This window comes from Oncorhynchus tshawytscha, linkage group LG14, assembly GCF_018296145.1.
Source record: "Oncorhynchus tshawytscha isolate Ot180627B linkage group LG14, Otsh_v2.0, whole genome shotgun sequence".
NCBI classification, from domain to species: domain Eukaryota; kingdom Metazoa; phylum Chordata; class Actinopteri; order Salmoniformes; family Salmonidae; genus Oncorhynchus; species Oncorhynchus tshawytscha.
The window spans coordinates 23,133,845-23,189,355 of record NC_056442.1 but is presented as its reverse complement, the minus strand read 5'-3'; the positions used below and the strand labels follow the sequence as shown (position 1 = coordinate 23,189,355).

Sequence of the window (55,511 nt, the reverse complement as noted above, 5' to 3'; positions counted from 1 at the left end):
ATCTCAATCACGTTTGTTGCTGTGCCAGCCTCCCGCTGGGCCAATGGTGATCCATTCTGTCGATTAACTGTATGCTATCTCATTATCATCTCCCCCCCCACCAGTGCTATGCAGAGGGCATAGATAGGATAGGGACCGGCCATGGGTTTCTCCATTTAGACACAGGGGAGGGGACCTGTCACAGAATATCTATGGAACAACAGAGCTACACAACTGTGAAACACACCATTTTGTTTGTCAGTCCCTCTGCCAACCCTAGTGGATGTGAAAAACCTCTTTCCACAGATGGGGAAAATGTCAACCCTGCGCTCTAAATCTCAGGAGGTAAACAAGTGCATATTCCTCCAACGCTGGGCATTTTCATTAGCTTAGCTGTAACCCACTTGGTGTAGTACAGAAAGCAGGCTTAAGGAGTTACTCTCACTAAGTATCACAACGACTAGCCAAGTGAGCTAGCATGACAACACTCACTCACTACCTTCCATATCAGGTCACAGTCCTGATATATAGGGAGATTTTCTGGATTCATACTATAAAAAAAATGTACACGTAGACGTATAAATATTTTCTATGATGAATACACAAATGTTCAATATGTGATATTAGAAAGTTAATATGCTACTTTTATTGCTGATTATTCATCAGCCATAAAATTCAAGGCAAATGATGCAGTAAAGTAAAGGATTACAATCAGAAAGCCCAAAGGCTTCTGTGGTTTGGTTTGTGTTGTAATTCAATTAACTTGTTTTTCTTATTTACAGCTCTAACAAGGCCTCCTTGTTAGAGCTTTGTTGGCTACCTAGTTCAAGAGGGCAGTAAGAGATCATCTTCACAATAACTTACACATTTTTTTTGCTTCTCTTAAAGTTGAGGTAGGATTTACCTTCTGATAAAAACACTCTCAAAGTATTTGGTGATGCCGTGTGTGATTTCTAGTGGGAAAACTTCAGATAGCCCCTATTGAGCGCTGAGATATGTGGTACGGTCGGTATCAATGCACTCGCTCCTTCTGCAAAGACTATTGCTCCAAACCTCGATAGCCAGCCTGATCATAGCAGTCCTCCTGAACTCAGTTAGCGATGGTAACTAATGTGAGTCAGGCTAGTTTTATACATTGTTTTGGCTCAGAGCCTGTGAAATGAACTGCGGGTGCTTTAGCAGGAATATAGCAAAACAAATCACTTTGCTTCAGAGAAACATATCCACACCGAAACACAAAAACAGGCCCTTTCATCTCAGGTTTGACTAGATTGGTCTAAAAACATTGGCCAGTACTGTACAGTAAGAGAAGGATTCTGGCTTAAATCCAGAATACAGGGGAATGGAGCAGACATTCTTCACACTGGTCCTTACAGTATGCACACTTGCTGTGCAAGAGGTACATCAGCGTGTCAGTGCCTCAGCTGGAAAGGTCTGTTTACTCAGAATGTCTCGGGGGACAAGTCTCATTTACTCAGCTGCCTGAGCAGACACCCGTTTCTCCCCTGGGCCTGCAATGCTTGTCCTTCAAGGGAAAATGGCAGCATTTATTTGTTCTGTTTGAAAAAAGTTATTTTTATTTTTTTAAACAGTCATTTGGCTGGTGGCACCAGATACCCAGCAGTATATCACTGTCCAGAGTCTAATCTAGTGCTCCATGCCCTTCAGTCTCTACGCAGGTCCTAAAATGTATTAGCAGTTGTGCCAAACGCACACAAACAGGCAATTCGCGCTCTATAAATCGACTCCCCCTCTGCGAGTCATTGGAAAAACAGGACAAACAACAGATTAAATACACTGCAATGCGCCTTATTAGCATGGGTGAACTGAGTGGCCCTGTTAGTCAAGACCTATCAGACTATGGTCTCCTCTTTAGCCATACAACCCTGAATCTCTGGCCCTATGCATCAGGATCCACTTCTACTGGCAAGCCATGGTGTTGAAAGGCCATCCCCAAATTCTTCCAACATTAACTTATTTGCGTACCAATTGAATTTGAAACATTCTTGGGTGCGTTTTTTGTTGTTGTTGTTGTTGTTGCATGCGCCAGTACAAAACCCCCTTTCAGTTAACCCACTAGCCCAGATTCTTGCAAGCCATCCCGAAATCAGAATCACATGACATACCATTCCACACACATTCCAGAGAAGGAGAAGATCTATACCCCTCTGTTCTCACACTGTTCCTTTATTTCATGATGCATGTACAGGTCTGAAACTCCACGTTTAAAAAAAAAACAGACATCCTCTCCTCTGTATAAAGCGGAAGATTAAAAATCCTCCATTAATGCAAGAAGCTGAGGCATCTGACTTGTTACATTTCGACAACATTTCCACTCTGATACACACTGGACGGTCTGTGCAATCACTCCCCCACAAACACACACCCAAGCACAAGGCAGACATACTCCAACATTTCCAGATGAGGTGCATGTACCTCGTAATATTATGGAGTAGAAATGTATTTTACATTTTTTTTTTTTCACTTCTCAGACTTTGACATTACATTTGTGACGTTGTATAGATGAGACCCAGGATTGCATCCACTGTGTCAAAATAGAAGCACGGACCATAAACCATTACATAACACATACATTATGTTTAGAGGCTTACACTGTCTTCACTGGCCTCAGATGCATTGGCTTTTGGCTGATTGTTTCCCAGCTGGACCCTGTTGGCATCGCAACAGATGTAAAATACATTTATTGAGTATATACTAACAACCCTCACACACGCAAACAAGATCACACACATGCAGCAGTACAAAATGACTGCTAATTTATCCTACTGTAAGTGCATTAGCCAGGTCACCTATCCCATTGACCTACAAATTACTTACACATGGGGTATTTCCGCACGTCTCCCTAGTAAATCCGAACTCGGGCATTCAGTATCATTCATTTGCAGAAATCCCATGAGAAATCGAGAGCTTGGGACTATAACGATCTATTTGTTAAAATATAATTCTGAGATAATTGGCTTTAAAAGTTCCGAACCTGCATTGGTTTGAATGGCGTTAGCAATGTTATCTTGCACTCTTTTGAACTTAACATAAATTGGGGTATTTAAAGTACTGTATAGGTAGAGAACATTGAACAGAACAAGGCTATGTCAATAACTCAATTTTGTCAAAAATGCAGATAGAACCGGATAAATCGAAAGCTCTCTTTAGGTTTGACATAATAAATGTTGATATGCAGATAAATGTGTACTTTGTCTCATCAAATGCCCAAAGAGAAATGCTCAAAGCATTTGCCGTTATTAAGTCTTCCATATAGATTCTAAATCACACACATAAATAAGTTACAAAACCATCATGACAGACCAATCAACAAAAGTGCTACTCTGGCATGGTAAGACACATTATGAATGCCATTAGAGATCGTTACAAATCAGGCCCATTAAGTCATGGGCCACTTCTGCCAGCAGGTTGGTGGAGGGATTCAGATAAATACCAAGCCCACATTTTGATTGGGCCAAACAGTTCTTAATTTCTCGTTTTTCTCATATGGCCTCCTTGTTAATGCATTACGCAAGGCCCTGAAATGCAAAGGTATTCTGGGACTGTCCGACCCCTGAATCAGGTGTGTTCCAGGCTCACCAGGGGTGTGTTGTGCCCCCTCTGTGACACTTTTGTCCCTCGGGTTGGCGGGGGCCCGTTGACGTAGCTCAGGGCCAGTTGGAAGGAGAGAGCCAGGGAGTTGGAGCGGTGGCACTCTGGGTCCATGAGGAGTGCTATAGGCAAGACCAGCAGGGCTAGGAACACAGCCAGCAGGACGACCAGGAACACTGGGCTCCTCAGAGTCTTTAGTACCCACACGGCCCCCAGGGGCCAAAAGCGGAACTGTGTTTGTCTTTTAGGGCACTCATCTGGCCTACAGGAGAAGCGTGGATAGAAGGAGCGTGATTATAATTCTAAGTCTCAGCATTGTTTAAGTCCGGGGTTGTTATTGACCTTGGGGACTGGGAGTGTGTGCTGTTTTTAATGTCAATAAATCACATGGAGGAGTGAGATTTGCTATCTGTCTAATTGGTATTGATTGGAATATCAAATGTGAAATGTCACGACAGGTATTTGCAGCGTTGGTATTATATATAGACACACTCAAATACACTTATAAGTAAAAACTATGATAGTACTGTAATATAAATTGAACCAAAGCATTGAATATTAAAACATATAGGCTGCGTTTACGCAGGCAGACTAATTCAGATTTTTTTGCCCAATTATTGGCAAAAGATCTGATTGGTCAAAATATAAACAATTGGGCAAAAGATCAGAATTGGTTTGCCTGTTTAAAGGCAGCCATAGTTTCCACGTGAATAAGACTTTACTCACCGTTGCTCACTATGGACCACCTCCCATGAGGCATTGCAGTGTGGCTCTTCCTCTGGAGACTGGCAGAGAAAGAGGAATGAACAGAGAGAGGGATTGTGTACACACGCACACACAGCTAACCCGACAGGGGATGCATTCATTGTGGCCTCTGCACTGTAGGCCTAGCTATACAACTTTTTACAAGGCAGCTGGCAAAGATACTATTATTTTTTTATTTATTTTTACTTCTACTGTGATCTGCATACAACCTGTCATCTTCAGTACATTGCTGTACATTTTGAAGACAACAGGTGAATTAACTTGATCTTACAAGCTGCCATTAACTGTTACGGCAATAATAAATCATGTGATACTGTTACCTGTGGGTTTAATTGAAGTCTTATAAGCCATCCTATCAGACTTGAGCTGGAGGTCACATGACTGTAAGGTGTAGGGGGTCAAACACAGCTCCTGGGGGCGTGTCTGAACGGGGATGTACCTGTACCTGGCACAGGCTAGACTCATTCTACATGACAGTGTTTATATGCAACAAAGGCCAATTGTAAATCAAAAGAGACTCATAGATGCGGCCCAATAAGGTTGCCACACACACACACACTCTCATGGGACCAACCCATCAGCCCCTTGTCCGACGATCTCTCTCTATCCCCTCACTGGGTTTTGACTAACGCTCGTGGCCTATGGTGTGTCTGGTCTTTATGCGCTCGCCTGCAATTACGACAGACATTAAAAAGCCAGTTAACGCCAGAGCTCTCCTCCGTCCCTGTAAAGCAGCCAATTAAGCCTCGAGCGCAGAGACATTAAAGGAGCCCCTTTGAAATGGAAATGGGTCCTCCGCAAGGTTTGAGGCTTTGTAGTGAAATCAGGCTTTCCATCAGCACAGCGATTCACTTTCTTACGGACGTGTCCCCCTCTGACAAACAGAATGCTTTAATCAGGCTGGGCTTCAGACAGCTTAATTAGAAAGAAAAAAGACCCCTCTCCCAAAAAAACGGAAGGGGAAATATTCCTGGGCGGTTTCTGTTTTGGTGACACTTAAAAAACATAGCCTCTGCTACGCCGATGCATTTATAAATCACCATCTTATTGATTTGTTTACGGGAAAGACGAGGTATAAAATAGACACTTTGTAGGCGATGTGACACACCCAAAATAGCGGGCAATGAATTTAAAGCTGCATGCAACAAGATTCACATGATTCAATGAATATTTACTTTTTTTGCGGTTTCACCAGTGTTAAATTCTCCATGCATTTTTTGCAAATAATGCATGGGAAAGTCAATTCCTAGAGTTCTTCGCAGTAAAAGTGAGCCTTTTCCAACATACAGGTCTGCATATAACCAAACACCTTTGCGTGCATGTCTCACTGTACAGTACACTCTCCTCTCTGGACCACAAGCAGAACCTAATCAGCGTGGAAGGTCAGGAGTCTCGTGGAGGCTCCAGGGTACACTTCTCTGCCATTCCAGAAAGCTAGAGGATGCTCATGGGATGCAATATGTTGCTCAATGAAAGGTACTGTTGCTAGCACCTCATTCCTCCAACTTCACTCGGTTCAGACTGCGCCGTCTGTTCTTTTTTTGGGTGTGTGCCAAGTTGAATGTCCTCAAAGGATCAGAGGGTTTCTGTCTAAGACAGTGTTTTCACTCTAATTTGGAGGCGATATTATGGTTCGGGGGGGGGGGCACTGGATCAGTCTGTTAAAAGGCTTAGGAGTTTTACTGGGTTTAAGGTGTACCTTCCAAGTACTGTCGGTCTGGACAACCTTGGAGCAGGCTCTGTGCTGTTGGACCGAGGGGGTTTTAGAGGGGACGGTGTGTCCGTGCGTCTGTCCCAGCCAGGCGCTGATGCGGTCAGGGTCAAAGCTCACAGGCTACTGGGAGGGTCCATCGGGCATGGAGGTCGTCCAGTGGCCAGAGAGTAGAGGTTTGCCATCTCTGACACTCTGGATTATGGGAGGTGAGAACACCACTTGGCCTGCATACTCAAACCTCCTCTCCGGCCTCTGGAAACACCAGCCACAAGTGAGGATAGATAGTTCATTCCAGGTCAAATTGACACAAACATTTCATTGAGATTTTTGGTTTTAATATGCAAAAACCCTGACGGGTCTTTGTAGTCTTTATATTTCTGGCTTAAATCAGATGCTAAAATCATACCTACATTTCTGCATCTTCCACTATAAAATCCAATGGGTTTGGTTATGAGTTCAACACAATCAGTATTATTAGTCACACCAGCAAAACAAAGCTTCTCTGTACTGACACCGATGATAATGGAAGTATTGGCTTTAGGCTTAACTAAAAAAAAAGCTATGTTAGCTTTTTCCTCACATACACATACTCCACCCCTCTTGTACACACAATAACTCCTTGTTAATCGAAGTGAAGAACAACATTGTGTGTCATCATTTCAATGGATCATTATTTGTTTCACACATACTTCAGTATTCACTGTCCAATGCATTATTCAAATTCCTTTGCCAGTTGAACACAAGTTTACATTCCTGATAATATTGCAAAAACATGTTGACCTGCGTGTGCCTCTGAGCCTAAGGGAACAGTGGTCGAGCGAAGAGCCAAAATAAAGATCAGTAGGAGGAGCTTGGTCTACTCACCATTTCCTCTGCTGCTCTGTCATTTATATCAGACTGAGAGCCTATGTAGCTGAGGTAACTCCGCCTCTTTACACCATCTCTGGCCAATGGCTTTTCTCGATCTGTTTGAATGAAGCACACCTCAAATCTGGTGCCAAGCCTCACCGACACATATCGAAAACAATGACAGCGTTAATCATTTAGAAATGATCTCATGGCACCCCAATGGAACAATAGAACAAGTGGATTATTCTATCGGCGTCATTAACCTTTCTTTAAATCGCCTACCTGTGTTGGCGCTGAAATATGACAAGTCGGCGTTGGATTGGGAGACGGGGCCCCCGATGTCGACGGAGGGGTCCCACTCCAGCACCATGTGGTCCATGTTGGGGGGGGTTCTGCTGGTCTGGGGCGCTGCTCTTCTCAAACACACCATCCTGCTCCAACAGGACCTCAGACGGACAGCCGGAGTCAGAGGCTTGAGTCAGTACACAGTCATCCTCAAACACCTGACAAAGGAAAGATAGAGGGAGAGAGAAAGATAGAGGGAGGGAGAAAGATAGAGGGAGGGAGAGGGAGGAAGGATAGGGAGAGGGAGGAAAGATAGAGGGAGGGAGAGGGAGGAAAGATGGAGGGAGAGGGACGAAGGATAGGGAGAGGGAGGAAAGAGGGAGGGAGAGGGAGGAAGGCTGAAGGGAGAGGGAGGAAGGCTGAAGGGAGAGGGAGGAAAGGAGGACATATAAATGGAAGAGAACTACTACAGGATGCTATAAAAACACACTAAATGGTAGAGTTGTTCTCAGTTTGGCCTGGAACAGCATGGGCATATTCCACAACCCCAAATCCCCTCTCCTTCCTTCACTAGCTTCCTTTGACCCATATAGGCCTTTCAGAACTGTGGACAGAAGCTTAGGAGAAGAAATCGTGCAGAAAAGCAGGGCCTTAGAGTGGCTGGTGCAGTTAAAGATACAGGTTAAGCGTAGCCTACCAGTCTCATGCTGAGCAGGCGTGTGTGCAGACAGCCCACTCCCTCAAATATGTGGGCAGAGTAGAGCAGCAGCTCCTGCAGCCCTGCCTCGATGTCTTGGGTGTCCTCTGGCTCGCTCTTCTGGATCAGCGCCTCGCTCCGCTCCAGGAGACCGTTCAGACGCCCTGCAGTCTCCCCCACCGCCTCCTGGAAGCTCTGAGGCCAAACACACACACAGCACATCAGGGAGGAGACATTTACTACGGGAAGGGCCGTAAGAATTGGTACTGGAATCAGGTAGAAGCATATCAGGCACGTCCGGGACAGTTCATGGGAATCACAGATAAATGACCAGGTAAAGCAGATGCAAAATGTTGTTAGGCGAAAGTGAGGACCACTGATTGCGTGGTCAGATTACTTGGCTGGTCAGTCCTGTCCAGTACAGTCCTAGGCCATGTCCTTTACCTGCAGCTCCCACATCTTGTCACAGGTGTCCCATCCAGAGAAGTGTTCCACCTCGGTCAGCCTAAGGTCCATGTCAGCAAGCCACACAGCCATCTCCTCCCGCTGGCCCTCAAACTCCTCCCGCTGGGACACACGGTGCTAGGGGAGGGGCAGGAGGAGACGGGGTAGGAAAGAGAGCACGTGAAGCGAGGGGAGGGGAAATATAACATTGTATGCCAAGAGAGGTGGAGGTATAGCTATATAGATACAGAATAATAGTCTAGTCCAATGCTGGCATCTGAATTCATTTGGGAGGAATCAGATGTAGCTCAAAAAAGAAAATGTCCCCCTGCCTTAGACATCTGTGTGATGAAGGAAGGGGTATCTTGCACCTCTTACCTTGAGTCTGCGGCAAACACTCTCAATGGTCCCATGTAGGCGGTCCCAGCGTTGACCACAGTCCCTGGCCATGCCCAACAGGCGTGACCGCATGGCCCCATCAAAGAGCCTGGTCAGGGTCCTGTTCCTAAGAGTCAGACTGTCCAGCTGCACCAGTTGAGCCCCAGCCTGGGTCCTCAGGCTCTGGGAGGGGAGAGCACAACAACTGGGGGTTTAGATTGAACAGTAGAGAGATACTCGTTCTATTATACAGGTGAACGAAACAGTTCTGAAATAACATCTCTATTAAACCTGTAATAACAAGGACAGTGTCTCTACGCAATGACTGAGGACATAAACACCAACATGGGGCTGTAGATGGCCATTAGATGGTCTGATCTGGTCTCCTACCTCAACCTTCTCAAGCTCCTCCTTGGCAGTGACAAAGAACACATGGGCAGATCTGGGGGAGTCGGCAGCCTTCTCCGCCAATCGGAGCCAATTGCTGAGAGATGAATGAGATGAATGAACTCATGCCATAGCACCCATTTTCTTTCCAACCTTTGTGAGATACATAAACAAACAAAGGCCAGACTGGTAAATGGAAAAGCACATTAATTAGGGTAGTGTGGTTCACTGCAGTTGATCAATATAATCTACTATCCATTAATTAACTGTCCACATTAATTAGGACGTAATCCTTCAATCAGCAAATACACTTGAGAAAACCCCATTGAGGTCAGAAGAGAAGACAAATGTGTTGAGTTGGGAAACACTCACTGGACACATCCATCCAGAGATGGGCTTCCATCTTGGATCAAGCAGGTTCCCAGTGGCAGACAGTCTTGGGGCTCCTCATTGAGCTCTAGTAGAGGCAAGAAGTGGTATTCGGAAAGTAGGGGCTCAGTGTGTTGTAGGATCAGGTCCAATCCCAAGGGGCTGTTCATAGACTTGGTAAGCGACTCGACGTTCATCCTCTTCCGACATTATGTCACTTCTTGTGGTGCAGGGACAATGGTATCCATGACTACCGACTGGGAGTGGCACCCCCACAGGCATCTTGGGCTCCACTTGTCACCTGGATGGCTCCACCTGTTTGGCGTGCGAAAGTGTCACTGCATTACAACACTCCGAAATGAGGTGACAATTAACACATACTTCCAAATGAATTGCGTTGAGTGTATTTTTCACAGTAACATAATGTCTATAGTATGTTATCAGATGGAACCTACATGCTTTCAATGCACCCAGTAAAGGTGCCATCTTTGAAAAAACTATTGTAAAAGGGGGGGGGGGGTCTTTGAGTACACTCAGTGTTGGGTGAGTACCTGAGTTCACCCTGATGGGTTATTCATATAAGTCATTACAAATAGAGTTCTGAATGACTGCCCAGGAATTGAGAGAGACAGCGCAGATGGCGAGTAGCTGAATGCCTCTCCCAAAGTGAGGCAAGTACCCGAATGGCCAAGCGGTTATTTTCTGGGCCATCTAATCGTTTTGCAGTAGCAATCCCTCTTATGAATTATGACTCAGCAGTTCCACACTTCAGACCATTCTAAAGGGGGTTAGGAGCTGAAAACAGAACGTTTTCACATTACGGACTGTTGAATAGGAAATGATAACAGTAGAGTAGTCTTTTGGTCCCATCGATATTGACATTATCCATTGCTGCCTACCTTTAGAAAAATCCTACAACAAAAGATGAGGATGTGTAATGAAACTCGTCTGAAACATGCACTTGTCTGATCCCGTCTGTTCAATCCTGGTTGTTTGTCTGTCATCTCTACAGTAGAGTTTCTCTCTTTCCTCCTTTCTCTCGCTTTTTTTCAGTGACTGGACAGCACATTGGGCAGCACACGTGACTGCACACTGGGCAGCACACTGGGCAGCACACTGGGCAGCACACTGGGCAGCACACTGGGCAGCACACTGGGCAGCACACTGGGCAGCACACTGGACAGCACACTGGACAGCACACTGGGCAGCACACTGGGCAGCACACTGGGCAGCACACTGGACAGCACACTGGACAGCACATTGGACAGCACACTGGGCAGCAGCCTGTCAGATAACGTTTCAGTGTGGGCACAGGTTTGAGGCGGTCAGATCTTTGATAAACTGAAAAGATCAGCAAAAAGACTAATGTTTATCTAAATACCATTTAGAGCAGCGGCATTCAATTTTGGGGTTTTGACCCCTAGTAGGGTCGGGGGGGACTTCAGTGGGGTCGCCAAAAACTAAACAAAGATTTTGTATGGGACAATATACAAACGTTTTTGAGAAAGATAATATTTGTATTTATTGTTTTTTTTTCATTTTGATGTAATGAATTGAAGGTTATTTTTTTGATGCAGTCATTCCTTAAAAAGTAATTCCATGTTGCCGTGCTTCAGTGCGGAAGGCATGTCGTTATGTGAAAAGGAATGACAGCTCCTTCCTGGGTAAGTAGAACAGTGTGGAGGATGTTTCCAATACACATCACTGGAAAGCTACAATCCCACCTGTGAGAGTCCATCGGCCCAACTATCTATACTTAATATTCCTTTAGTATCCCTCCTGAGGAACATTCAGGATTGCAGAAGTTCTTGAGTCAACGCACAGATTTCACAATCAAGTTGGAACTCTTGGCAAACGTCTTTATGTCGTTCTCGGTTGGTTCATTTGTGTGGCACAATGCCGCGAGATACTTTCCATTTCAGCCAATCTCTGAGAGTGACATGCCCACAGCTCTAATGACTAAACTGAAGTCCATAGGTCACAGCGACTGCCAAGATAAACTTTATGCAGGGCAGATGTGAGGCCAGGCTGTCGGTGGAGTCTGATAACTGTATCACACATGATGATAGCAGTTAAAAGGACCACATCAAAAAAAGGGGATGATTTTATCACCCCCAATGTAATTAGTGCTTATCTCATGGAGACAGCAAACAGGGGGCACTAGGTTCACATGGTTACCATGGCATTATGCCAACCCAATCTGCTCACATTACTAGTGTTGTCAATCAAAAGTCCCGTAAACAACTTAATTGAGATGCCCTGGAGACTCAAAACTTCACAACAAGTTAACACAGGAGTGTTCTTTTCCATGGCAGTTTTTAATTTATTTTTAATGCAGAGTTAAATACAAATCCCGACAGTGGAAGTAGCCTGTAGGCTCTTTAAGAATTCCCTCAGCCTTGGAGGCTGATAAATCACTTCACACTTGTGCCCAGAAGAGTTATGAGGGCACCACTCTGGCCCTGGCAGAAGAAAATGCCAAATAGATTTCCCCCGGTCCCTTACCTGCTGAATGCGCCATGGAAGGTCGGCTACTCTGCTACCAGGGGCCTATTGTTAATCATCGGCAAGTCAACGAACCCCTCTGGGCTAATGTCACACTTGATAATCCAGCACAGCAGACGGACTTCTGCAGCACCGACCGGCCTGAGATTGACCTCTGCCCTTAGACTAATGAGACAGGGAATAACAGTACCAACAAGACACAGATTTATCAACAGCCATCTTCTCCTCTTCATATTCCGATAGAAGAGAAAGCAGGGCTTTCAAAATGGCTGCTAGCCAGCCATTAGTTAAATATGAATAACATGAAACGTCCTTTTCTTTTTACTCATGAGAGCAGCGTCAGTCAGATCTCAACATTCATAAGCGCGTGTGGCTGACTGCTCCATCACAAGAGGGCACGGAGTCACTGCATTGGACCTCGAGGCGATGGAGTTGAAAATCGAAAGCAGTTTTATTACTGTTAGGGGAGCTCACCCAATAATGGAACCTGCAGATGTCACAGCTTCGAAAGGGCACTCGTGTAATTTCTGCGTGCTGGGACGGAGAGAGAGAGAGGGTTGGGTAGGTTTCAGTCCCCCCTAGACAGCACAAAGGACAGGGGGCTTCACTGGCTGCAGGTGATGATACTGTCCCAATAGGCTACTTCTCAATGACAGTACATTTACTCTGTTAAACCTTGCTCTTTAGAGTATGGCAAAGGCCAGCAGTGTATATAGTATAGTGCAGTCCAAAGAGACTGGATATCAAGTCACCATTTCAGCACAGATTAGTGCAACTACTTGCCCATGAATACATGAATAGGGATATGACAAGTAAACTAATGCCAGCTTACGCCCACAATGTGCATGCGTCATTTTGCTGTCGGGGTAGGGGTGGAGCAAAGCAGGTGCATCTTGGTAGTTTTCCATAACAATACCCGCATTTGAATAAGTGAGACGGAGCTGAATGAAGCCAAACAGTGAAAGTGCTTGTCTGCTATGGAAGAAAAAACAAAAACTCTCCGGCTCAGACAAAAGGTGAGCTGCTGACGTCGTCAGCCATTTATGGCCCGGACGAGCCCTGCTGCTGTACGAGACAAACGAAAAATAATGACATCGTCAACACAGCCATTAAAGTGTGATTGGCCAGTTGACATTTCCTTGCCTTGATGGATGCTTCGTCAACTGACACCAGTAGCATCCTGGATCCACCTGACGGACAGGCTGGGAGCGGGAACATTACCAGGGAAAAGAGGATCGTTAACCTATGGAGTCAGTCTGCTATTCAGTCCTTGACAGAACGTATTAACTGTCATTTGCCTAACGTTGACTCAACCTCCAGCTCACGTACTCCTGGCTACATGCTCTAGCAGGCCTGGGCAAATCCAGTCCTCGCGTGCCTGATTGGTGTCACTTTTCCTCCATCCCGAGCAAACGCACCTGATTTAAACTAATTGCATTTAACTGAAGATCATGATTAGTTGATTATTGGAGTCGGGTGTGTTAGCTGGGGCAAAAGTGTGACACCAATCAGACCCCCTGAGGACTGGAGTTGCCCAGGCCTGCGTCTAGTGGGACAGCGTCCGGGTACAATAATTGGCAATTGCATCCCTTTAGCCGTCTGATTTGCGGTGGACACTAAACATTTATAGGCAGCTGGGACAAGTCATTCTTTGTCTGGGTGTGGGAAGGCAGCTCCTCTCCTCATGGTGAAAAAAACAAACAGTTATTGGTATGCAGGTCCAATGCCTGGAGCAGAGGCTCAGGGCTGAACAGACCGAGGCACCACACCACTGCATGAATCACATTTATCTGTCTGGATAGTATTAGATGGGCTCTACAGCACCTCCAGTGACCACAGAGTTGGTCTTGCTCAACAAACCTTAACTTCAGCATTTTTTAGTCCTTGCCAACTAGTTCAGTATTTCGACAACTCTGAGGGCAAATGCAATCCGATCAAAGGTACCAGGCACAGTACGCAAAATTAAACAAATAGCAAGCACACAGAGAATTGTGAAAAGTGACAACCGTGCATGTCACCATAGCTGAAATAATGACATCTTTACAAAACACCTACATCTACTCTCATCCCAACATTTACCGTGCCTATTGACACATCCACAGTGCCCGTCTATGTTTTGCAGCGTGCCTGCCCACTCCTTTCTATGCCACAACGCGGGCAGAGTCAGGAGCAGCAGCCGTGGGGGACATCTGTGTTTCCAGTGACAGGTTGGTGGCACAGCCAGCGAGGAGGAGAGAAAAATGGAGCGTGGCTTCACGTCTTCTGCTGCTCCCTACCCATCCCCCTCAAACTCTCTGTGCTCCCGAGACTGCGGCCATTGTGTCGGGAGCACAAAAGACTCAAAGTGAACAAATGTGCCTTTCTGCTGTCCGGATGGAGTGCGAAAGACAGGCCAGGGACACCTGATCTATCCCACTTTCTGCACAGAGATAGAGGCAGCCAGGGAGAGAATATCCCCCAATCAGTCACCCCGAACTGATCCAAGATCAGAACACTTAACACGGTCAGTTGTGCGGGAGAAACGGAGCAGGTCCGGGCCGGGAGAGAGATCTGGTGACCCTGGATGGAAACTTTCTTTCACCATTAACTAGGTTGTTCCTAAATTGAGGGAGACAGAGAAAGAAATGGCAGAGACAAAATGGAGGGCAAAGCAGAAGTGAGAGAGAAGAGAAACAGATTGAAAGGCCAAGAGGGACAGATAGGAGAAATCATGATAGAGTGAGTGAGTTGTGTACTGTAGTATCGAGACAACACTCTGGCAAGATGTGTGCCGCAAGTCTCTGGGACAATGCCCTCAGTGACTGAAAGACAAATATTACTTTCTACCACTACTGCACTCTAATAAAAACATGGGTAAACATCAAATACACTACAAAAGCTCTCATCTTTCATTGACTGCTAGAATTACCAAGCATTTCTTACTAATATTAACTAAAAAGGTGTGTTTGGAATACAATGCTACGTTGGTGAAATCCGACTAGATGTTTCCAACAGCAATACCTCAGTCTGTAGATTTCAAGTGTCTGTATAGTGTATACAGGCCTAAAGTAGGTGATGAGTACAAGACAACAAGGACAGAAAACAGAGGAATGATGTGAACACAAAGGAATAAGAGGCTGGGAACAGGCAGAGATTGTGTGGCCAAGTACACTTTAGGTTACACAGATTATCCTTGGTGTCAGATACACCCCTTATTAAAGAGATTATATCTAAAATGTAGTGCTTGATCAGGCATGGGAAACTGGTGCTCTGGATATCGTGGCTATGCTATTGCTAAGAGAAAGAGGGGAAAAAAACAATCACAAAGAGAGCCCAGCACTGTGGAGTACAATGGCTTTGTGGGGATCATCTTTGTCCAAATGCAGAACACATTCCTCCATTAGTGACCGCACCTCTCTTTAGGGTGAGCATCATGCATCCACACACAATGGAGTATACATGTATATAGGACAGGGGAATGGAACTCAATTCTTAGAGGGTTGGGAGCCCTCCCTCAATTAAACTCAGTGGCTTACAATGTTCCTTGTGTCATACAATTCCTATATTCAACGTTATCAGGGGAAATGAACAGAATTAAATGTGTTTGGCTAAATAACTAAGAGAGCAAGCTAATGAATGTAACGGAAATTGACTGGAATGAAAGCCAACACACACACACAACCTTTTGGGAAACAATTTAGAGGCCTGCAATGGAAGTCTGCAAGCGGGGCATTGACGGACAGATAGACAGACTTAATCAAAACGGATGTCTGGATGGAATCAAAAAATAATCACAACATTGAAAAGTTCCTGTTACACAATAAATGTTGCTTATAGGAGACCATCAGGTAAATAAATCTGACCCTTAATCCAGTTCAGAAATCCTTTTCCTGTCCATTTTCCCTCTCAGCTCTTCATAGTGGGCTTGGAGAGATACTCTACTGCCAGATGCTCTTCTTGAGGACCTGAGCCCCCGAAGAGGGGACATTGTGTGACTACGATTTATAATCCTGAATGATGAGAGGGTATCATATCAATACCGACATGAGAAAGGCCTGCGATTCTCATTCTGATTATTGTCCTCACACCCTTTATCTCTGGTCAGGGATAGTAAAAGTAGGTAGTTATCCAAGATATCCGGATTCATGACTGCTCACAAACTCATGAGTTGGGTTTCACAGCCTGTTGTCAGCCTTCTTGATCCAAGGCCTGGCACTTGTCCAAGGGATGTTGCTGACTGATTCAGTAGTTAATTAGCTGACACCAAGTTCTTCTGGTCAAGCACTGCTCAAAAGAGCAGAATCATTTGATCTAATTACTGGTCACTGATGAAAAAAAGGACTGTTAAAGGGCTGTGAAGATACACTGTCATTCCCATTAGGTTCAGTCATTGGCATTACTGGGTTTTTAGACATCGGCCCTCAAAAGTTAAGTGCATTTTGTTGTGTAAAAGTGCTTTCTAGCTTGTGGAAAAGAACACCATTTGTCAGTGAAACGTAGACGGCTGAGGAGCATTTGGTTCCAATAGGAGTTGTAGGTGCAGCAGTAAGGCTATTGATGCCACACCCTTCAAAAGAAATAACCTCAAGGCACGACAGGGAATCCACCTGTAACAATGAGTCATGCATACTGTATAACACAGCTGCCAGACATACAGTAACCGGTTCCTGTTGAAAACAATTTACGTGGAAATGGCACTTTAGGCCTACAAGTTGGTACTTCCGGAGATAAACACCTCCCATGTTCTTGGATACAGTAATAACATTGACGAAATGTTGAATGTTTTGTTAATGACTCACTTTGTTGTCTCTCGACAAAACAAAACTTGAATGAAATAACATGTACTTTTATATTTTAATAGGCCTGCTCGAAAATGTACGCTGTGTTGACGTCAAAATCATCAATAGCATTGAGACTGGGAAATAAACAGGTAACTTGCGATTCTGCTTGGTCCGGATTCACAGGCGGGATTCATGCAAGTTGGGAGGTCTTGACACTTGGGAGCCCCATTTCGCTCGATGCCTAAATATGATAAACACCTACTCGAAATTCGGAAGGAATATGTGCACGTTTGAATCATCAGCCATAGGATGTTATTTGTGAGGTTTATCCGCTTTCTCTGGTTAAACGTAATCACTATTGGAAGAGCACGCCGTTGTTTAGAATGTACCCGGTGACTTGACCTGTCACAGGTAGTTTGAAACCACACCCCTCAAACGCATACAGTACTCACCTGCGTTAAACTTCCGTCTACCTAAATGTGTCACGTACTCACAATTCTCACCTAAAAATCCGTTCTTTAATCACTTAAAGATGCAGTGGACAATTAAATTGAAGATTATTTTAATTATGTTAAAAATTAAAAATATAATATCTTCATCAAAGGTTATTTCGAGAGTGTAATAAAAAAAACATCTATGAGATGTCTGGATCATTTGAAATAACTGCAAATGTTTATATGAATTATACAGGCTGTGTGCATGGCTCATCTGCCCCCTGTATGTTATTATTCAAATTAAGGCATATTGTAGGCCAGTTACATAAGGATGGCATAAAAAGAAGTTGAAGGGAATTGCATCAGATATTCATTCTAAACTGCAGTCACTGTATACTCATATGAGTATACTATCATTTTCACCCCAGTTGTCTTGAACACAGAGAATATCAGGCCTCCAGAAATAGTGGATTGACTAATATAAAGAAGTGACTCATAAACCCTGTGGTTTAGAGTAGACCCTGTGGCTTTAGGGGACAGTGAAAGAAGATGGGATCTATACAGATTCAGGGTGCATTGTAATTGTATCTGTGTCATAATAGAAGGCACAGCAGATTAACTCACACTGTACTAATAGGCAGCCCCTCCCCCCTCCCCAAGGAGACCCTTTGTTGTTGATTACAGTGAAACAAAGGAGAGGCATCAGCAAGGCAAACTTTTTAAAATGTTTGTATTTAACTAGGCAAGTCAGACAAATTCTTAACGGGCAAATTGTGTGCCTCCCTATGGGACTCCCTATCACAGCCGGTTGTGATACAACCTGGATTCAAACCAGGGTGTCTGTAGTGACGCCACTAGCACCGAGATGCAGTGTCTTAGACCGCTGTGCCACTCTGGAGCCCTTTACCCCACTGTAGTCACATATACAAGGTACAGAGCCTCAGTGTGGAGCGAGACACAGCACAAGGGAGAGAGAGAGAGAGAGAGAGAGAGAGAGAGAGAGAGAGAGAGAGAGAGAGAGAGAGAGAGAGAGAGGGAGAGAGAGAGAGATTCAGGCTTTCACATCAGAATCTGAGATGATGGCTTCACTCTCTCAGCTCATGTCTTAGAGGGGGCTCAGTCAGACGATTTTCGTTTGTGCTTCAGCAGGAACAGGGGGAGTGAGTGAGAGAGATTATATGCTTACCGTGTTCCCGCTCTCCAACCGAAGCTAACGTCAAATCTCTTTTTTAAAAAGGGGAGGGGGGAGATGGGGGAAGGGACGAGGCGTGCGAGATAACTCAGTGAGCACGTCTGAATGGATTACCCACTCTGCTAATTATGAACAAAAAACACTGTAATTATGCATCAGAGTGGTTTTACTCTCCGTCCTCTCTGTTTTAATTATGCATTGGAGTGGGAAGGGAAGTGGGCTCTCCAATTGGCCTTTCCGGGGTAGCAAAAAAGCACAGAGCCACTGAGGCGGAAAGGTGAGGCTTCATTTCATTTCGACAGGGTGCAGGGATGAGGTTCGTCATCAGAGCTCCACAGACCGAATGGCATGGCATCTCAGTAGTCAGTAGAGAGGAAGGTTAAAGCCCTGACTGGATAATCTTTCTACCTGATTTGAGACAGAAGGAAGAAACCTAGTCTTCTGTGGTCAACTTAATGAATTCCATTGAGATATGTTGTGTACAGATAGTATCAGGAACTGGACACTGCGTTGCCTCGGGTGACATGGCATACATTATATAGGGTGGGAGCAAGGTTGGTAGTCAATGGCAGAGTAGATGGGACACTCATTTCCCTTCCAGCGGATCCCTTCCATTTACGGAGAGCCCTCCCAGGAGGGCACAAAATGTCCGTCCCTGGTCTGGCCTATTAACCTAGCATGAAATGGTGCCCCTATTCTGTTGATGTTTATGCTAATTGGGCTCTCCAATGTAAGTCACAGCCTTATCTTTGTGACTGACTTTGTCTGGTGCCTTTGTTAGACTTAGCACATCTATAGGAGTTCTCTAAAGCATGGAATGTTATGTAATGGCTGTGGAATTATTATAATTTTGGGGCATGTGTATTGCCTCCTACTGCCCATAGCTTGCACTACACAAGACAGATAGTCTTTGATCATCTTTGATAAGTCAAATCATTATGTAAGTGGTCTGGCAAATTGAGCTGCTTTTCAATGCATACTTGATGCGATATTCATATAATATTCACATTCCTTGTATGGTGACGAATTGAAGATAAATTATGATTAAGTCATCGGCATTGATTTGTAGAGCTCAAAACATGAGACAAATACTATCATTACTGAGCCATTACATATATATAAATAAAGGTAAATAAATATATTACCTGTGTGAGACACAATTTACAGAATGTAAGCTATTCGTCAGGCATTACGATTGTTTTCAAGGTCCAAGTCACATCATCGCAATAACCCCAAGTGGCTATAATTTCCACAAATTAAACCCAATTGTAAACACAAAAAAGTATCTCTGTTACATGAACCCTCCCTCCTTATTGTAGAGTTTCGTACTCCCATTGGAAAAAGCTGCAGTTGTCAGCTCCGGTCTTCATCTCAGACAAGAGTAAACATTTTAGCATTACACTTAGTGGGAGCAAGGCAGGTAGAAGCCTTGGTTAGCATCCTAGCTGATTGAATCTTAGAGGAGTCAATGATTAAAAAAAACATGTCAATGCTGCTCTTTGTCAGGGAGGAATGCTGATGCTGACCAGTGATGTTTCTCAATTTGCCACACAAACAGACTATGTATGACTGATAGATTGGTGCAGAGGCATGTCGTCGGGAAGAAAGACTCCCTGTATTTTGATTATTCAGTTTAACGAGATTGACCCTGATGGTAGCATATTGCACAATGAGCACATTTTATTTCTGTATTTCATGTAGGTCGTCTTTATGAGAATTAGGTAATTTCTGGGTTAAAGCCCAAAACTCTAGAATAGTAAACATTCAGTGCATGTAGACAGGGAAGCTGAGTGATGACGTGAGTCTTGTTAAGGGAATGTTTGTCCAAATCATTCACAGCCGGCAGAGGAAAAATATTTTTCTCAGAGGTTGAGCCTTGAAACTACAGTATTCATTCGGTAGTAATAATGAATCCTTGTAGCACAGGCCTGACATTCTTTCTCCTGTCTGGCTGTGTTTCTGTAATGATGTCAGGTTTCACATGCAAGGATGTCATATGCTTTTCTTTCACAGTATGTCAAATGTTACATTGTAGGATACTGCAATTGGCAAGACAATGTAAACACATACATTACTATGTTAACCATATAATCCCATTCATTAAACATTAAACTGCCACTGGGAGACAGATCACTTCATTCAAGTTGTTTTGTTTTATACATACTCTTCCATTTAGAGTTCATTGTTACATCTAGTTAATGCAGAGTTAACATCAAAGAGCCAGCTATGGTCTGGTTTCTAATCTCCCTCATTGATGTCCAATTGAGTTTCTTTACATTGACGTTGGATCACAGAGTGTAGGATGATTGATCTGTACACTAGTCCCTTTTGAGTCCTGTCAGTTACTGTCAGCATTTGCAAGTCTAACATGCCTGAGATGACACCTCTTTGATCTAAAACATGGATTTACATATAACCTACACAGATCATGTGCCATCTAAATATCATATGGCTACTTGTGTCGTAACTATTATCCAGGGTCGCAGTTATTGGTCATTATTGGCCAGGTCGCAGTTGTAAATGAGAACTTGTTCTCAACTGGCCTACCTAGTTAAATAAATAAAGGTGAAATAAAAATTATAATTCTAAAAACTTTCTTTGAACATGAAACCCCCTTTGGTCAAAGGTCTAAATGGCCATACATAATGTATTCCAAAAGGTACAGTATGATTAAAAATATATATTTCCCAAATATTATTATTATTGATACTAATATATAGTATGCCCTCATGATTATGGGGATGCACTGCCTTCGATAGACAAAAGTAATCATATGTTAGTCTATTAGACAGATATGAACAGCGTACATAAAAAACTCAATAAATATTAACCTATATTCGGTTATTTTACGTGGGGATTTACAAAGCATATCTGATTGGCTCCGGTAATTGACTGGAATGGAGTAGGTTAAGCGCATTACTCTTGATCCGTTCAGTGCGTAAACAGTGACATGTGCCGTCTCACACCACGGATCGAAAATGTTTCAAACACGACAATTGTGACATTAACTATTTCACAAACGTTGTTCGTGAATTGGATTCGGGTGCTAGTATCAGTCGTTGATGGTTTCGTTGTCTCGTTGTGAAGTATTTAGGCTTTGTTCAATAAATTGTGCTCGTGCCCTACTTAAGCCTCTAATGATCAAAGTAAACGCACATATTTTGAGTCTTTAGGAAAAGGGCTCCACCAGCTGGTTACAAAGACAATAGCAGCATATATCAGACAAAGATCTTACATAACTGGGTTATTTATTTGATTTTTTAATTATGTTATTTCACCTTTATTTAACCAGTTAGGCCAGTTGAGAACAAGTTCTCATTTACAACTGCGACCTGGCCAAGATAAAGCAAAGCAGTGCGACAAAAACAACAACACAGAGTTACACATAAACAAATGTACAGTCAATAATACAATAGAAAAATCTATGTACAGTGTGTGCAAATGTAGAAGAGTAGGGAGGTAAAGGCAATAAAAAGGCCATGGAGGCGAAATAATTACAATTTAGCATTAACACTGGAATGATAGATGTGCAGATGATGATGTGCAAGTAGAGATACTGGGATGCAAAAGAGCAAGAGGATAAGTAACAATACGGGGATGAGGTAGTTGGGTGTTCTATTTACAGGCTGTGTACAGTTATTGGCTGGCTGTGTACAGTTATTCAGAGTTATGAATGACTATGTCTACACAAGGCTGCTGTGAATGCTCACAAAATAATTTCGACGTTGAAAATGGACGTCTGTGTAGCCCACATATACGAAAGATCATAAGACTCACTCATGCAAATGTCTTGTGTAAAATCCTAATTTGAGCCAGTTTGATACAGCAGGAAAACAATCATGCAGCAACAGGAAATGTGAATTATTATGTGGACTATAATTAATAGACATTGTTGTTGGAGTTGATCCAATTTTCGTAAGGGAAAATCAAGTATGACATTTCAAAGTGAAAATGACAAACTTCAGAAGCCTTTTAAACCTCAAATACACTACAAGTTAGACATGTTCTGCATTGCAGGAAGGTTCTCCTGCAACAGGGTGATACAATTAACATCCTATTATATCCCAGAGCGCGTAAAACCCATAAATCTATGCGTAAAACAAACAGTAAAGGCCTCTTTTTCTCCGAAGTCTCTGTAGTGCGTAGTGACACCTAAATGCACGGTAAATAACGTAGCCTATGATTTAATTCGATAGCACATCTGTCATTATGTAAAATGTTACATTGTAGGATACTGCAATTGGCAAGACAATGTAAACACATACATTACTATGTTAACCATATAATCCCATTCATTAAACATTAAACTGCCACTGGGAGACAGATCACTTCATTCAAGTTTTTATTTATTCATACATACTCTTCCAATTAGAGTTCATTGTTACATCTAGTTAATCCAGAGTTAACATCAAAGAGCCAGCTATGGTCTGGTTTCTAATCTCCCTCATTGATGTCCAATTGAGTTTCTTTACATTGACGTTGGATCACAGAGAGTAGTCTGACACCATTTTAACAGAAATGCTTGACATGTTTGTCCACGTATAATCACAGAAGCACCATAAAGCACCATAAGGTTAGTATCATCCGTTTCGACCGTACTATCTAATCAGTCAAAAAACACTAATTACAACCAATCACTGCATATATTACTTTGATTCGAGGACATCAAAGTCATTATCCTTTGAACCAAATATGTATATGTTATTTTATGATTAATCTGCGTGGACCGTTTGAAATGGACATCTTCAAAAAAGGTAAAGCCATTATGGGCCATTAGGCATTTTCTTTAATACAAAAAGGGATGTAAATGGCATAATAATGAGGGGTTACATTTGACAATTTATCTTGTTTTTGAACTGTCAATGGATGAGTATATAATCTGGGGTTGATCATAAGACTGCACATTTGAAGGAGGACAGTGTCCCTGGTTGGAGAGGTGAGACAAAAAAGTAGCCCTGAGCACGTACCTAACTGTTTTAGAGGGACTTTTACCCCTGAGCATGGATACGAACAACATTTCAAACTTCAGCATTGAACGCATTTTAGGCACTGAAGTGGGACCTTCTTATACATCTGGAGCCGAATCTTCACAACATTTTGCATGTTTGTCTGGCACCTTCCACCATGGACACTCAAATGCACATAATGAAAACTGGAAATATGGTATGCCTAGGGATTTGACAACCGCACACATGCTGCAGGTTCCGACCATATCACACACGTTTGATTCTAGTAGCAGTTACCTTAGTTATGGATCATTTCATTGTCATCATGCAGATATAAATCTGTGTCCTACTGCAACTCAACACAGAGTTTTCAACGATGAAAGAGGTGAGATAGTGTTACATTTGATTATGTCACTACATAGACTGTATGTTGAGGCCACAAAGTATTGAACTGAGGTGCTACATTGTTACAAAGTATTAGGCCTACCATTTTCTTCTTCTCTTTGCTTGCTTTTGACTGCTTAATCATGTTTTTTTGAAATATTTTTTAAAATCTCAGGGTCTCAGCCTCTGTGCACTTACTTGAACCAAGGTGGAAACCAAATAAATCGTGGCAGAATGCGCACAGTGTTCACGGACAGCCAGACCAAACAACTGGATCAGCTGTTCGAACAAACGAATTACCCCGGCGTCGAGGGACGGGCTGAACTAGCCAGGAACATGGGCCTCACGGAGGAAAGTGTTAGGGTAAGAGAAGGATACGTTTGCTTTTAGAAAAGTGGTTGTGTAACTGTTTAAGTTACAAGTTATTTTCTGGACTTGACATCATTTGTTCCATTTCTCTAGGTATGGTTCAAAAACCGTCGTGCGCGCCGAAAGAGGCAGAAGAGCGGCACCAAGGCCGAATCCCCAGACCTGGCTACTTTGAAAAGAGACCAGCCAACAGTCTACGACAAGCGCAGCTTCCAGGGAAACAGCTTCTCATGATTCCTCTGATGATAACAAGAACATATGATTTCTTTACACTAATTTATGTTCACTTGAGTTCATACGCCTTTAGGCCCACTCACAACGCGTAAATATCCCCAGATAGCAATTCATCGGTGGGCATTTCATGTAAAAACTAAATGTAATTGTTAGACCTGCAATAAATGCACATTTGAGCAATTACAGTAAGTGTCTGAGTGATTTATCTCTAAAGTTGTTTGAACAAAAGCAAGCAACAGCAAATGTAGAAAACAACATCAACTTTTATTAGATTCATAGTCAGAGTTTTAATTATAAGCATTTTCATGCTGAGATACACCATCGTAAAAAGAAACTTTCAGCAAATAAAGAGCATGCAATGAATATTATTCATGACACTATAATAAATCCAACAGTACACCCCCACCCCCCAGTTAATTAACTATTTTTGGACACAGACACCCACACACTGGAAAATAAAAGTACACTTAAGTGAAATTATCAAAATATATGTTTAACAAACTGCAACGACATGTCTATGAAGAAAATTAACCATTGTTGAGATAGAGTTTTAGAATAACATGTTGTTTTTTTAGTTTTTTTAAATATAATGACAGTACACCACTTAATAAGATTAACATACATGTTCATAGTGTCCTCGAATGAACATAACATTTGAAGAGAGGACTCATCAACGTAGATTCTTGTCAAGTTGTTAGTTGTAGATGATAACAAAGTAACACATTAGTGACATCTACTGGCATATTATGGTACACATTATGCTACCAGAGTGTAACATCGAGGCAATAACTACACCATTTTGGTCAATCTTGGCATCAAACGACTTTTCTTGAGCATAAAATCTGCCAGTCAACCAACTATTGAACTCAACCATGTAGTAAGTATGAACAAAGTTGCACGCTATACTTATTTCTAATGACATTTTTCCAGCATAAGTAGTAAAGACAAGACATTCTGATGTGTTCGTACTCATTATCAAGCACTTCAGTATGGGGCGAGGATTTGTTTGTTATCTACTAGTAAGGAAACTCACAGTCCTTCTTGACACAGTATACTTTTAGCCTTTCTTGGCTAACATAGGATTTTAACAAAGCGAGCTGTCCTGATAAAGTTTGCAACATTTTGTGTTGAGATAGTAATTAAATTAAATTTAAAAAGGAGAACATTTCCAAATGCCACAGGATCTTAAGTATCCCATTAAATGACTTTGAGGTTTAATGGACGAGTTTCTCTCAAACTGGATATACTCGTCTCCCTTATTCAGATCAAATGAAGCTGAAGCTGATTCCCTCATAGTATCCTTGTTGTTCAGCGGCTCTCTTACAGACCTAGTCATAACTTTACACTAGCAATATCAAAAACAACCACGCATTGTTGCGTTCAGTTCCACATTGCTCAGTGCCACATTTTTACAAGGGGCGATTTCAGAAAACGACATGGTGCAAGAGTATTTAATTAGTATTTTTGTCGTTGTTCCGCGGTGCTGTTAACACAGGATGTTCACAACGGTGTTCAGAGAGTGCAGGAGGAAGTTCAGGTGTTTTCTCTCCTCCTCATGGTGTTCTTACATAGTGTTGAGTAGACAAAGACACTATCCATATCCACATTGCAAAGTACACAGTTAAATATTGCTGTTTTTATGCACATACTCATAGATTTTGACATTAAGCGCACACAAGTTTAGACGGTCATATTTTTTTCCTAATGCTCACACCCACAAACTTACCAAAGCCTAACTTTGAGAGAGAAGGAGAGAGAAGCATGAGAGGATAGTCAACAGAGGGTGTAAACTGTGGTAGCACTGAGCTAGCAGATGTTCCGTCTGTGCAGATTTAGCCTGAGATTAACACTTTTGGTGCCACAAGGAACCTACAGATGGGGAGGAGGGTACTAGTTTATTAAGAAGCATATCTTGAACAAGTATATTTTGGTACCCCTGTAGATTTCCTATTTCTATAAACAAAACTTAAAAATGTGGGCAAATAAAGCTTTTTTTTAACATTACGTTTAAGTTAAAGTTAAGCAAAAGTTATTGCTACTTCATGCTACACAATAAAGAAAACAGCTTTAACAATATTAACCTAAGTGGTTTACCCTTATATTACATTTTGGGGTGAGCAGCTGTTTTGGTTAACGTAACTTTGAGACCAACTGGTTCAAAAGTGCAATAATCACCTGGGAACCAAGTTATGAAAGTCTTATTTGACCCAGTTATGGACAAATAGAGGTGTCTATAATACTACGATTTATACCATTGCTAGAAAATTGTCTTTCAAGGGTAGAGAAGTTATCTGTGCAGATAAAGATGTCCTTCAGAAATGAAGTTGGGACATTATGATTGACATACGTACGTGCTAGCATTACATTTCCTAACACTGGTAACTAGTATTTAACAGGGATCTCTCAAAGAATTTAGTTCCGGAGACCAGGAACTTCATTTTCGGACCATGTGTGAGCATATTACAATTACACAAGCCCATTAACAAGCAAATCAATACTATATACAAATTTCCAATTGCACATTTGGGACAATTCTCAGAGTGCAAGTGGAGAAATAGTGGATGTAGGAATCCTGAATAATATTAAACCCTGTTTTCTTTTGGACATATGACATTAGAAGAACATGACCATATATTCATGTCACATCTTTTCACAATAAAAAGGCATGTTTATGGGAAAATAAATTAGTAACACGATTTGACTCACACTTGCACATTTTGGATCAATCCCTTTAGTACGACAGACAGACAATGTGTTGGTCTCCTCTGAAATACTGGAAATTAGGATGAAGCAGCAGCAAATCAAAGGATATCAGTATGTACTTAGTCATTTGAAAGGTTCCCTAGTAGAAGCTCCATGGCATGAGAAGTTGGCTGACTGGTCTAAGGGTTTTGGCAACTTCTGACAGGGTAACAACAAGCAATCGACACCAAAATAGAGAAACTTACAAAAACTAAATGAATATATCTATTAGATAGTTGCTTTTGTAGAGTTTGTGTCCCAGATTTCGAGTTACAATTATTTTGTCTCATTATTAGTGTTACAAATGGAATGCAGGATGTTAGTTAACATACAAGGCACTAGGTTTTGCTATAGGACTGACTGCAATCAAGGGGAATAGAGAGTGGAGGGGGGGGCAGTGGTTCACTACTGTAATTCTGACAGCAACAGCCAGAGAAAAGCACAAATGAAAGATGGACACTAAGAGGAGAGCAGTAGATCTTTTGAGGAGGAGGAAGAGGAGGTGGAAGGAGAGTGTGGTTAGGACTGCATCTCGGCTCGCAGCATCCAGGGGAACCAGCAGCAGAACAGCAACCTGAGGAAGAGGATGAGCAGGAGGAAGAGGAGAGGGATTCGCATCACTGGACATATTCATCGACAGGAGCTTATTTCTAAGGTGCTATTTGTTGACTCAGAGACAACACGGAGAGGAAAAGAAGAGACTCTACCTGGATATTGAGCTCTCAGACGTGATGTCCTTAGGTGACCTCACCGCGTTGAATTTACGCTTTGGCTGGTTCACTAGAATAAACAAAGAACATCTTTGGATAGAATGCAGACGTGGGAGGAGAAGGTACATGATGACATGGGCTGGCTAACATGACCGGACGGATTTGACCGTAGATACTTACTAGACACCTGGTGGACTTTCTTCACCATCGTGCCGTCGCCGCTCTGACCGTCCTTTGATCCGCCGATTCTGGGTGATCATTAAAACAGCCGTGCTTAGTATCGTACAAGACGGTCAGTCTGTTCAGAATGAACCTTTACAATCACAACAGAGAACGTTTGATATTGTCTAGCTCTTCGCCTGAGAATGACTGATAAGCATAGTAACATGCTTATGCCACAGGTTCTGTACAGTAAAATGCTTTCTTATCAATAAAGTCGTTACGTTATCTTAGGGTCATTTAAAAAAAAAAAAACAGGTGTTAAAATAGGTGTTATGATACCTCTGTACGCGAGACGGGGGTGCAAAGACGCCGTACTTGGGCAGGCAGGTGAAGTAGCGGACACCAAAAACAGACCCGTCATGCTTTCCTGTGGGCTGCTCCAGCTCCACACCAAACCAGTAACCTGGACACACACACATCATCAATAGTTCAACTTGATTAAACATTTCTAAGCATTTGTCAAACATTTCTTGAAATTACCACCACCAGTGTTGCAGTGACTTGATTTCCCAGCAGACCTACCTGGGGCAAAGTCTGTCTTTCCGTAATAGCGTATGATTCCCTGCTTCACACCAGCAACCAGCACCCGGTCTCCAAGTTCCACTTTCACCCCATCTGGGTCCAGACTGGCCACGGACATAGACTTCTTCCTCAGAGCTGATGGAGGAAATCAAATGTTAGTTAACATGTTATTTTTAAGCAATAAGGCACGAGGGGGTGTGGTATATGGCCAATATATCATGGCTAAGGGCTGTTCTTAGACACGACGCAGCGCGGAGTGCCTGGATACAGCCCTTAACCGTGGTATATTGGCCATATAACACCAACCCCCGAGGTGCCTTATTGCTATTATAAACTGGTTACCAACGTAATTAGAGCCGTAAAAACAAATATTTTGTCATACCCGTGGTATACGGCTGTCAGCCAATCAGCATTCAGGGCTCGAACCAGTTTATAATGTGTTATAAAGTCTATGAGTCATGTGTTATTTATGTGTTATAAAGTCTGTGATTCAACAGATGGCTTGTTGTGCTCCTATGAGAATGAATGTCATGGCCCTTGATGGGGAAACTCTTTTGTGGAAGCCGCATTTCAGTTGTACAACTGACTAGGTGTCCTCTTTCACTTTCCTGTACCTTTCTCTCTCTCCATTATTTCCTTCTTTTCTTTCTTGTTCTTTCCTGTGACGCGGGAGAAGTCCATGCGGGGCGTCTTGGGTGTGGAGGTGACAGAGGAGGGGGCCAGCTCAACAGCTTTGGTGATTTTCGACACTGGAGCAAAGATACCTTCAGGACAATAGAAGTGATTAGAGAAAACCCTGAAAAAAAACCTGCATTGCATAAAACCTGCATAAAACTGACAAAGAAAGTTATGAAATCAAGTCTTCTCTTTGCTCTTTTCTCACGGGGAATCTTAGCGCATTTCAATAGATTTAAGAAAGAATTCCCAAAATGTGAGTGAAATAACAGGTGCTTACCTAATTTGGGGGGGCAGATGAAGTAACGCACCCCCCCCACACTTCCGTCGTTCTTGCCCTCTGGCTCGTCCAGCTCCACCCCTACCCATTGGCCACTGGCGAACTCCGTGGTCCCACAGAAGCGCAGGGTGCCCGTCTGTGGAGGAGGGACATTTATATTGGATTTTGACTATCAAATTGAATTAACCTTATTGATCCCCACAGGGGCTCATCAAACAAAACAAGCTATTTTTATTATTGAAGGTGATACCAGGCAGGATTAAATGGTTAACAACACTTCTCCACAGCACTGAGGTAGGACTAGTCTTAGAGACATCTCTAGACCAGGGCAGCATGCTTATCTGCTACCTTTCTGTCATTCTTTACTACTGAGATACTAGGGCCCAGGCCTGGCCAATCCTGTTCCTGGAGAGCTACCATCCTAAAGGTTTTTGCTCCAACTCTGATCTAGCGCACCTGATTCTAATAATTAGCTGGTTGATCATCTGAGTCAGGTTAGTTACTACTAGTATTGGAGTGAAAACCTTCAGGAGGGTAGCTCTCCAGGAACAGGGTTGGCCAGGTCTGTGACTAGGCTATGGTTAGTAGTCTACCCATCTCAACACAATAACATGTTTTAAGTGATTATACTGTGGTCAGTAGGACATACACTATATATACAAAAGTATGTGGACACCATTTCAAATGAGTGGATTGCAGTTGCTGACATAGAGTAGGCCACACATAGGTTTTCAATGCATTTGAAGTGCAGTTAGTGATGCATGGTAAATACCAAATTAATGCACCAAGGGAGACTACGTCGTTTAGTGCAGTCAGTAATGCGGTCAGTCATGGAAATACACCTGAAAACACGATTAAATGTGTTCAGTTATGCAAGTAGACACCGGTCGAGGGCTACCCACCTGCTTCAGGTGATGCAGAGCTGAGATGTCAATTTCATCACTGCTCGATTTTTTGGGGAGCTATACGTGTTAACACAAGTGGGAATAAATGTTTGCTAGAATTCACGTTCTCGTCTCACACAGTACAACAAGCAGCAGGGCTCCACCATATAGGATGAATAATACCTCATACTGGCCACTATAAAAAAATATATAAAGATAATTGAAAGCCATTTCAATGGTCTTATGCACATAAACGCGCTCACAAAATTCAGCAGTTTATTTTAATTCACTTCACTTTAATTCATTTTAATGCACTCTTTAAGGCTCCCATTTCTCACCTTTGCCTCCCAATCCTGACAAACCGCACACACACACACACACACACCTTCATGTCGTCCAGCACCACACGGTCGCCCAGTTTCAGGCCGATGGAGGTGAGCATGAGGTTGCCAGGGATGTTGTCGTAGTTGAGCAGGGTGGCGCGGGGCAGGTTGCAGCTGAGTGGCACAGAGTCCAGCAGCAGCTGCTTCAGCTCCTTTGCCACCATGGCCGCCTCTGCTTTGTCCAGAGTCATGTCCATGGGGTCAGGGACCACCTCAGCCGGCCCCTGGCCCTTATCATTCTGTCAGAGAGCGAGACAGAGAAGGAGGGAGGGGAGGGAGAGAAAAAGGGAGAGAGAAAGGGACATCAGAAATAAATTGGCATATTTGTGTCGAAGTCATCCCCACATAAAACAGAAACAGTGTTTTTAAAGAGCGACTGCCCCTAAAAAGCAACTTCTCATTTTGAAAATGGTCTGTGGCATTGATATGAGCCATAAATATTTATTCTACTGTCAAAATTGACTACAAAGTCTAAATAGGATAGTTTTGGTCATAAAGTCAGTCTGAGATTTGCAAAATGATAGAAATAAAGTGTATGTCACGGAATAAAAGGGTACTGTAACAGTTTAGCTTTGGTTGGGTTTATTTCAAGCCTGCCCACATGCCTACAGCTGGCAGCACCCAAGTAATCATCAATTCAGCGCACAGCTGCATGAGACCTGATCATAATGTCCATGGTCAATTGGGGCTAGTTAGGGACATCAGTAAATTACACAATGTACATGGGACAATATTTTTAAATGCCAATAGCTCCAAATTTCAATGATCTAACAACCTCAAACCAACTATAAATTGTAGAAATTCAAATACAAATATTGAAATAATTTAATGAGACTAAACTAAAAGGTGGGCAACATAAAAAATACTGCGCAATTTACATTGTGTAAATTATTTAACAAGCCCCAGAGCTATCAAATGTCAAGCCAACTTGCCACGGTCACACACCAGCTGACTAAAGCTAATTGGTGAAAGAAGTTGGTTAAAAAAAGCAATAGCTTTCCTAAGCGACTTCAAGGCCTGTTAGACTGTTTCACGTTATCTAGAAGGGTGAGTGACTGTAACCGAGTACTGTTTTGAGAGAGTGAAGTTGTTTCTTAATGACCAAGCTGAAAAATGAGGCCAAATCAGGAGGTTCAGCTCCCTTTTAAGTTACCAAGAAATCATATCAAAGAGACATGAAACCTCAGATGCACACCCATTCTATTACTGTGGTACCGGGTCAGGCCCCCTTTTGCCTTCAGAACAGCCTGAATTCTTCGGAGAATTCCACAAGGTGTCGGAAAAGTTCCACAGGGATGTTAGTTCATGCAGACGTGATGGCATCACGCAGTTTCATGCAGATTGGACAGCGGTACATTCATGCTGCGAACAGCCCATTCCATCTCAACCCAAAGATATTCTATTGGGTTGAGGTCTGGGGACTGACCAGGACACTCAAAATTAACTGAACTCGCTGTCATGTTCCAGGCGATGTCCACTCCTCAATTGTCCAGTGTTGGTGATCCCGTGCCCACTGGAGCAGCTTCTTTTAGCTGATAGGAGTGGAATCCGGTGGGGTCGTCTGCTGCGATAGCCAATCCATTACAAGGATCGACGAGTTGTGTATTCCGGGATGCTATTCTGCACACCGCTGTTGTACTGTGGCGTTATTTCTGTGTTTGCTGCCCGCCTGTTACACTCTTAGAAGAAAAGGTTCTATCTAGAAAATTAAAGGGTTCCAGGTAGAACCCTTTCTACAGAGGGTTCGACATGGAACACAAAAGGGTTCTACCTGGAACCAAAAAGGGTTCTCCTATGGGGACAGCCGAAGAACACTTTTGGAACCCTTTTTTCTAAGCGTGTAGCTTGCACGATTCTTGCTACTCTCCTTCGACATCTCTCATCAACAAGCTGTTTTCGCCCACAGGACAGCTGCTGACTGGATGGTTTTTGATTGTCACACCATTCTTGGCAAACCCTAGACACTGTTGTGCGCGAAAAGCCCAAGAGGGCAGCCGTTTCTAAGATACTGGATCCGGCTCGCCTGACACCGACAATCATAACACACTCGAAGTCGTTTAGGTCACTTGTTTTGCCCATTCTAATGTTCAATCCAACAGTTACTGAATGCCTCGATGCCTGTCTGCCTGCTTTATATAGACTCAGTCTGTAGGAGCGATCAAGCACCTAATAAACTGTCCAGTGAGTGTATATGCCATATTCAATTTCATAATTTCTGTTTGTAGTTAGTTACCATGAGAAAGAGACGTACAAAAGAGAGGTCTAGTCAATAGTGCTCTTACCCGAACAGTGGGGTTGGCTCCATGCTCTAGCAGACACTGGACTGATCCCAGACACAGGTTGGAGGCAGCGATGTGCAGGGCTGTGCCATGGTGGAAGTCACTACAGGTGGAATTCAGCACTACAGAGACAGTACAACCAGGTTCAGATCAAATCAATCTGAATTGTAAAGCCAACGTCACCTATTGTCTTAGTTTTATTCTAAAAGCGTAAGCCAATTCCTTCTCCTAGGGGTCCCTGAAAGCATTGCCAATTTAATCTCTTAGGAGTCTTGTGTTGTGCTTGAGACCCATGGTCCGTAGTCAGGAGAAATAACAATTGAGACAAAACGGCCACAATCAATGGTCAGGTGTGGTGGAGCGATGATAAATCAATGTAGGAGTTAATGAAATGGCCTTGGGTCAATGCTGGTAGGGGCTGGATGCAGTGTTAGTTCTGATTGGAAGTCCAGGAAGAGGAGGGAGGAGAAATACAGGAACATACAGGACATACACCAGGAGCATGCTAGAACTGACAAGGTCCAAGCAGGAGCTTTGGAGTGCGAGTGTGTGTGTATACAGTGAGTGAGTGTGCGAACAGGGTGAGGGAAGTCGTCTGGGGAGTGTTTGGAGAGGTTTATTAGTCTCCAACAGCTCCCGAGGACTGACTATGTTGTTAGTCGGCTAGGTAGGCTACATGGGTTGTGTTGACGCTACTCACCTCGGGGTTTGGAGGCCTTGAGGAGAATGCGAATCAGCTCTGGCACGTCGAAGTAGGCTGCGTAGTGCAGGGCGTTCATGTTGGTCCAGCGGCTGCGGAGGCTCACGTCTGCCCCCAGGGAAATTAGCTGATTGGACAGCCTGAGGGCAGCGGCAGGGTCACCTGGACGGGGTCACAAGATGGACAAAATTTGTAGGAAACTACAGTAAAACGGCACTGAATCTTAAACTAAAAATACTTTATTTTATGAAAGCTTTATTAAGGATTAAGACATTTGAAATGAACAATCAGTTGAGGGTTTGTTTGAGAGTCTCACCGACTCCATGGGCCCCGGCTTTGCAACTGTAGTGGAGCAAGGTCATGTCTGTCAGTCCGTCACGGTCGTTGACATGGCAACCACGCTTCAAGATCTGAGAGGAGACAAGGACTGTTCAGTGAAGAGAGAGAGAGAGAGAGGCTAGGGGAAAGGCAGAGAGAGAAGTACTATCAGATGCCTTTAAAACACTATGAAACACTAACGCCAGTCATCACTCACACATACAGACCACCCCACCCCAGGGCCATAGCCTCTCATCTCTCTGAGTGATGCTCCCTGTGCTTAGCGTAGCCACATTAGCAGGATGAGCCATTCACACCCAAATAGCACAGACGACACGTGTTCGTGAACTCTAATGATGGGGAAGGTGAGGATAGCTTCCTGTTGTGTCATGAATTAAGCGCCACGTTCATTTCCACTGCATTGCAACTTCATCAGAGGCTGTCCTTGCTGAGTAGCATCCATCTACATGAGGAACCGGCAGCCATTTTGGATAGGTAAAACATTTGAGGGAGACAAATATTGAAATGATGGCAGTCGTTACTGGAAGTGACATACATTAACTATGCTGTTTCAACTGAATATCTAAGCTTGTACTCGGTACATTGGAAACAGTACCAATGGGAGATAACAGCAAACTATTCATGGCACCCTTTACAACGTCGAATAACCTCCATCAATGTCTTGCTGAGTGTCAGATGTGCTATGTAAAGCCATATTCCCAACGGTGAAGATTTGAAGATGCAGTGAAACTCCAGTTAATTAGCTCTCTCCTCTAGTGCCAGCAGATAGCAGTGACGGGTGTCGAGTGACAGGTGAAAAAGGACCCATCCTGATTCCTGAACTGGACTAGCAACTATCTCGGGACAGTTCAATATCCACCCGTGTCAATCAAGAGAGACGAAATGAGCACACTCTCCTCAAGCCCTGAGACTATGCCTTTTCATACAGAGGCATGTAGTCCAACTGAATGAACAAGATATTATCAGACAAGTCCTCTCCTGAGGCTTAATGAGGACACCACCATGCACACTTTCATGATTCAACATGGATTCTATAAGATGGATCCCTGTAGCTGCAGTGCTAACACGAGGCTAACATTGTCGAAAAGGAATTTGGGGCCAGTAACTGATATTGGTGGAAATTCTTACTGTCCAAGTAGCTTGTAAAGAAGCGGTGGCCAATCTGTATGTGCCAAAGCCATACACTCCTGATTCGACTTCATTTAGGACTTTGTTAGGTTGAATCAGGTGCGTTCCTGATTTGATTGGAGCAAAAGCCTACATCCACATAAGCCTTTTGCAGATAAGTCAATGCATCTCTGTTAATGAAAATACTCTCAAATACTGTCAAAAAGACATTGACTATTTGCCAGAGGGCTGAGGTTGTTTACCGAGAGTGCAGCAGAGTGGTTCTTTGCCCATATCTGACAACCTGGTCTGATTTAGAGTCTGTCTTAGTGCAGAGCCTGTTTGGGTAATGGAAAGACCCTATTATCTCAGCCATCAATCACAGCCATCATGGAGTCCCAGGGGACACCCAGGAACTGAGGCTGACTTTACGATCAATCCTAACACTAAAGCTGCAAGGCTAAGAGGAAACCGAGTTAACTAAGAGTGTGTATTTGCTTGGTGTGTGTACATGTGTTTTTATGGGGCATATCTTCCCCCCTCTCCAAGACAGTAGGGCGGGATTAGGAAATGAGTCTGAAACTTGAAGTATGCATACTTTATGTTGATTCACATCCCACCCTCATCACTCTTCCCCCTCAGGGTTATGAGAGTTCCTACTCCTATGGTCACATTAACACTACTCACACTGCAGTAATGGTGGGTCCTGAGCTAAAGCTGTGCACTTTCATCTGAGCAACAGCAATATAAAAGGGAATCGACTGAAACATAACCTACACCTTACATGACAACATCCTTAGTAAGAAGGTGTTTGTGAAAAGTTCACTAGTAAAGCTTCAACTTTGCTAAAGTGCCCCAAGGGGTTGTGTAAGTCATGCCTCCAACAGAAGCCAAAGCCACCAAGCCTCCCACAATACAGATCCCAATATAAGACAACCCATTAAGGCACAAGACAAACACAAGAAGAGTATTTCCCAATCCCATGCCCATACACATACACGCTTATTCAACAGCACATACTGTGTATGGGCATGGAACTGGGAAATACTCATCTTAGGCTTGCCTTGTGCCTTAATGGGTTATCTTTGTGGAGCCTTACCAACATTGAGGCTCTACTAGTGGGTTTTTCAAAAAACACTCACTTACTAGGTTAGTGTGATAACGAGTCTGTAATCTTCTAGCAGGACCTTGGCCAACAACAACAGTGTACCGCTGCTGACCGGCTCAGAGCCGCAGGAGTTCACCACAAAGAGCGGTCAAACAACACAATTACTAGGCCTGCATCGACTGCATTCCTCCAGGGATCAAGGAACTTGATGCGTCTGCCCTGTTGGCAGCTCTGAAGAGCACGAGAGCAGAGCAGCAAGCTGAGCACAGACCAATGGACTTCTCTCCTTACTGCAAATGCAGCATGTGGTGATGGTGACCAACTCTAGAAGGTTGCATGCAGCTGAAAGGTCACTGCTCTTTAGATAGTAAGGGATTTAATACATTGATATTGTTCATGAGATTTCAATGAATTTGAGCTAAAAGGTGTGCATTGTTGTGTGTTACAGTATGTTGATGAGCGTTTCCATGTTCTCTTCAACTACTGACTGCATGGTGAATTTTGTTTCCTGTGTGTATTGTATTTTGGTTGGAGACCTGTATCTTTGCTGCACTATGCAGTAATATACTCTGTCTGTTATGTACAGTAGAAATAAAGAAAACAATTATATGGGTCCAAGCACAGAACCTTGTGAAACGCCAAATTCAACTTTGTAGGCCAGGGATGGGCATCTGGCGTCCCGCCTCTTTTGTAGGCTCGCGGAAAAATGTCCATAAAAGGAACTCAGTCGATCTCAACTTATTGTTGAGAGTTACAATATTAGATTACACAAGGTGCAAATTTGGTTGTGCATCAGCAATTTTTCTCCTGCTATGTCAGTTGGACAGTCTCTCAACTAGCCCATGTCAGCTAACATTTTTTAGATCAGTAAATTAGTCTAACCAGCTATCTAAACTTGTATTAATCATAGCCGAATTACCAACTGGGTGGCCCCCATTGATTTTGTTAGTCACTCTCATTCAAATATCACATTAAAAACTGCAAAAATTTCTCTCCACCCTATGGTACAATGTTTAGAATTGCATTAAATGAGTTATACAATTGCTAAATCTTCTCTCCGCCCCATGGCAAATCCTGTAGAATAGCAGCAAACTTGCTTTATAACTAATATTTTTTATATGCCCCATGGTAAAATGCGTAGAATTGGAGGAAATGTACTTTAAAACGTCAATTGTTCCTTTCCGCTGTCAAGAGCAGCAAAATGTTTTGCTCGCAAGTTAGGGCCCCCCCCCAACAAATGGCTAGGCCCGGCTCGGACGGCATGTGTGGGTATGAATGTGGTGCAGATCCATGAGCCACTGAGTTAAGATTTTTGTTGTGGCCTCCAGTGTTGTGTCTGAGCTGAATTCAGGCCTGTAGTCTGCTGAAATCGGACCGGCAGTAACTCACCTCGTTTCCGATGAGGTCGATCTTGTGCTGGACCTGTGGGACCCACTGACGGATGATGGCAAACAGCTCTGGGATGGTGGTGCGCGGATCCAGCAGGATCTCCAGACACGCAGGATCATTTGGGTCAAAGAATGTGAAGACTGGAAAGGTACGGAATGCCAACAAGATAATTATCCTCATCAAATCAGTATTACATGTGCCTCTCTTGCTATTTTTATGTTTTTATGTCAGACAGCATATTGACTCATTCTGAATGTGTGATATTAAATATCATATTTTTTTTATTATTACAAAATATACATATATTTTGGGTTGTATTTTACAGTAGGCCTGTTAGTGCACTCTATTTAATTACTTATGGAGTTCTCTGTGGGACGTCCAATATTTCTGTCCTGTTTAAAAGCACCGTTTCTAAAAGCAGGATGTGGTAGATTGAAGCCCTACCGAAGTGGGAACACAATTGATCTTACTTTGTTTTTATAATACCCCATCATAATAAATGCATTGAAGCTTGTGGGAAAACTGAAATAAAAAGCTTCACATCATTTTAGCCTGCAGCAACCACTTACATTCATTGGCATAAAGTGTCCAGCAATACCATACTGTTTGCATATAACAGCCCCAAAGTCAAAATCCATCTACTAAAAGGATCAATAACATGCCATAAAAGGCCTTGTTCACTTATTTATAGATCATATACATTTTATTACATATTTTCATTATGATTCTATGAATCTGCAGAGGTTGTTTTGACCAGGCAGTGGTCTGTGCTTGGTGAAAGGCTCTTTGTGGACCGAGGCTACAGCAGCACATGGCCCAGAGCCCAAAATTCAATGTTACATATAAAGCAGTGTTGAGTAGGGAGCATTATAACAAAGGGACTTGGCCTGTATTCACGAAACGTCCCAACGTGCTGATTTGGGGTCAAGTCACTCCCGTCTATATAATCTTATTCATTATGACCTAAAAAGCTAAACTGATCCTAGATCAGCACTCCTACTATGAGACGGGCCCTGGAGCCTGAGGCCTAGGACCCACCATAGTCTTTGGGGAGGGGGGCCTGGGCAGATGGGTGGACCATGGGCCTCTTCCGGGGCTCGTGAACTGGGCTCTGGTACTCAGAGGCAGGCTGGGCCTCCTCCTCCACCTCGGCAGTCTGCTCTTTAGTCATTCTGCTAGACGTCGGCGGGCCTGGAAAACAAGATGGATGACAAACATTCCTTGAGTGGCACTACAGAACAAACAGCTCCATCGCAGGTTTCTCTGAACAGTTCTCATACGTCTATGACTCAGCCAAGAGTCACATGAAGTAGTTGCTTACAAGAGTCTTGTTCCCATGGCAGCCTATCTACTCTGGCAAGTCTATACCCTCAGAGCAGACAGGCTCTATGTTTGGCTCTAGGGCCTGTGAGAGACGGTCAGTAGTGACTCACTGATAACTGCACTTACTGACAAGAGATGAGGAGACTCAGAGAGCAGACAGGCTAACAGGCAGTCTAATTGATTGTACCATGTCAGTGCATGCTAATACTAAGTCTTAATGTCCATCATTGGCCTGGACATAGCTAAAGGGCTGAGCTATATTTTCCAAATAGTTTATGCAGCAGCAGATTTTGCACATCCGTTCTGACTATGGGAAATCAGGGATGCATGTACTGTACAGTATGTGTTGGACATTGCTGCACTCATTTCTGAGGGGCTGCTGAACAAACAGTAAAACATCTATGCAAAAGCCTTAATAGTATCAGGATGTCAATGCTAATGCAATTTATATACAACACAATGGACCCTTTAGCCTATTACGTTGACATGGCCTGACTGGATTTCCACCGTGAAATAAATGTTCAATCTAGGGTCAGAGAATAAGCTATATGTATTTATTATAAACACCCCTTAAGAACAGAAGCACTAACACAACTGAGAAACGGTTTATCCCAACATTGAAATGGGAACAGTCTATGATAGTGTCAATTATTCACTGGGTCTTTTTTGTCACGTCCAAGGGCTGCTTCCTCCAAAGTCTGACTGCACGGTGAGCACGGCACATGTATCTAAAACAGATCCATCCGGCCTGAACATGATTATGCTGCCAAGTAATCTAATACACAGACTATATTGTCCATCCATGCCTCTGCTAATCCTTTAGGATTTTGAAAGAAGTCCAGAGAGAGAGAAGAAAGAGAGACAGAGAAAGAGCTCATCACACAATCAGTAAAAGCCTTATCCTATTGCGCAGCTGTGCTATTGTATCAGTCTACCAACTCAAGCATTATCGGGTCAAACAGTGAGGCAAAACAGAGGCCATACAGTGGTCTGTGCTGTATTCATTACGCTTACAGGCTGACCACACACATTGCAAAATAAAGGTAGAAATCTATGTTATTCAATTATTGCACCCACACTGCTCGTGCGCGCCAACGAGCGTCTGCGTTGCCAAGGGCTAAAATAGAAATCAGTTCTATTTCTGACGCAGATCGCGCAGCAAGTCCTGCCTCTCCCATCTCCTCATTGGTTTATAGAAGCAGATACACACGTGCCATCTCCTCATTGGTTATACCCACGTGGGTGACTGAAAGACAAACGAGGTCAGTGGCGGTAATACACCTAATTTATGAAAGTTGCCAATCGCAATATAAAGTCAAGAGAAGAAAAGGCCTGGAAGGAAGAGAGATGACTAGAAATGATTCGGTTGACCGTTTTATGTGTGGATTATTTATTAATTAATTGGCGGAGTAGAGGATCTTGTGCATTTCAGGTCAAACAACAACTCAATGTTTATATCCCAGGACAAATTAGCTAGCAACAGCAAGCCAGCTAAATAGGACAAATTAGCTAGCAAGTGCAAGCTAACTAGCCATAAAGAGTTTGTTTTGATATTTTAACCTGCGTGTCGTGATTGCTTTTGGTGTGGGGGGACAAAATACATTTCTGCACGATGGCGCACGTGCGCAGCCGGTTTGGGTTCCGTGTTAGGGTAACTGCATTAACAGAGACCGATTCTGCTGTGATACAGACTCAAAGCCAAATGAACAACCCCCACTCAGGCAGATACCATCCTTCTGATACTCTACGAGTCGCCTGTTTCCTTCAGTTGCATCATATTGAGGGGGTTCCTAGTCGTGTTTGGATATGGAAACATAACATGGATACATAGTCAAGAGATATCATAGCCTGGATGATTTGGAAGCAAATGTCCCTGCGCAGTGAGTCACCTTACCCACGAGCTCCTACATTTTACTTTGATTTCTTCCTTTAGTTTTATACATTCTTAAGTGCTTCCCATGATCTGCCGCTGAATCAATAGCCACTGCAGAATGGGTGATACAACAAGTTTCCTGACATCCCAAAAGGATTATGTTGAAACAAAGGCTATCCAAGATATAGGGTCCGATGACTGGTAGATAACTATACCTGTGCTGTGCAATACCTGTCACCAATTATGACTATTCTACTAACAGAGTCCAGTAATGGCAGCCATCATCGTCTCCTCTGAGTTGCCCTGCTCCTCTTAGTTCCTAGCCCTGATCTGACAGTAGTGTGTTTTATGAATGAAGTCTCAGTCACAGACAGCATTTTCACTGGAATAAATGTGATGTATAATTAGCAAGAGCATATTATTTGTTTTAATAAAATCGAGTACTGTATATGACTAAGTCTTGTGCAACAGTGCTCATATGAATCAACAAGATGTGTAAAACCTGGAGGCAAATACATTTAGATAGCAAAATATGAGGAAAAACAGGTGCAACAAACCTTACAGATTTTGATTTTCTATTCAATACCTATTGTAATGGAATGAATAGCATTTTAAAATTTGGCTGGGTCACACTAATGCCATCCTACTGAATTTGACAAAAACAATAGGCCAGAGCTTGTATGTTTGAGTCATTGACTATAAATAAAAACAATATATTAGTGTTGCAATGAGCAATAACGCAAAATGTGCATATTGCATTGCTCTACAACGTGCATATGATAAAATGGAAAAAAACGAGAAATAACGCCCCGTTGACAAACAATGAGAAATATGGTGGAGGAGGATTTTACAGATCACATGTGAAACTATTCATTTGATCCAATAACAATGAGAAGACGCATAATATATGGGCCGATGTCTTATGTTTGCGCTTCTATGATAAAATGGGCGGAAAAAAAACATCCGACAGTGAGATTTCATGGAACAGTGTTTTCAGAGCATCCATCTTTCTAGGCTCGGTATCAAGACAAACACACATGCTGTGAAAAACACAGGAAGCAAATACATTTTATCAAACAAAATATAATAATTAGAATCTTATATGCATAAATGATATTCATCTTACCTCAAAACAATCCTTTTTGATTATCTCAAGCTTTTCCTCGCGGTTTAGCTAAATGAGAACAGCAATGGTGCTGAGGATGCTGCTATAATGCTGCGAAGGTCTTTCTCTGTGACTGCGTCACGGGCGTGAACACGCATGGACCACAACCATACACAACGTAGGCTACGAGCACAATTGTGAGTGTCCTTCCTTGGCACAGGAATTCGCCTAGTTACCACAGCCACAAAATTTGCTCTAATTTAAAAATTCATGAGGTAAAAAATGGCTTTTTACAATCTTAATTTAAGATTAGGGTTCGGTATAAGTGTGGTTAAGGTTAGGGTTCAATTTAAAATCGCATTTTAAGAAAATAAAGGCCAGAGCTTGTATGTAAAGCCCCGTTAGAAAATATGAATGGACTGTTAGAAAATGTATATATATATATATATTCTTCACATTTTCTAACAGTCCATTTATATTTTCTAACGGGGCTATACATTTGGGTGAGGTTTCTTTCTCGCCTGAGTAGCCTCGTTTCACTGCCAAAAATAAAATGAAACCATCTAGTGTTCAGCGAAATAACAACACCATGTCAAATAATTAACATCCAATCACATTAACCGTTACTCTCTTGCGGGGAATTCCACTAATGGTCCATATGTAGCCAAACGTAGCTGCTGCTCATTCCGTTTGCGCGACAATTGATAAGTGGTTAAAAAAGTAAGAGACACATGCCAGCTCTACTGGTAGTACTGCTACTACCAGCAGTACTGCTACTACCAGCAGTACTGCTACTACCAGCAGTACTGCTACTACCAGCAGTACTGCTACTACCAGCAGTACTGCTACTACCAGCAGTACTGCTACTACCAGCAGTACTGCTACTACCAGCAGTACTGCTACTACCAGCAGTACTGCTACTACCAGCAGTACTGCACCTGCACCTGTCGACGACACAAGTTGTTCTGCTTCCACGAGCACATCCAATGCTAGCATCAGTAATTCTATATTGTTAGCCCAGCTAGCATGGACACTGACAGTTGTAAATCTGATGCAGCTGAAGAGCTACTGCCCCCTTACCCGGGAAAGAACTGAACAACAGACAGGGATGTTGGACCATCGAAGAGGTGCAAATATGAGAACTACATTGTTTTGGGGTTCACTTATATTGGGAGTAGTGCCTTTCCTCAGCCGCAGTTCTTGCGCAGACATTTAAAAACAAAACATGCCAATTTGAAAAATAAACAATGGGAGTTTTTTGAGTGAGAATTAAGATGACTTTTGAGTAGTAATACATGTATAAAAGCAACAGATACCATTACTATGAAGGGGCGAGAAGCGTCTTATATGGTGAGCTACCGAGGGTATATGTCTGTTACGTTTATTGGGGGTCAATTAAGGAAGACATCCTCTTCTGCAAACCACTGGAAACCAGGACAACAGGAGAGGATATTTTTAAATTACTGGACAGCTTTGTGACATCAAATGGACTTTGGTGGTCAAGATGTTTTTTTTTATCTGTACTGATGGCGCAAAAGCCATGAAAGGGAGACATAGTGGGGTGGTAATGCGCATGCAAACAGTTGCTCCCGATGCCATTTGGGTACACTGCAGCATCCACCGAGAGGCTCTTGCTGCCAAGGGAATGCCTGACAGCTTGAATGATGTTTTGGACACTACAGTGAAAATGGTTAACTTTGTTATGGCAAGGCCTCTGAACTCTCATGTATTTTCTGCACTATGCAATGATATGGGCAGCGACCATGTAATGCTTTTACAACATACGCGCTGGTTAACAAGGGGCAAAGTATTGACATGCTTTTTAAAAAATTGACAGACGTTAAAGTTTTCTTTACTGACTATCATTTTCGCTTATCTAACAGCATTGCATGATTAAAAAGGTTTCTCAAATGACTGGCCTATCTGGGTGATGTATTGTCTCGCCTGAATGAACTGATTCTAGGATTCTAGGACTCCGCAACTAAACTAAGCAAAAAAAGAAACGGCCCTTTTTCAGGACCATGTCTTTCAAAGATAATTCATACAAATCCAAATAACTTCACAGATCTTCATTGATGTTTAAACACTGTTTCCCATGCTTGTTGAATGAACCATAAACAATTAATGAACATGCACCTGTGGAACGGTCGTTAAGACACTAACTAACAGCTTACAGACAGTAGGCAATTAAGGTCACAGTTATGAAAACTTAGGACACTAAAGAGGCCTTTCTACTGACTCTGAAAAACACCAAAAGAAAGATGCCCAGGGTCCCTGCTCATCTGCGTGAACGTGCCTTGGGCATGCTGCAAGGAGGCATGAGGACTGCAAAAGTAGCCAGGGAAATAAATTGCAATGTCCATCCTGTGAGACGCCTAAGTGCTACAGGGAGCTGATCTTCCTCGCAGTGGCAGACCACGTGTAACAACACCTGCACAGGATTGGCACATCCGAACATCACACCTGCGGGACAGGTACAGGATGGCAACAACAACTGCCCGAGTTACACCAGGAACGCACAATCCCTTCATCAATGCTCAGACTGTCCGCAATAGGCTGAGAGAGGCTGGACTGAGGGTCTGTTGTAAGGCAGGTCTTCACCAGACATCACTGGCAACAGCGTCACCTATGGGCACAACCCCATCGTCGCTGGAACCAGACAGAACAAGCAAAAAGTGCTCTTCACTGACAAGTCGCGGTTTTGTCTCACCATGAATGAGCGTTACACCGAGTCCTGTACTCTGGAGCAGGATCGATTTGGAGGTGGAGGGTCCGTCATGATCTGGGGCGGTGTGTCACAGCATCATCGGACTGAGCTTGTTGTCATTGCAGGCAATCTAAACGCTGTGCGTTACAGGGAAGACATCCTCCTCCCTCATGTGGTACCCTTCCTGCAGGCTCATCCTGACATGACCATCCAGCATGACGATGCCATCAGCCATACTGCTCATTCTGTGAGTGATTTCCTGCAAGACAGGAATGTCAGTGTTCTGCCATGGCTAGTGAAGAGCCCGGATCTCAATCCCATTGAGCACGCCTGGGACCTGTTGGATCGGAGGGTGAGGGCTAGGGCCATTACCCCAATAAATGTCCGGGAACTTGCAGGTGCCTTGGTGGAAGAGTGGGGTAACATCTCACAGCAAGAACTGGCAAATCTGGTGCAGTTCCTCGGAGGAGATGCACTGCAGTACTTAATGCAGCTGGTGGCCACACCAGATACTGACTTACTTTGTTCAGGGACACATTATTCCATTTCTGTTAGTCACATGTCTGTGGAACAAATCAGGGGGAATGGGAACCAGGTGTGCGTAATGAGACAAGACAGTCCGGGGTTGGTGGTAATGATCCAGCTCAGTGACTCCTATAAGGCCGGTGACTTAGACCTCCGGAGCTGGTGAACGGAATGAGCAGCAGTGTACCGGGGAAATCCGTGACAATGTTCTAAAGGTCCACATCAGTGGCTTGTAGGCTATGCGTGGAAGATAGGAGATGCTGGAATGGAGATGCTGGAATGTGTTTATGTTAATTAACGGTCAATTACCATGAGACTGGCAGTTATTTGCTTGACAATCATCGGCTGACAAAATTTCATGATGCCACAGCCTTATCCACAGAATCAGAACTCTGTTACTGGAATATTTGTGGTTGGGTCTGGCTGAAGTGCAGCTGGGTCATGTAGCATGATGTCACGTTCTGACCTTAGTTCTTTTGTTATGTCTTTGTTTTAGGTTGGACAGAGCGTGAGTTGGGGTGGGTTGTCTATGTTCGTTTTTCTATGTTGTTTTTTGCGTTTGGCCTGGTATGGTTCTCAATCAGAGGCAGGTGTTGTTAGTTGTCTCTGATTGAGAATCATACTTAGGTAGCCTTTTCCCACCTGTGTTTCGTGGGTGATTGTTTTCTGTCTTTGTGTATGTCACCAGACAGGACTGTTTCGTTTCGTGTCATTCTCTTTGTTATTTTTGTTTTAGTGTTCTGTGTTTAATAAATTCATCATGAACACGTACCACGCTGCGCATTGGTCCTCCGATCCTTGCTACTCCTCCTCAGAAGAGGAGGAAGACGAACGTTACACATGACAATGATCCAAAACACATAATCAAGTCTACATGAAAATGGTTAAAAAGCAACACATTTTAAGTTGTGGAATGGCCTAGTCAAAATACAGACCCAATCCCAATTGAGATATGTCAGGACTTGAAGCGAGCAGGTCATGCTTGAAAACCCACAAATGTTGCTGAGTTAAAGCAGTTCTGCATGCAAGAGTGGGCCAACATCCTCCACAGCGATTTGAGAGACTGATCAACAACTACAGGAAGCATTTGGTTGCAGTCATTGCAGCTAAAGGTGGCACAACCAGTTATTGATTGTAAGGAGGCAATTACTTTTTCGCACAGATACCACTAGCTGGCCTCCTAAATAGATACCACTAGCTGGCCTCCGCCCAGTACCGTGCCCTGAACTTAGTCACTGTTACTAGCCAGCCTCCGCCCAGTCCCCTGCCCTGAACTTAGTCACTGTTACTAGGCAGCCTCCGCCCAGTCCCATGCCCTGAACTTAGTTACTGTTACTAGCCAGCTACCACCCAGTACTTTACTCTGCACCTTATAAACTGCTGCCTTTTATATATAGTAATATAACACGGTCATTTGAATTATGTTTGCATACTGTTTTACCCACCTCATATGTATTTACTGCATTCTAGTCAAGGCTCCTATTTCCTATATAACTTCAACTACACACGTGTTCTATTCACATACTGTCCATAATCTCGATACACACAAGCATATACATATACATTCATATTCTGGAGTCTGATATTGCTCGTTACGATATTTTTTAATTACTTTCTTTTTATCTTTTGTATTTGTTTGTATTGTTTTTGTTGTTAGGTTCTGCACTTTTGGAGCTACAAAACATAAGCATTTCGCTGCATCTGTAATAACATCTGCAGAATATGTGTACGCAACCAATACAATTAGATTTGAAGCTGTCTATTGTGCGGGTATTTCCTTCAATGAATTTGTCTGCATAAAATGTTTACAAAACAGTTATGCAAGTTGTCTGTTAAAATAGGCTATATACAGTGCAGGAGGGTGTACATACCCTAAAGGTATTGTGGGAACACGTCTTTCTTGTTCAAGTATAGTTCCCTGTTTACCTTCCAACCACAGCTAACCTGTAGCAGCTTTTTTTTATTATTTAGGTTTCATGTGGTCTTTCTCTCTCTCTGCCTACATAGCTAAGAGTAACTGCCACGTTGCTCTGACACATCTCAATCCTCAAGTGACTTGAACATGGATTTACAACATGTACTGCAGACTGACATTTTGTCCATAATAATGGCCATAGCGGTTATTATTTTACTTTGGAAGTACATGGGGAAACAGAGAAGTTATGGACATTTGCCACCGGGTCCTTCACTAATTCCTCTTCTTGGTAACTTGTTACAAATGGATCTGAAACGACCGGACAAGTCCTACATGGAGGTCAGTTAAAAGCCACAAGCTGTCTGATTTTCTCAGTCATAGATGGAGCTATGGAGGCAAGCGCTGCAGTCATAGATCAATATCATAGTTCTAATAATTTGAAGCTGCAGTATACATTGTTTGCAGGGTTGGGGAGTAACTAATGACATGTGCTGTCATCAGATACATATCGTCTGATTACAACAAAAACTAACTGTAGTCAGTTACGTTACCACCCGAATGATTGTAATCAGATTAGAGCAACTTTTGAAAAATGAGATGATTGATTATCGGTTTACTTTTAAATTCAGAAAGGATGAATGCGAGAAAGACAACAACATTTGTTCCCCCATAAATGACATTCAATTCAGCGTTTAAAAAAGGCAAAAGTTTAAGTTTGTTCCACCTGAGCAAGTGGAACAATCTGAGACCAATATGATGACACACCAAATCCATTTGTTGGATAATTGTTATATGTTTCTATTGCCTGTTAAAGGGGCAAGTAATCCAAAATGTTACTGAAAGTAATCAGATTATGTTACTGAGTTTGTATATTCCAAAAGTTACATTACTGATTATAATTTGGGGCAGGTACCTAGCAACAATCAATAAGTAATCTACCCAACCCTGATCGTTTGTTTAGAGACAATGGGATTAAACAGCCTTATTTGGGGTTGTGTGGGGATAAGACAGTTGTACTAAGATCATGAAGCAGTTATAAGTTATATTCTTCTTCTTCTTCTCTCACCTCCTCTCATCAGCTCAGTAAGAAATACGGCTCAGTGTTTACTGTGTGGTTGGGCCCCAAACCTGTAGTGGTGGTCTCTGGCTATCAGGCCATCAAGGAAGCTCTGGTAGACCAAGGAGAAGAGTTCAATGGAAGAGCCAACCCTGCCATTACCCTGAAACTCTTTAACGAGCACGGTGAGTGAAATGAATGGAAGAGGGATGGTGTGACACACGTGTCATAGTCAATCTCTGTGAAAATGGACTTTTCTTAGAAGAGGGAACTACTGTTCTATATTCATCCTATCTGTCTGTGCCTCTGTCCTGTCATACTCATCAATCTAGGGGTGGGATCAAGTAATGGGCAGAGATGGAAAACTCTTCGCAACTTCTCCTTGACGTCCCTGAAAAACCTCGGAATAGGATGCAGGAGCCTCGAGGAGAGGGTCCAAGAGGAAGCTAAGAGTCTAGTGAAAGCCTTCAGTGAATATGGAGGTATGTTGTTTAAGTCTGTGACATCTGTTTGTGTGTGTGTGCATCAAAATAGGCTGCTGAGGGGAGGACAGCTCATAATAATGGCTGGAACAGAATAAATGGAATGGCATCAAAGACATGGAAACCAGGTGTTTGATGTATTTGATACCATTCCACTAATTCCGCTCCAGCCATTACCACGAGCCTGTCCTCCCCAATTAAGGTTCCACCAACCTCCTGTGGTGTGCATGCATGCGTATTTATGCTTGTCTGCTGTCTCTTCCAGATTCCACTGTGAACCCCAAAGAGCTCCTGTTCCATACTATCATCAACCTATTCTGGTCCATAGTCCTTGGGCGCAGGTTTGAATACAACGACCCAGAGTTTCAGATCTTCTACAAGCCTGTCTATACATACTTCGACATGCTAAAAAGCAAAGTGTCAATGGTATGGTAGCACATGCAGTGCCTTCAGAAAGTATTCACACTTCTTGACTTCTTCCACATTTTTTTTGTGTTAGAGCCTGAATTTTAAAAAACAACAACATGTCACTGGCCTACACACCATACCCTATAATGTCAAAGTGGAATTATGTTTTATACATTTCTACAAATTAATTAACCTCTTAAATGTAAAGTCCCCATATTTGGGGACCTTGTTAGATTGTTTATTCAATTCAGTCTGATATGAGAACGGTTGCCCCTATCTGCAAAAGCAGGGTGTCTGCGGAAAGCTGAATATATTGGCTATTGATCTGTGCCTTAAAATATTTGGTGTTACTTACTATCATAAATGGGTATGCGAATGTATAAGGGCAGGCCGAGCCAATGACCTCATTTCAAGATGGCTGCCACCTACATTCTGGTTAGCGTTGTGGAGCATAAACGAAATAAACACGGAATACGTCGATTCACACCGAAAGCCGGGATTCCACAGATCATGAGGATATCTTCTTTGTCTGCCTGTGACCTAACGTTATTGATCACCAGCCCCGAGAGTCAAAATTTTTATTTTACGAGAGACGAGAAGCACCAAGCACACTGCATTACATTGTCAACAGATTTCATCGCTTTAATTTAATCTCTTTAGCATAAAAGATCACTTCTCAAGGGGGATTTTTTGTCGGCCAAACTAAGAATGTCAAACAGTTAAAAAAAGGCAGCTATGAATAAGTATACCGACATAGAAACTTTAAATAAAATACTGGACTCGGATCAGGGGAGCGATTTGGACAATGACTATTTAGACTCGGCCGACGAAGACTGCTTTCTAGAAGGATTGGATCCACTTTTAGATCTGTAAGTAAATTATTTTCATTACTTTATATAGCTAAATTAGTATATGTATTTCATTTTTTATTTTTAAGTTGTATGCTTTTTGTGCTTTGGATTTAGTTTACAAAGGCCTATGTAACAAGTCATTTCAATGTTACATAATTCTAAATTATTTATTGTCTATGTTTCATATTAGTTCACTGTTTGCTGTTAAAGGTTTCATCCTTTGGAAAGGCCACTAAACTCTCATGGCCATTGTTTATTTGTCTTTTTCACCTCTGCCTTTGTCTCCAAACTGTCACTAATTGCACTGTGTGTGCTTCACACCTATGTGAGTCACCGTACAGATAAAGTTTAGGCTTGGTGTTTTTACTTTACAGTAATGTTGTTTTGTGAATTTAGTCAACAGTAATTATGTGTGTCTTACAACAATATATCCCTGTATTTTATTCACCACAGAGTGGAGGATGCATGACATTTGGGAGCCACCCTTCCCCAGCAAGCACCCCTGCCGGTCAAGGTCTTCACCCCCCACTGCTATGTCAGTCACCCTCTTGAAAAAGAAAATAGGGCTTGTGGCACCATTTGTCCTAACAGTTTCCCCAAGACCAAGGTAAACAACATGACAAAGACAGCGGAGAGGGGGACCATACGTTGGAACAGGACTACCAAGCTGCTTTTTGTGAAATGGAAGGACACTAGGGAAGTAACCATGCTCACCACACAGCATAAGGCATTCAATAACAACCGTGTCTCATGAAGGGTAAAAAAGGAAGAATGTCCCCGTTTCTGTGAAGGTCTACAATCCCAGCATGTGGTGTGTCGACCTATCTGATGCTTTCATAGTCTACTACCAGGTCCTCCACAAGACCAGGAAGTGGAATAATATTTTTTTTTTTACCACTTTGTGGACATTGCTACAGTAAAATGCTTTCATTCTCCACAAGCAGATGGCCAAAGCAAAAAGTCAAACCCCTCCTTCCGAGAGCAGCTGGTTTTAGAGATGGCTAAATTGGGCGTCCAAAGAAACCTCACAACCATCACAAGACCCCACACTCAAGGTGAGCGCCACTATCCAACACACATGCCAAAAGACTAAAGGAAGAACTGCAAGCATTGAACAAAACACGATGGGAAGGTGAAATGGCTGATCTTTTGTCTGAAATGCCAGCTTTTTGTTTCCTGGCAGAGATGGATTGCTTCAAAGCCTATCATAACATGGACAAGCTACGGTGAATGTGAAATATAATCATCTACACCTGGGTTGTAAAACAAACACAAATGCCATTTGTAAATAGTTCAGATTATTTATATTTTTGCACCTTTTTTAGCGAAGGACACGTGTGTAACCAAGTTTGTGTTTAATAAGACATTTTATATATTTTTTTAATATATTTGTTAATTTTATATTGTTTTTGTAAACAATTAATTAGTGTGTGGGACCAATACATTGGATATGTCTAGGCTAAACGTTCAGGCACTTTGGAGAGGTTGAAAAAACACTTGGATATCCTCTGTTTGTCCCCGGACACCACCACAATGTTTGAGAGAGGTTGATGTTGTAGAAATTTAGTTTTTATAGTGAACAATAATTTTTAGGCACATCCAGTGTGCAAAAACAGTGAAATTACCACATTCGGACACTTTGGAGTGGTTGAAAGGACACTTGAATGTACCCTGGATACCCCATAACACCACAATGTTTGAGTGAGGTTGATATGGTAGAAATAGTGTTTTTATACAGAACAAATAGCATTTAGGGATTGCAAATATGTAATAGCACTGGTATTATCTAATTTACAGACATATGCCATTTGGAGAGGTTTAGGGACACTTGGAAATGACCCGTGACCACACCTGACACCACTTACTTAAACATCTGCCCATTTCTAGTTGTTAGGTCTATCAATCCCATTTTTTTCTGATATTGTTGATGTCTTTCCAGCTCTGAACATCAATAATTCACTTATAGCTTGTCAATGAAAGATGACTTTCAAAATATAAAACAAAAACAAATGTTATTTTATGTGTGCTTGATCTTGTGTATTCTGAACTATAACTCCTATGTATCTTCTTATAATTTCCTCATAATCTCCCAGATGTCTTCTTTCCAAATATACCACGTTTTGGCATGTCCGAATCATGTAATTAGACATGAATAGCAGTTACTTTTGGGTATGTCTATTTAGGCGGAAACCTACATTTTGCCATTACATTTGAGGTGAAACATTAAAAGCTGAAATGTCTTGAGTCAATAACTATTCAAAAGCCTAAATAAATTCAAGAATTAAAATGTGCTCAACGAGTCACATAATAAGTTGCACGTACTCACTTGTGTGCAATAATAGTGTTTAACGTGATTTTTGAATGACTACCTCATCATACAATTATCTGTAAGGTCCCTCAGTCGAGCAATGAATTTTAAACACAGATTCAACCACAAAGACCAGGTAGGTTTTCCAATGCCTCGCAAAGAAGGGCACCTATTGGTAGGTGTGTAAAAAAAATGTAAAAGCAGACACTGAATATCCCTTTGAGCATAGTGAAGTTATTAATTACACTTTGTATGGTGTGTCAATACACCCAGTCACTACAAAGATACAGGTGTCCTTCCTAACTCAGTTGCCGGAGAGGAAGGAAACTGCTCAGCGATTTCCCTTAAAAAAAACATGATTGGTTGTATTGATACACAATCTAAAGCCTAATTAATAACTTTACCATGGTCAAGGAGATATTCAGTGTCTGTTTAAATAAATAGTAATTATCTACCAATCAATGCCCTTTTTTGCAAGGCATTGGTGGTTGAATCTGTGCTCGAAAAACACTACTCAACCGAGGGACCTTACAGATAATTGTGTGTGTGGGGTACAAAGATGGTTTAGTCATTCAAAAATCATGTTAAACACTATTATTGTCCATGCAACTTATATGATTTGTTAGGCAAATTTGGACTCCTGAACCTAATAAGGCTTGCCATAACAAAGGGTGAATACTTTTATAACTTAAGACATTTTAGTTCTTTATTTTTTATTAATATGAAAACATTTATAGAATGTTCTTTTCACTTTGACATTATGAGTTATTTTTTTGTAGATCAGTGACAAAGAAATCACAATTGTATCCATTTCAATCCCACTTTGTAATGCAACAAAATGTGAAAAAAATCCAAGGGGGGTGAATTCTTATGATATGCCTGTTATTTATCTACACCTGCTCTTCCAAACCATGGCTTGATTGTGTTTTATAAGCTTGCCTGCCAAAATGGATAATGATAACAAAAGTATAACAACCACCCTTTCCTTCCCATGTTTCCTATGTTGCTCCTCTTCCAGCTGTACAACATTTCCCCCAGAATCGTTGAGTGTTTTCCAGGAAAACACCAAGAGCTGTTTAAGGCCATAGACAAGGCCAAAGCTTACATACGACTGGAAGCAGATCGTCGCCTTAAAAGCCTGGACACCTCTAACCCCCAGGACTACTTTGATGTATTCCTGGTTAAAATGCTGGAGGTAAAACAGTGATTGATTTCTGGAATTTAATGTTAAACCTCTTACAGTATCAAAAATATGTAATAGCACCAACTAGCCACCAGAAAGCACTGTTTTCCTAAATATATGATCAATGATTACTTGTGTCTGAATCTTTTTTGCAAAGTCTAACTTTCTCACAAACTTTCTCATAAATTTCCTATCAGTGTATGATTTAGAGGTATCTTCCAACTCTCCTTAGGAGAAAGATCAGCCAGGGACCGAGTTCAACTATGACAACTTGTTTCCGTGTGTGTGGGATCTGTTTGCTGCCAGCACAGAGACCCTGTCCTCCACCCTATCACACGCCTGTCTGATGATGATCAAGTACCCTGACATACAAGGTATCCTCTCTTCTGTATCACTGTTATTGAAGTTATACTCATTTATTGCAAATATAGCAAATAATACTGCAACCCAACTTAATGGGCCAGATTCCAGGATGCAGATTAAGCCTTTTCCTGGACTAAAAAGCACTATAATGAATGAGATTCCCTATTGAACATGTTTTTAGTCAGAGGAATAATATGGGTCTGGAAAACCAGCCAAAGAAGAGCTGCAACAGAGAGTTTACATTACATACCATGTAAGCAGCACATACATGCTGGCATTTCTTCATTCTCAATACACTATAAACACGGTATATAAACATACATGACAGAACCCAAATGCTATGAATGTCTATGACTGTCTCTCTTCCTTAGAGAAAGTTCAGAAGGAGATAGATGAGGTGATTGGCTCGAACAGAGTCCCCACGGCTGATGACAGACATAAGATGCCCTACACGGAAGCTGTCATCCACGAAATTCAGAGAAGTATGTGTCTTGCTCCCACTGCTGTCCCTCACCAAATGACCCGAGACACAACGTTCCACAACTACCACATCCCAAAGGTGACCACCATTTCTGAAAACTTATCCCAAACGTCTATTATTTTTACCCGCTAAACTGCCAATTGTTTTATGTAAGTGCTCTTTTGTAATTCTTCCAGGGTACCACGGTGTTTCCACTGTTGTCCTCTGTGCTGTTTGACCCCAAACTGTTCAAGAAGCCTGATGAGTTTTACCCAGAGAACTTCCTGGATGAAAATGGACGCTTTAAGGAAAACAATGGATTTCTTGCTTTTGGACTGGGTAAGATCATGTTACAAGTGGCTAATAAAATAATATGAGACTGTGAAAACAAGAACCACTCCATAGTAGCTCTCAGAGGAAAAGCCTCATCATCACACAATATACATACACATTGCTAAAAATCTTGTTTGATATGTTTTGCATATCAAACAAGGCCAATGTGTTTGTTTTATTTTTTATTTTTTTATTTCACCTTTATTTTACCAGGTAGGCCTGTTGAGAACAAGTTCGCATTTATAACTGCGACCTGGCCAAGATAAAGCAAAGCAGTGCGACAAAAACAACACCGAGTTACACATGGGATAAACAATCGTACAGTCAATAACACAATAGAAAAATCTGTATACAGTGTGTGCAAATGAAGTAAGGAAGTAAGGCAATAAATAGGCCAATAGTGGCGAAGTAATTACAATTTAGCAATTAACACTAAAGTTATATGTGCAGATGAGGATGTGCAGGTAGAAATACTGGTGTGCAAAAGAGCAGAAAAACAAAACAAATATGGGGATGTGGTAGGTAGTTGGTTGGATGGGCTATTTACAGTTGGCCTGTGTACAGCTGCAGCGATCGGTAAGCTGCTCTGACAGCTGACACTTAAAGTTAGTGAGGGAGATATACAGTGGGGCAAAAAAGTATTTAGTCAGCCACCAATTGTGCAAGTTCTCCCACTTAAAAAGACGAGAGAGGCCTGTAATTTTCATCATAGGTACACTTCAACTATGACAGACAAAATGAGAAAAAAAATCCAGAAAATCACATTGTAGGATTGTAATGAATTTATTTGCAAATTATGGTGGAAAATAAGTATTTGGTCACCTACAAACAAGCAAGATTTCTGACTCTCACAGACCTGTAACTTCTTCTTTAAGAGGCTCCTCTGTCCTCCACTCGTTACCTGTATTAATGGCACCTGTTTGAACTTGTTATCAGTATAAAAGACACCTGTCCACAACCTCAAACAGTCACACT

The 55,511-nt window shown here is 42.5% G+C and overlaps 4 protein-coding genes and 1 long non-coding RNA gene across 8 annotated transcripts; 3 read left to right on the top strand and 2 right to left on the bottom strand.

The window, feature by feature from the left end:
- Positions 1-2,146: 2,146 nt before the first annotated feature.
- Positions 2,147-7,534, bottom strand: LOC112266787. Of its 3 annotated transcripts, none has more exons than XR_006078802.1 (4): positions 7,202-7,534; positions 4,677-7,035; positions 4,318-4,376; positions 2,147-3,853 (listed from the first exon to the last, which is right to left on the bottom strand). It is a non-coding gene; the product is annotated as an uncharacterized LOC112266787 (long non-coding RNA). The 3 variants fall into 3 exon arrangements; XR_002955996.2 differs by having other exon boundaries at positions 4,318-6,322; positions 6,935-7,035; XR_002955995.2 differs by having other exon boundaries at positions 4,318-7,035.
- Positions 7,535-23,879: 16,345 nt separating this feature from the next.
- LOC121839191 (homeobox protein goosecoid-like) lies at positions 23,880-24,454 on the top strand. Its single transcript, XM_042296604.1, has 2 exons — positions 23,880-24,063; positions 24,163-24,454. The coding sequence occupies exons 1-2, from the start codon at positions 23,935-23,937 to the stop codon at positions 24,301-24,303; spliced, it is 270 nt and encodes an 89-aa protein (XP_042152538.1). The 5' UTR covers positions 23,880-23,934; the 3' UTR covers positions 24,304-24,454.
- A 94-nt stretch (positions 24,455-24,548) lies between these two features.
- LOC112266786 (CAP-Gly domain-containing linker protein 3) lies at positions 24,549-42,092 on the bottom strand. 2 transcript variants are annotated; one of them, XM_024444583.2, is made up of 15 exons: positions 41,966-42,092; positions 38,682-38,834; positions 37,644-37,783; positions 34,017-34,110; positions 33,701-33,862; positions 33,004-33,122; positions 30,724-30,960; positions 30,357-30,416; positions 29,455-29,590; positions 29,114-29,263; positions 28,500-28,634; positions 28,257-28,380; positions 27,936-28,003; positions 27,753-27,825; positions 24,549-27,619 (listed from the first exon to the last, which is right to left on the bottom strand). In XM_024444583.2, the coding sequence occupies exons 2-15, from the start codon at positions 38,812-38,814 to the stop codon at positions 27,565-27,567; spliced, it is 1,686 nt and encodes a 561-aa protein (XP_024300351.1). In that variant the 5' UTR covers positions 38,815-38,834; positions 41,966-42,092; the 3' UTR covers positions 24,549-27,564. The 2 variants fall into 2 exon arrangements, with proteins under 2 accessions (XP_024300351.1, XP_024300352.1); XM_024444584.2 differs by lacking the exon at positions 30,357-30,416.
- A 5,122-nt stretch (positions 42,093-47,214) lies between these two features.
- Positions 47,215-49,065, top strand: LOC121839211 (cytochrome P450 2M1-like). The gene is made up of 4 exons (XM_042296654.1): positions 47,215-47,430; positions 48,171-48,333; positions 48,481-48,660; positions 48,896-49,065. The coding sequence occupies exons 1-4, from the start codon at positions 47,239-47,241 to the stop codon at positions 49,063-49,065; spliced, it is 705 nt and encodes a 234-aa protein (XP_042152588.1). The 5' UTR covers positions 47,215-47,238.
- Positions 49,066-49,452: 387 nt separating this feature from the next.
- LOC112266785 (cytochrome P450 2M1-like) lies at positions 49,453-54,580 on the top strand. Its single transcript, XM_042296653.1, has 5 exons — positions 49,453-49,473; positions 53,216-53,392; positions 53,613-53,754; positions 54,115-54,302; positions 54,401-54,580. Exons 1-5 carry the CDS (start codon positions 49,453-49,455, stop codon positions 54,578-54,580), a joined length of 708 nt encoding a protein of 235 aa, XP_042152587.1.
- The last annotated feature ends 931 nt before the right edge of the window (positions 54,581-55,511 follow it).

What these genes read in the sequence shown, in the direction of transcription:
- LOC112266785 (XM_042296653.1), top strand. Translation starts at nt 49,453, where the DNA reads ATGGCTGCCACCTACATTCTG. An exon ending in TGGCTGCCACCTACATTCTG is followed by an intron (nt 49,474 to 53,215) that starts GTTAGCGTTGTG and finishes CTCCTCTTCCAG; the next exon opens with CTGTACAACATTTCCCCCAG. An exon ending in TCCTGGTTAAAATGCTGGAG is followed by an intron (nt 53,393 to 53,612) that starts GTAAAACAGTGA and finishes AACTCTCCTTAG; the next exon opens with GAGAAAGATCAGCCAGGGAC.
- LOC121839211 (XM_042296654.1), top strand. Translation starts at nt 47,239, where the DNA reads ATGGATTTACAACATGTACTGCAGACTGACATTTTGTCCATAATAATG. An exon ending in CGGACAAGTCCTACATGGAG is followed by an intron (nt 47,431 to 48,170) that starts GTCAGTTAAAAG and finishes TCCTCTCATCAG; the next exon opens with CTCAGTAAGAAATACGGCTC. An exon ending in GAAACTCTTTAACGAGCACG is followed by an intron (nt 48,334 to 48,480) that starts GTGAGTGAAATG and finishes TCATCAATCTAG; the next exon opens with GGGTGGGATCAAGTAATGGG.
- LOC112266786 (XM_024444583.2), bottom strand. Translation starts at nt 38,814, where the DNA reads ATGACTAAAGAGCAGACTGCCGAGGTGGAGGAGGAGGCCCAGCCTGCC. An exon ending in AGCCGGGGCCCATGGAGTCG is followed by an intron (nt 33,863 to 34,016) that starts GTGAGACTCTCA and finishes GACCCCGTCCAG; the next exon opens with GTGACCCTGCCGCTGCCCTC. An exon ending in AAAGACAGACTTTGCCCCAG is followed by an intron (nt 28,381 to 28,499) that starts GTAGGTCTGCTG and finishes GTGTGTGTCCAG; the next exon opens with GTTACTGGTTTGGTGTGGAG.
- LOC121839191 (XM_042296604.1), top strand. Translation starts at nt 23,935, where the DNA reads ATGCGCACAGTGTTCACGGACAGCCAGACCAAACAACTGGATCAGCTG. An exon ending in TCACGGAGGAAAGTGTTAGG is followed by an intron (nt 24,064 to 24,162) that starts GTAAGAGAAGGA and finishes CCATTTCTCTAG; the next exon opens with GTATGGTTCAAAAACCGTCG.